Source organism: Lemur catta, chromosome 12, assembly GCF_020740605.2.
Source record: "Lemur catta isolate mLemCat1 chromosome 12, mLemCat1.pri, whole genome shotgun sequence".
Classification (NCBI taxonomy): Eukaryota; Metazoa; Chordata; class Mammalia; order Primates; family Lemuridae; genus Lemur; species Lemur catta.
This window is the reverse complement of record NC_059139.1, coordinates 85876610-85933852: the sequence shown is the minus strand read 5'-3', so window position 1 is coordinate 85933852 and position 57243 is coordinate 85876610. Positions and strand designations below refer to the sequence as shown.

The following is a 57243-nucleotide window of genomic DNA, read 5'->3' as shown; positions in this document are numbered from 1 at the left end:
GGCAAGATGCTACTGTGGCTTGGGCCCTGGAGAGCGGGGAACAGTGCAGCAATGACCCCGCACCCCAAAGAGGCAGGGTGCAGCTGGGACTGTGGGGAGCTAGTTCGGTTCCAGGTAGGCTGGGCGCTGTGGCTATTAGGTAGGCCTGGGGGCCTAACACAGTACAGCTCAGCCAGGGCTCTGCTTCACTGGGACACAAGGCGTCACGTCTGCTTAGCCCCGGAAAGCATGGCCACACACAGTGGAGCCTCCAGATTTCGGGGGGTAGGTGCAATGTCAGCGGTGGTGCTGGAAGGTGCGACCGCTCTGGTATGCCAGAGACCCGGAACCCCAGGGGATGGGTGCTGCCTCCCTGTGACATGGCAGGGCCTCCAGCGCTGGTGTGCTGGTGGCCTGAGGTCGCTGGGGACCAGGGTGCTGCTATAGCCGTAGTGCCTGGGACCTGACTGCTTCAATACTTCGAGGATCCAGGCCCCCAGGGGCAGGGCACCACTTTGTCTCAGCCCTAAGGGGAGGGTGTGCCAGCGACTGGCACGGCGGAATAGGGTGGCTGTGCAGTCACTTGGCCCTTGGGAGTCGGGCACAGCAGCAGCTCATAGCAGCAGCTTGGCTCAGAGATGGCACCCGCTGGGTGGGCATGTGCAGTGTGGCCAATCCTCAGGGATGGGAGGATGCGGGGGCTACTTGCCCCCAGAGCAGCACACATGCTCGCAGTGGCTCTGGTTCCAAGATGGTGCAGACAAGCAGGGGCACGGCCACAGGCGCAGGTGGGCTCTGTCCTGGGGCAGCTCGGCAGTGCGCTCTGGGGAGCTCCCTAGCTGGGCCCGCGCCCGGAGGCCGCAGGAGGCCACGGCGGGGCGGCGGATGCTGGGGCTCTCGCTTGCCTTTTCCCTGCAGGGAGAAGTCCCTCTGGGTTCTGAACCGATCCGACTTGGGGAGCTTGGGGGATGAAGGCAAAGTGTTCCCTTCCCTTATCTGTGTGGCCACCCTGGGTTTCTGTGCTCTGTGGGATTTTGGCTTCCTTTTTGCTGTTCTCTGGTGCTCTCCTTTAGTATTTTGGTTGAAATGTAATTGTGTACTTGCTATTTTGGTGGTTTTGTGGGGAGGAAAAGCACCAGGAGCTTCTAGTCAACCATCTTGCTGACATCTGACGTCTCTTATGGTTATTTTGTTTTGTTTTGTTTTGTTTTTGTTTGTTTGTTTTTTTGAGACAGAGTCTCTCTCTGTCACCTGGGCTGGGCTAGAGTGCAGTGCTGTGATCATAGCTCACTGTAACTTCAGATTCCCTGGCTCAAGAAACCTCCTGCCTCAGCCTCTTGAGCAGCTGGGACTACAGGCCTGTGCCACCACGCCTGGCTAGTTTTTCTATTTTTTTTTTTTTTTTTTAATAGAGACGGGGTCTCATTCAGGCTGGTCTCCAACTCCTGGCCTCAACCAGTCTTCCTTGCCTCTGCCTCCCAAGGATTATAGGCATGAGACACTGTGCCCAGTCTCCTGTGGTTCTTAATATATTGATTTTTCAGTCAAGGTATAGCTATTTCTCCTCATTTTGAGAAACTAGGAAATAATGTTAATTTTGGTAATCATAATTTTAGTTTCTAAGTGCTTACTCTCATCTCCCTTGTTTAAAACCTAAAAAGACTGAGGCACAGACTGTTTTGTTATTTTGTGATATGATTGTACCCCTAAGTTGGTGATCTAAGGAAATATCTATCGTACTGCTAAAAATACAATCAAGGAACTAGTGGCCCACAATGATTGGTGTAGGACACAAAATTTAAAACTTAAGTCTCTAGTAGACTGCTTTATCTCCTTACCTTGAGTGACAACAGAGAGAGTGTTTCAAAGCTGAAAATTGTTAAAATGAAAGATCCACTTTTGAAATCCATCTCACCTTCAGTGACCTCAACTATTGTGTTTTAGTTTTCAATCCCCCTTCTCATTAAAATGCAAAACAGGCAATAACTGTAGTCAGTCTAAGTCCTGCAGGAACAACAGGAAACACACCCACTGGAGGACGTGGCTCCACTCTGCTTTGGCAGTGGAAACCTGTCTTATATTGATTAGGAAATTATATAGCCTAATTTTTTTCTTATTTTTGAATTATGGTATCTCTCATGGCATAATATTAAAAATTAGCCCATGGCAAGGGAATAAGGGAGGAGAATAGAAATGAAGTATATTTTCCCACTCACAGGAACTGCGGCCAACTGGCAGAAAATAGCAAACATGTCAGCATATCACCCTGCTCTCGCTCAGAAGGGAAGTAATAGCCTCCTTTCCTATCTAGTCCCCACGCACCAGAATGAATTCTGAGAATCACACCATTTTCTCCGCAGGTTTGCTTTTCTGGTTGTGTATGTGTGTGTGTGTGTGTGTGTGTGTGTGTGTATGTAACTCTCATGCACAGTCTCCAGCAGGCACGGAGGCTGCTGGACATGGGTTGTTTCAATCCCTCCTCTAACATGGGATCAACAATCCCACTGTTTTCTTACAACGAATTTTGCAAAGTGAGCCTTTGCAGTGCCCTGCACGTGCTTTAATTAGCCAAAGACCGAGGATCAGGAGACGCTAACTCTTCCCAGGGCTTTCTCAGGGTGGTGTGGCAATGAGGGTAGCTTGGCAACAGCATGGTTTAGGAACTCTGCACTGGTTTTTCTCTCTGCTTTGGAAACTTAAAGTGTTGTTTTCCTTTATTTTTTTTTTCTGTTACTGTTACATTTTTTTATTAATAATGTATAAAGTATTAGAAATCTTTTGGATCTGATTATGATTTTGGTCCAGAAAATGTGTAATCCCCAATGAAGAATATATTGAAAAAAAGCCAACTCCTTTCCAAAACTGTATGAATCAGATGTTAGTATATGAATAGCTTATGGCTTGGCGAAGAAACTTGTCCTGTCACCCAGCATTTTTTTACTTAAACCATACACTTTGAGAGGAATTGGTTTCCTTTATCATGTCAGTCAGTCAGGGTCCTTGCAAGAAACAACTGGCACACTCAAATTAGCTAATTTGAAGATTGTATTTAAAAAGAGACCAGTTACAAAGGTGTGGGCAAAACCACAAGGGATTAGTTGCAGTCCTTGGGGTAAATAATAGCAGAGAACCACTTCCACTCTAGGCCCGAGGGGATGAGGGGAGGAAATTGCTACTGGAACAGGGAGAAAGAGAAAACTGGGTGAAGGGGCCCCTCATGAGAACTGGAATCCTCATTTAAAGTACACGGCCAGCCCCCAGCAACCAGCAAAGAGGAAATGAGGGAAACAAACGTCCGGACCCCACGTTTCTCCTTCCCTGGGTCTCCTACTGGTGCTCCCATTGGTCAACTCTACCGAGTCTCACAGGCAAGGGGCCCAATGATGCTGCGCTTAAGTTGGCCTCCGGATGTGCAGAGCATGGTGGGAAGAACAAATGGAGCAACTGAAAGAGATCTAGCATGTTTCTACTACAATCAACTAATATTTCTTCAACAACGACATTTAAGGGATTTCTCATCTCCAAAATTTCATCATATACATGGATTGAAATCCAAGAGTCTCTAGGTTGTAAGGGACTGCTATGATGAAGTGTAAATACCTTGAAATTCGCTGCCATGAGATGTGTATTCCAATACTGGCTTCATCATGTATGTGTTGTATAGCTTTGAATGAGTCATCCTTGGTACTGAGAGGTATCTAACAGAATGGTGATGATAGTCACGTCTTTTTTACTTTTGTCACAGAATTGTCATTAATATAAAACTATCTAGAGTATGTGAAAATACTCTGTTAACTATAAGAAACTTTAATTTTAATTTGCTTTGGAAAAATTTCTTTCAATCTGTGACATTTTCAACTTCTTTACATGTCAAACTTTCTTCCTTGAAAAGGAAATACCATTGTCAAAGTTGTTCAGTCGTTTAAGAGTTTACAAATCTGTATTTTATGGAAGTAAATGAGTGCTCAGAGTGTATACAAGGACTTTCCCCAGGGAATTTCCAATTTCCTTCATCATATCAAGTATATCTTACAAACAATGTCTCTTAGAGAGAGACTGCTTTGTTCACCAATTACATGCAGTTACCTTCAGAGAGAGCATCTGACTTGCCAAGTGTACTGCTGATCTGGCTTTAGCTAGGGAAGCAAAGAGATGACGCAACAGGCATTGCATTGAGGACCTTTGGGTATTGTCTTCCTAGCTCTCTCACTCTGGAACTCTGAGCTGGTTCCAGAGGTTATGAAAAGCCATGGAGAGTGCAATGCATAGGTACTTTGGGATGCATATTCTGGGGCTATTCCAGCAATAGGAAAGGATTCTAATTTGGGAGACTTTAGCAAATCTCTCTCAGAAATACAAGTAGAAAAAAAGTATGATCATATAGGGGATTTGGAAAAAAATAATATGTTTAAACAGATATGCATTTATAAAAAGAACATTTTCTCAGGCACATAAGGTTCATTCACAATAAGAGATCACATATTCAGCTAAAAATAAAATATCAATAAACTCAAAATAACAGAAACTATAATGTCACATCTTTAAACCAAAATGCAGCAAAATCAAATTTTAAAAACTCCTAAAGGGTAGGTAAAAAGAGAGAAACCAAGACAGGAAACTCAATTCATTTGAAAATTTGAAAACATACAAAATGATAATAGTAAACAAAAACTGGATTAAAACTGTTTAATAAAATAAAAATTAAATTTAAATGAATAAATAATATAAGCTAGACAAAGAGTAAAAACACACACCTAATAAATGTAGATGATTCAAAGGATGATTCAAAGAATTTCCAAAACAATAAAAGAACATTTCATACAAAGTAATTTTAAAAATCGAAATGATTGACTTTCCTAGAAAAGTATAAATTAATGGGATTGTATCAAGAAATTAAAAACAGAATAGACCAGCACCACAGATAAAATGTAAAATACAGTGGAAGGCCAGGCCCAGGGTATTTTATGAGTGAATTCTACAAAATCAAACCAGGATATTAAAAGAAGAGAACACAATAGACCTCTTCTAAAACTAGATGCAAAAACCTAAATAAAGTATTAGCACTTTTAATGAAGAACTTCACAAAAAGAATAATATAGATCATAATCAAAAAGAATTTAACATGATACTGTTAAATATTGGAAAAGTAATAAGCAAATAGGTCAATGGAACAGTATAGACCATGCAGAAATGTGTGTGTATAAACAGATATGGTTTATATTAAAATAAGTCATTTCAAATCAGTGAGAAATTGACGGATTATGCAAAAAGTGGTAGCAGAACAATTGACTAATTATTTTAAGAAAGTTAGATTCCTACATCATACAATATTTTTTAAAAATTTATTTTATATTGATAAGACCAGTTAACATGAGATATACCTTCTTAAATTTTTAAGAGTACAATATGGTATTGTTGGCTATAGATACAATGTTATATAGCAGATCTCTAGAACTTATTCATCTTGCTTAACTGAAACTTTATGCCCATTGCTCTCCACCCCCCATTCCCTGGCAACCACTATTCCATTCTCTGGTTCTGTGAATTTGACTATTTTAAATACCTCACATAAGTGGAATTATGCAGCGCAGCAGGTCCTCAAGTAATGTTATTTCATCCAATGTGGTTTCCTTATAATGTTGATAAGAAAACAATTCATCCCCAGTCGGGGCCACTGTCTGTATGGAATTTGCATATTCTCCCCATGTCTGCCTGTGTTTTCTCTGGGTACTCTGCTTTCCTCCCACATTTCAAAGATGTGCACTAATCAACAGGTCTAAATTGTCCTAGGAGTGGCCGTGGGGTGTGTGTGAGTTCGCCTTGCGGTGGAATGGCATCTAGTCCACACTTGGTTCCTGCCTTGCACTACCAGCTGCCAGGGTAGGCTCTGGCCACTCTCAACTCTGAACAGGAATCAACAGGTTGGAAAAGGAATAAATGAATGAATACAAACTATTATAAGTTAAAAATTCATAAAGTCCACAATAATTATACAAAGGCACCACAATAAATACTGCAGTACAAAAGCCCACCATATTTGTTATTGTTTTTGAACTGCAGGATGGGATGAGCTGCTCCCTACAATTTTTGCTTTGCAAACATTTATTTCTTGATTTAACCCACCATCACAGCAACTGCCATTACTCCCTGATTTACCAAAAATTGGGTAAATAATTATCTTACATGTTTTTATTAAGCACTCTTACATGTATGTATAGCTCATATTTATTTCAATGTTTAATATTGGAAGTGTTTTGGAACTTTATTTAGAAGTTTATTGATGTTTTTGGGACCAGAAATATGCCGTAGGAACTTAACTTGTTTATATCCATTGGCCTATGGTAAAATTGGTTTTCTTATACATTGTTTTGCTTAAAATTGAAGTTTCCAAGAATCTGTAGATGGTATTAAGTGAGGACTTACTGTATTTGCCTTTCTGTGACTGACTTATTTCAATTGACATAATCCCCTCAAGATTCATTCATATTATTGCATATTCCACAATTTCTTTCTTTTCAAAGGCTGAATAATATTCTATTTCATGTATCTGCCATGTTTTTTTCAATCCATTCATCAGTTCAAGGACATTTAGGTTATTTCCATATTTTTGCTATTGGCAGTAATGTTATAATTAACATGAGAGTGCCAATATTTCTTTGAGATTCTGATTTCAATCTTTTAGGTAAATGCCCAGAAGTGGGATTCCTAGATCATATAACAGTTTTATTTTTACTTTTTTGAGAAGCTTCCATATTTTCCCCCTAGCAGCTGCATCATTTGTAGTTCCCATCAATTGTATGCAAGGATTCCAGTTTCTCTTCATCCTCGCCGACACTTGTTGTCTTTGGTTTCTTGATAGTAGTTATTCTGACAGGTATGAGGTGATATCTAATTGTGGTTTTAATTTACATTTCTCTGATGATTAGTGATGCTGAGATTTTTCATATATTTCATTTATATCTCCATCTCCACTTATTTCCTAAGTGATTTTATCTATCTCTTGGCTCTCTAATTTATAACTTTAACCCAGACTCTCCTCTGTATTCCAAATTCATATACCCAAACTTAGATGTAGTATAATAGGCATCTTATATTTAATTTGTTCAAAAACTAACTTTTGATCTTCCCCCAGCTCTTCTCCAAGTTCTCAACTCAAAATGGGCTTTTATTCACCCAGTTGCTCAGGCCAATATCCTGAGAGGTTTTTTATTTTTATTTTTTGAGCCTTCTCTTCTCTCAGAACTCACATCCAAATCCAACCCATTGGTAAGTCTAGCCGGCTCTTTCTACCTTACATAAAAAAAAAATTCTTTCCACTTTCACTACCATCAACTTGGTCCAAGCCACCAACATTTCTCCCTTTAACTACCTGCCATGGTCTCCTGGCTGGTCACCCTCTTCCACTCTTGTTTCTTTATAGTCTATATTCAAACAGGAGATGGAAAGATTCCTTTAAAGTAAAAATATGATCATATTTCTCCCTTGTTCAAAATCCACCAATTGTTTCTCATCTCATTGCAAGAAAAGTCAAAGCCTTTACCATGGTCTTCAGGGTCCTGCCTAATCAGGTTCCCGGTTACCTCTTCTACCGTATTTCTTTTTTCCATAGGCTTCCCCCTTTCCAGACACCCTGGCCTTGTAGTTCCACAGTCAGGCCGCACTAATTCCTGCGCTAGGACCTTTGCAATCGCTGCTCTCTGTGTCTCGAAGTCTTCTTCCCCAAGTCTTGAATGGCCTCCATTCTCTTTTTTAAATTCTATGCTCAAATATCTCTTTTCAAGACATTTCTCTGACTACCCGATCTAAATTGAATGCTCAACATTCCCATCACTCATTCCCTTATCCCATTTTGTTTTTCTTCACAGAAAAATATTTACTTTTATTTCCCCCTCCATCCCCTCAATGAAAGCCCCAAGAATTAGGGAATTTTGCATTTTTCATTTACTGCTGTATTCCCTCCCAGTGTCTAGACAGTGTCTGGAACATGGTAGGTCTCAATAAATACTTGTTTTCTGTTGGTTTAACACCAGCACTATTTATTTTCTAAAGAGAATTATGTAGTGCACTCTCAAATACGTGATATCCGTCCTGTGGGAGGATTATAGATGCTGCCCATGGAATTCAGGCACAGCTGTGGCACCCTGTCTAGGAAGAAGCTTTAGGAGCCTGGGCGTGGTTCACCACATCTTTGCCCCTCTGCCACCATAACCAGCAACGTTCCAGACAGAGGCTGTTCTGTCAGCCTGAGCCCCAGAGAAAATGTTCTGGAGCAAAGCCACGGTGCATCACAGCATATGTAATAAATACGCTTTGCTGTATTAAGCCACTGAGGTTTGGGGACTGTTTGTTTTCACAGTATAACCTAATTTATCCTGACTGGTACAAACACCTAGGCAACCACGGACAAAGGGAGGGCCCAAGAGTACCTAAGACATATTTGACATATTACATAAGTTTGACCGAACTGGCTCTTCCTTAACAATCTAGTGCTCTGTCACCACATTTTCTTTGAAAAATAAAAAAATTTTAAAAAGCACTAGGATATTTATTTTGGCATGATCACATTTTTTCATAAAAAAGCAATGTAGGAAAAAGTAACTAAAGTATCTTATGGATTTAAAAACTGTTTACCAAACATGGCATATCTTAAAATCAAATGAAAGACATACAAACAACACTGATTCCAAAGATGTGTGTCAGACTGACTGAACTTGAATCTCTGGGGCCAATGTCTTCAAATCTGTATTACCTGTAAAGTTCCCTACTGACTCTGATGCAGTTGGTCCAAAAATCAGTAGTCAAGGTAAATATTTCTCTATTTAAGACCCTGGGAGACACAGTGATATACAGACCAGCAAGAGCCCCTTATCTATTCCACTTAAAAACTCATCCAAGTAAATAACCTCTGTAATCCTCACTGAAACAGAACACTTCAAATTGTCAATGGAAACTTTTGCACATGTAGGATGACTTTCTATAGAAGAAAAATTTGCTTTAGTTTTAGCTGCCACTAAATGGAAATAACTTACTCTACACAAAATTCTTAAGGTAGTATCACTTAGATGCCCCCTTGTAGAAACAGAATCAAGAATGCCATCACAGTGCAATCCGACTGTTCTCTTTTAAGGCAATGTGAGACTGACTGGGACCCAGCAGGGGAATTTCCTTCATTAATACAATATGAGGCAATTGCTTACATTGTTTTACAAGAGGTAATTCAGATAAAGTAGTAGCAGTCACCAAGAATCCTACAGGAAACACCAGGATTTTATTGTTAGGTGCCAGAAATAGCCTGTGTTGGATGTAAAAAAAGAAACGGAACACTATGTGGATAAATGCAGACAATATAAATAAAAACCTGCTTCTCACACGAAAAGGCCTTTTAGCCCCATTCATACCTTGTCCAGGATTCCCTCCCTCACAGGGATGAAGATGTACATGAAAAGAGTTCCAGCCTTTTGGACCTTTTATTTGATCTGGATGGCAGGGGGGAAGGTGCCATAAAGTTAAAATGTCGAAGGAGAGAGAAGTTCAAGAGTTAGAGAAAACACAATCATCTAACAATGTTCTGAAAAGAACGCAGAAGTTTTACACCAATTTGTAATGCATTTGCTTTTAGGAGCAAGAGGTGGTCATATTGAACAATCCTTGTCCAAAATGAGATGTGTAGTGAGGGTCACCAAGCCAGAAGCAATAGCTGGGAGCAGTGTGGTTTGCTGGGTAGCAAGGATCGGTTCTGTGTGCCTTGGCAGGAAGCCTGGACCTCATGCAGATGTACACGTAGCATTTGGGGGAAACAGATAAACATCTACCATTGCCAACAGATGAAGAGAACCGTTCTACCACATCTTGGCTTCTTTGTCTTCATTTTTAGTCATGCAAACACAAATGAGATTTTTCTTTCCTATGAAGTAACTAATTACTAGGTAAGTTATTTCAAATCCTAGCATTACTACAAAGAAAAATAAATTCCTTCCTGGCACCATCTTAAAAGAAGAATTTCAATTGGATTAAGTCCCTTTAATCTAGATGAACATAATAATACCTTGTTTTTTTCAGCCATCCCTCAGTCAAATCCTCCCTGTTCCATCCTTCCTTCATTCTCACTTGAAAATAACCTTTACTACTTGAATTGTATGACTATATCTTGCCAAAAATAGGCATAAGCATAGATTTTAGTGAATTATCTGCATAATTTGAAAGAATTCAAACATGAATGTCTGTTTGACAGGTGGCAGAGCAGCGGAGCTCTGAAGCCAGGGCCCTAACAGGCCATGGACCAGTACCAGTCTGCAGCCTGGGCTTGGGGACCACAGCTCTAGAATGCCAGTTGAACCTGTCTGTCTTGTACAATATTTTTTTTCTGCTCAAATCAACCCTGTGAGTTCAATGAAGTGAGAGTTGTCTAGAAAATGTAAGTTTCTGTTTTTCTGAAATTTTTATTTAAAATGTTTATAACTAATTATTGCTTTATAGGTACTTTTCCCTTCTCATAATTTCAACTGGCTTATTTTAAATTTAATGCTGAATAGATGAAGTGCTTATCATTGCAGGCTGGAGTCACCTAAGTGTAGCCTAAAGCGGTGTTGGGAAAAAAGAGAAAATTCTTTCACGTCTTAAATCTACCTTACTGTTTTAAGAAGTGAAGTATGCCTCTTATTTTTCTCAGATTTCCCCCAGCTTCTACTTTCTACATGACAGCTGACAAACTTCAACTTCCCCTCAAAGACTGTCAGCGGAGCAATGTTTTCTTTCTCCATAGAGATCTTCATGAAATTGTCCAAAAATCCACTTCACCCAGGGGAAATGTTACTTTATTTTGGTAAAATTGTGAAGAATACATATTTTAGTTCTTAATTCTTGTTTACCTGCTAGATACAAGATCATATAAGAAAGAAAAGTAAAAAGAAGGAAAAGAGATCTTGATTTCTCAATTGTTCAAAAAGTTTCATAGTGCAGTTCTTTGTTAACCTTTGCTATTTTTGATATTTTAGAATTTTAAAAATCCCCCATTATATCTTTTTATAGCATGCTTCACAGTATTTCATGGTATTTATTTTCTTCATAGTATTTATGACTTATTAAGTAATTTTTACATAATTATTTTTAATATTTTCTTTCCCATTAGTTTACAATTTCCATAAAGGCAGGTACTGTGCCTTTCTTATTCACCTCTGTGAAAAATATTTTTAAAGTCAATGCATAAATTAATTGGAATAAATGAATGGATCAGAATGACAGGGCCAATCTATACAGTGGGAGCAGAAACAACTTTTATGTTCTTGCTAAACACAAATTGTCTTAGCCTTTTACGGAGGCTTAATTCTTATTCACTGGATTAAACATCTGATAACATTTAGAAAGTGATCCTAGGGTTGAATGCTTTTTTGTCAACTTTTAAGAAGTTTCCAGAAGGAAGGATTCAAGCAGAAAGCTGATTGAGTGCAGCTGTTGTTACACACCTGACAGGATGAGTTTCTGAGACCTAGAGAAAGCGGTGGGACATCGTGATCAGTTTGCTGTGACATCACGGTGGTCAACACATCAGGAATGCTTGTCAGGGGTTTTGTACGTTAGCAAGTCTCTTGGGATCATTTCAAATTTGGAACTATGTTTCAAGAACTGGGAAAGGTCTAAACTTTTAACTTACTTACAAACAAGTTAGATGGCCACAGTTTCATGGCTGCTGGCAAAAGACACAGGACTCCTGACCAGAGATGAAGAATGGTTCCTTACACACAGAAGTAGCAGGAACAACACTTCTATGCTGGTCCCACAGCTCCAGTTCCTCCAGGTCAATGTGAGGAGAGCCACGGTACACCTCCTCTCACAGTGGGTTACGTTACAGGGCAGGAATCCCGAGCTCAGGGAACCTGAAGCTTTGCTAAAGGCAGACAGCATGCCTGCCCTTTGCTCTAGAGAGACACGCTATCTTCCATTACATAAACTTCCTTTAAACTATGACCCAGAAAAAAGGACAATCAGTACATCTTTTGCAAGAAACATGAGATATTATACATGGAGAATTGTCCGCCAGAGTCATATCTCTGGAAAGTGTTTTTCAAGGGCTTTTATTAAGTTAATTGACACACAAAGATGTGCACCAAGATATCCTCCAGCACTCTACATGGCTCCCATAGGTGCCGATGACAGGTGGGTGAAATAAGCTGAGAGGAGGGCTAGCAAGCCGGTGTCCAGCTAAGAAACAGATGACAGGTGGTCAACACCCCGTCTATCAACCAGCTCTGTTGCATCTGATGGGAGTTAAAGATTGATGCAGCAATCAGGGATAAGAAAGATCCCCAAAATGCCATTTCTCTCTCCTGGCAGAATATATTGTCATTTGGGGCAAACTAAATCATTTCTCTGTACTTTCATTTCTTCTTATCTAGAGCTTATGAAAGCCAAAATAATCCTTTCAAAGGCTACTTAATCTCTGCTTAAACGGAGCGCCTTTGTTATCCTCAAAGGCCAGAGAAAACGCCAGAGCAAGAGTTCAGATATGTCAGGGGTTGCAGGGGTGAAGGAAAAAGAAGAAAAGCCATTTGTCACCTGTCATGCAAGGACCCAGCAGTACTGACATGGAAGTCTTGTGAATCTGGCTTACTCCTGTTTTTGCTAATGCATTTATGCTAAAAGTGAACAGCAGTTTCAAGGTATAGAATAGAAGAGAGCCTTTGTTGTTCAGGACAATTATGCTTTTTTTTTTTTTTTTTTTAAATAAAAACATTTCTCGCCTTTGTTCTTTAGAGTGAGTATCCTTCCCGTACAACAGGCCCTCAGGGCACACAGACAGTAAGTGTGAAGGTTCTTTCAAGGAATGATAAAAAGATCTTGAGGATTTATAAACTGTTTCATCTGTCAGAAACTACTTATGAAGATTTGGCACTTAGAATGAATTATTCTATTTAAGCAAAAATTGAGAAAATTACTTAAGTCTCACCTGAAGGTACCTGCAGTCAATCAGATACTAAGACATTCCGTAAGCTATAAACTTAAGAGAAAAGAAATTGCATGTCAGCGTAGATGTCTGTAGTGAGACGAATGACTCCAAAGAGAATATATCCCAGTTTTGTTCCCCAGGCTGCTTGTATTGGGTGATTTTTCCATTCTAAGCCTCTAAGGAACTTAGGGAGGACTTTTGCAAGGACTACATCACAAGAATAGGTACTCCTTTCATTCCTCCAGTGAGATCTCTCCCTGCACTATTTCTGCCATCATCTGGCGAGGCAGTCCCCAACCCCTGGGTATTGGTGGCCTGTTACCAATCAGGCCCAGGCTGCAGAGTTCCACTTCCCCATTCCCCAACTTAGGAACTGGCCGCACAGCAGGAGGTGAGCAGCTGGCAGGAAGTGAAGCTTCATCTGTATTTACAGCCGCTCTCCATGGCTGGCATCACCACCTAAGCTCTGTCTCCCCCCACCCCACCCTGCACATTGTCAGTGGAAAAATTATCTTCCATGAAACTGGTCCCTGGTGCCAAAAAGTTTGGGGATCACTGAATTCTAGCACATGCAAATACACTTAAGAACTGTTTTTAGAGTGTCAGGCATTACGCAGAGCACTCTACCTGAATGATTTTTATTAATTTCTAGCAACGATCCCATGAGATACTGTATTAACCTCATTGTACAGATGAAACTGAGGGGCGGAGAGATTAAGGAAGCTAGCCCAAGTTCCATAGCTGTAGTGATTGGTAATGGGATGGAAACTCTGGCAGCCTGACTCTAAAACAGATTCTTCTAAACGCTCCAAAATGCTACATTGTACCTCTGCCCTCAGAAGTCATGGGGTCACTGATTTAGTTGGAGTTACAAGGGAATTTTGCCAAGCAGCCTTTTCTCATCGTGGCCACTCAGCACAGACTCAGTTCTCCTAATTTGCCCACTTACAAATTTTAGTTTTTTTTTTTCCTTTGTCTCTTCTACTTTCCCCTCATCTTTCTGAATTCAGAAAGCCTTACCAGTTCTAATTCTTCATACATTTGCCAAATGCAGCCCCTTGCAGTGCTTGGGGCACATGGTAGAGGCTTAAGAAATGTTTGTTGACTGAGCTTAGAAGGCAGCTAATTCCCACCCTACTGGACTCTTTAGTGTTGAAACCATTCACTGCACACACCCTGCCTTAGGGTGTTGCACCTTTGTTCTTTCCTTTGAATAAATAAATTCCCACATTTCTGCCTTAAGCATTTGCTCCATAGATCTGGGATCACCAATACAACATGCCAAGCTCACTTGAACCAAGGGCCCTGTTACGAAAACATTTTGGAAGACTCACCTTTTTCCCAACGTTTTTATTTAATTGTTCAATCAACACTTCCAGAACTGCTCCAACTAAAATAATCATTTCCTGAGACTCCATTGACAACCTTTATTAGATTTGCATGTAGTTTTTGTCAGCTGAGCATTATAATAGTGATTGGCACGTAAGACATGACGTCCTGGTACTCCCAGGGTCATTAGAACCATCTTTAAGACAATAGGTAAGAAATCAAAATAAGGTTGGGAAGAAGGAAAATGTCTTCTCTTTAGTCTAGAGAAAAGGTCTTACAGATTATATAGGTTGTGTCTGGAAAAGTCACCATGTCAAACAATCAATAATGTTCATTGATCAATATTTTTCATGGCTGCTCATGTCTACTTAGCTCCTCTTGGCTGTCTGCCCTGGCTTCTGTTTCTCGCTCTCTCCTGACAGAACACTCCCGTCAGCTGGTTTTTAATTCTGTGGCCAATGCTACCCCCGAATGCTAAGTCCTGCCTGGCAAGAACGAGGCTGCTGTGTTGAGCTCTCCGTGTGAGGATGAGGTCTTCTTTCCATCGCTCACTCCTGCACAATCCCAATTCTGTGTCGTGAAAGGTCGCAAAATGTTAGGATTTTCTTCAAGAAACCGAGATTTTACTCTTAACCCTGGCTCCTCCTCCAAACTCATCTCTAGTCAAATGATCTTACTTGAAGTAGAGCCAAAAAAGGAATTTCACTCCCTTTTGTTCATTAGCCTCGTAGCTCCCAGTCAGTGCTAAGTGGACTTGGAACTAGTAGACACATTCCAGGCAAACACTCTGGGGTCTAGACAGTGGGACTGTGCTCAAGTGCCCCGTAGACTGTCCAGCAGAATTCTTGAAAGCAATTTCTGCCTTCCCCAGTGCAGGATCTTTGCCTCTAATCCTCCACGCCATTCCCAAGCCTAATCCCCCCTGCACTGTCATTCCCCTCTTCAGAAGTCATTAGTAATCCTCTCTCTCTTTTTTTTCTTCCTGCCCCAACAAGCCTAAGCTTTTCCTGGCTTTTGTGACTCTCCATAAATTTGTCTCATCCTTACTGTCTGTTGCAGAGATTTTGAGGAAGGGATTTGCATGCAGGAAGTACTGAGCCCACTCTGGGAATTCATAGCTCTGGGGAAACGACAGAAGCAGGATTGGGCAGAGAGGTTTCAGGCTGTGATACAGTCACAACAGAGTCCTTTGATGATCCTGTGGGGAGCCCTGGGGCTGGGATGGTCCTGCAGAACTGTCCTTCCATTAAGGCAAGAGGGTGCAGCCTTCATACTGTAGCATCAGTCGGTCATTGGATATGACTGCCAGGTGGCTCTCTTCAGCTCAGGACAATTTCTGGAGTGGTCACAGCTGAGAGACTTCAGCAGCCAACAGTCCCAGCTGCTGGGGGAATGAGGATTTTTTGTCCTGAAGGTGGAAACTGTGAAGGCAAAACACCACCATGGTATCCATCATCTAATTATTTTTCTTTTCCTTCTCCTATACATGTTTTTCTTCCAATCTGGCCCTATTTCATTAACATTTTAGTCTCATGTCTAGAATGCTGAGTCTTCACTTTCGCTGTTTCACTACTAACCTGGGTCTCTGTCTTTCACTAACCTATTGAGATATTATCCCTTCTTTATGTCCCAGTTGTTTGCAGCCCTCTACACACTCTGTCATCTGCATACCTTCAGTCTGTGGCAAAAGTTAGCATTTAAATATAGTGTCTCTTAGTTGAAGCAGCAATGTCACTGGTTTGTGTACCTGAAGATAGGAGTGGGCAAGAGAAGAGATGGGTGTGTTTGTCTCTTCATTTTGGATTATATTTTTCTTGAGGGCAAAGACCATGGTTTTAACTTCTTATGTTCTCTACTATTTATGCACAGTGCCGTGCGTATTAAAAATGTGCAGCACCTTTACAAAAATATACATTTAGGCACTTATTTTGTGCCAAGCACTATTTTAGATAATGGGATTTTAATAGTAAATAAGATAGATAAAGGCTCTGCTCTTAAGGGAGGTTACATTTTGATTATTAAGAACTAGAAGTCAGTCTGCTACTTATTTTATCCTGACATTTTGTTAGTCATTATCTAGAAATAACAATATTGTACATATAAAGAAACTGTCAAATCTTATATCTTCCTTACATAGTGAAGCTAAAGTTATGGTAACAAATTAGCTCTGAAATCTCAAATCTCAGTAACTTTACATAACAAAAGTTTATTTCATACCTGATGTGGATTGGGTGGCTCTCCTCCATCTTAGAGCTACATCATTTGCAACATGTGGCCTCTGAATCCTCCTCATTAGGGAAAGAGAGAGCTCAAAGGCACTCTGGCTTTTCTGTTGTTTTTGTTGTTGTTTTTGAGACAAGGTCTTGCTCCCTTACTCATGCTGGAGTGCAATAGCAACACAATTGTAGCTCACTGTGGCCTCAAACTCCTGGGCTCAAGTGATCTTCCTCCCTCAGCCTCCTGAGTAGCTCGGACTATAGGCAAGTGCCACCACGCCTGATTAATAGTTTTATTTTTATTTTTATTTTTTTGTAGACAGGAGGGTCTTGCTATGTTGCCCAGGATGGTCTCAAACTCCTGGCCTCAAGTGATCCTCCCACCTTGTCCTCCCAAAGGGCTGGGAATATAGATGTGGGCCACTGTGCCCGGCCACCACTCTGGCTCCTAACTGCTTCAGTCCTTCTGCTCCCGTTCATTGGCTATAAATAGGACATGGCCTTAAACTAACTGCAAGGGAGGCTGAGAAATGTAAAAGAACAAATTAATAAGCAGTGAGCACTAATCTTCTCTGTCAGTAGCCAGTATCTATTTAATACTTATATGTGACAATACTGTTCTAAGTGCTTTACATCTATGATTCTCAACCCTATGAGGTTAACACTAATATTGATCCCGTTTTACAGATAAAATCCTGAGGTACAAAAAGGATGAGTCATTTACTCCAGATCTCATAGGTAGTAGTTGGTGAAGGTGGACCTGTTAACTCAAGCTCTAAGCTCCGAAGTCTGTTCTGCTTCCACCAGTAATAGTTTAAAAATAAAATAAAATAAAACCACTAATAGAAATGCCTGTCTTCTTTCTGGACAGATCTTTGAGAAACATCCTATAGAATCATCTCTTGTTTTATTTTGGTGTGAATTAGAGTACTAAATCAACCTATCATAGAAGTTTCTCTCTTCCAAATTTTCCTTTTGAGTATCACCTCAGTTCTCTCTCTGCTCTGCATGGAAACACTTGAGATTTGTAAATTTTTCACTCTTTTAATAGCCATGAATAGCTCAAGGATTTCAGTGAGCTCCCTTTGAACTATAAACCATACCAGTCTTCTAAGAGCCTACGATTAAATGGGAAGCTATTGATGATTAAAATTGTATTTCCCCTCCCCAACTAAAAAAAAAAAAAAAATCCTTATAATGGTTAACCTGGACAGAGGCTACTGAAACACACACGTTCTTTATGAATAGGCATTTACAGTGACTGGGGAAAGCAAAGCCCTTCTTAAGGGCTTAGATTTTATGTACAAGCTTTCATTCCTCCTACTCCATCCTGATTCCTCCTACCCTTATTTCCCTGAGAACAAGGGGACCATAGATAATTGAAATTATGTTTGCCTTAATGATGGGTTAAGAAACATGATAACTTAAAATGCCTCGACAAGGAGGGAAGAGAAGGGCTTCTATTGCCACCTGCTGGGCTCCATGTTTTCATCAGACTCTCTAGTTCATCATTTCTGATTCTGAATCTCTGGCATCTAGCTTCTTTTGCAGGCTAACTAACCTCTGACATTTGTCAATCTTTCAATTTCAGTTTGAGTAAGAAAATGCTGATGAAAAAGAATAAAAATTTTAGCTTTCACCATCAGCTACTCTATAAACTCATGCTAATTCATAAACAAGGATAATAACTAACCACTTCGCCATAGCACTCAGTTACGTACAAGTGTTCTTCATTCAACCTTCATAAAACACTCCCAGGATGAAATTTTAAAGGACTATTATTAATCATATGCTTTGATTAGTCTTAGATAGTACAGTAAGCGAACAGGCGGAATAAAAATTATTTTCTTCTTTCTGAATATTCTTATTTTACAAGGTGGGTATTACTGAAGGTTTTGGTTTCCTTAAAAAAAAGTGAGCTATGTGGAGTGATTTTCCAATTAGATATTGATTTGCAATGATGCTTGACATTTAATTTTATATGGCTTTTTATTTTAATGATCTGATTATAGAGGAAATACTGATATGGACATCTTCAGGGTCTAAGGCAAAACTTTTCAAATCTTTTCTAGAGCACTTAAGAGAATTAACAATTCAACAACATAGATTTAGGAAATGAACAGAAGCTCCTAGCAGTGAGAAAATTTTTGAATATAAAGTTTTTACTGGCTTCAAACTCTCTATTCCCCGTGAATTTAGTGCCCCTCAGAGTTATCTGAGAAATACATATGGCTGTAAAAAGGGAGATGCCAAGTGTCTCTCAAAAAGTAGAAAGTGTGAAAAAAGGTTGAATTATTGGTAAAACAAACAAATTAGCATGGGTGGGTGAACAGAATTAGGATCGGAGATTTATGATTTAAAATATAAATTGCATACTGTGTTCCTGAATGGAAAGAGTCTATATTGTAAAAATGCTGATTCTTCTTAACAGAATTTATCAACTTGATTCAATACAAATCAATATCCTCGCATAATTATTTATGTCATTTGAGAAGCTTGATTCTAAAATTCGTCTAGAAGAAGAAATGAATAAGAAGAGCCAAGAAAATTTTTGGAAAAGAAGTTAGCCTTTGCCATATAATATCAAAATATATTCTAGATATATGATCATGTAAGCAGTGTGAAAATGTTGCAGACATAGGAAAATAGATCAATAGAACAGAATGAAACATCCCAAAATAGACCGATTTAAATATAGAATAAACTGATTAATAAATGATACTGGAAAACTTCATTAGATCCCCACTGTGCAATATATAATAATAAAATTTCAGGTGAATTAAGAGCTAAATATAAAAACTAAAAATTATTAGAAAAAATTTAAGAGATTGTATTGTTTTGGGAGAGGGGTTGAACGAATGGCTCTTTAAGCTAGACATCATACTCAGAAAGCAGAAAGCAAAAGTCTAACATATTTCACTACAGTGAGGTGTACAGGGGCTATAGGATTTCTGATAAGATGACTTCTCTTCCAGACACAGCGTTTCCTACAGTGGGATTTAAGGGAGGCCCACAAAGCTCCCTTTAATCCAGCACCACACTGTACAGCGCATCTAGAAAGGAAATGACTGAGCCCCGAACCTGAGTGATGCCCCATGTGCTGCAGCGTGAGCCTCCCATTCTCGACCCACAGAGGAAGCGATCCCGGGACGCTGCCTCTCCCCAGGCATCCCTCCTCCCAGCCCCCCCACCTTACGCTAGAAGGAAGCTTTAATTGGAACTGATGAACCATCATTCCCTACAGAATTTGCTGGGCTTAGAGCAAAATGAAAATGCAGGGCCCCTTGCCCGAAAATTGTTAAGAATTTCATGACTGTATCAGCAAAACATTAAAACAAACACTGGTCCTTCCAAGCGTGGAGGTCTGTGTGACTACACAGGTTATGCACCCATGAAGCAGCCATGCTGCCTGCCCGCACCCTGTCTTCATTGCCTCGTGGGCTGTTACCAGCAAAAGCCCCTGTATCCTCAACTTTTCTAAATGTTCAAAGGAATTCTGCTTAATCTCATTAAAACTTAGCTGTCCCCTGAGGGTGCTGTCAGATTCTCATGTTCCATGTACCACAGCGCCTGGCGATGGAGTGGGTACCCTCTTTATTCCTCACTGCTTTCCTTTTTCTGAACTTTTTCTTTCTTCTCCGACAATCCAGTTTCTTTCAAGGCCATGCCACCGTCCATATCACCTGGTCATCTACGTGTCTCCCCATTGTCCGGCCAGCGCATGACACCTCATAGGTGTTCATTAAATATGTGTTCAGAAAGTTAATGAATGACTTGTACAATTATTTTTTTAAAACTGGGTCAAATACTAGTTCTACTTGACGAACTGCCTAATAAGATCAGGCATACTTTAAGCAAAATGCCTGTTTTGCCTGAAACAGTATATATTTTCTGCTCGCAGTATCTAGACATATGTATTCTATATTCTGTGTAAGTTTTGCAGAAAACTAGGCAACATGTGGCCTGTTATTAAGCCAAGTTGATATCTGTATCTTAATATTTATGATTATTCTTTTAAAAAGTTGGGAGGGGGAAGGTGAAGGAGTCACTTGATATGTTTTCAGAGGTAAATACATGTACCTTCTATATTTGATAGTACAATTGGGGGGCGGGAAGGATAGCAAAAAAAGAAAGAAAAAGAAAAAAGAGCACCCCGTCCGCCTGATACTGCTGCGCCTGCGCCGGGAGGATGTCTAGGCTCATTGCTTCCGAACACCGCCCTCTGCTGGCTGGAGCGTGCCGACCCGCAGAGCCGTCCCAAATGCTCCCGCTTATGAACAGAGAAATGGAATAAATGGAGATAGAGACGATACTGTGAGAGAATGAAAAACAGGGAAAAAAATATGGAATCAAAAATGGGAAAGGCGGATTTATAACCTCCCTAACCTTGATGCCCACTCATCCGCGTCTTCCCTGTCGAGGCCACCCTGTCCGGCGCCGTCCGGAACAAACACGGGAAGGGGTACAACTTGCCTGACTCGCTTCAGGGCCCACGGGAGGCTGGGGGCGGGGAGGACATGAAGCCTTGACTGCCCTGACGTCCTCGCCGCCCACAGCCGTCTCCTTCCCCGCACACGAATCCCGCTCCCGCGCTTTGCCCTGGCTCCAGCCGGGGCTCTGACGCGCCGGCCATCGCGGTCCTGCGCGCGGCCTCCCGCACACCACGGCCGCTCCCCCGTGCTCGGGAGCCTCCTCCTCCGACCCCAGCTGTACGTGGGGGTTCTTTCCACCCCTCCTTGCTAAAAGGGGTATGGAATTGCTTTATCACCTTCTAGACCTGAGTTCTTCAACTCTCTGGAATATACCACATTGGTGACAGAAGTTGAACAGATGTGTGTAAAAGAGAGAGGAAGAGAAACAGTAACTTTAGCAGAGCAAGCAACTAAAACGTTAAGTTTGTAACTTCTTTTAAGTAATCCACGTGCAGTTGGGATCCCACTTCTAATACAGTCTCCTCCAAGGCAACTGTATCTTGTCCTCCCCGTGATCAATATCACCTACCAGCCTACAGGCTATAGAGCTTCCCACTGTGGTTCTCTTCCAAGCACATCTAGAAAGTGCTAATATTACACACTGGTGTTAACTGAGGAGGCTGCTTATAGCCAGAGGTGACCACCACAGGCCCTGGAAGACGGCTGGAGAGCCCAAGGCATTAATGTGCTAGCATATCAATGGGCACATTGATTAGGAAACTGTGGTCTAGAAAACACAACAGACTGAGGCAAAGTAACATGTCTTATCAAATTATTAGGAAATCCTGTGGACAAACCCCAGGGAGTAACAAAGAAAAACAGGTCAATTAGAGTGGAAAGAAAACACATCTGACTCTGCAGTTCTTGGAGTAGCCCACAGTTTCTGTGGGTTTCTTCCCTGAGGTGTCGTCAAGTGCCCCTGCTCCTCTGCCTTTTCATCCTTTCAGGGTCAGCTTCAACTTCCCTCTGCCATGAGGTTCTCCCAGTGACTTCAGTCCTCCCCTCGGCTTTGGCTGTAGGAGTTCTAGCTTATACAACGCCATCTGGCGTAATTTACACTCAGTCTTGTGCTGTTTGCTGATGTTTTATTTGAGTATGTTTAACCATATATCCATATTCTTTGGTATGTCCAGGGTTAGATACCCCTTTGTTGGCCAAAACTCAAGATCCAAACCCCTATTGGATGACGTCAGGAATCCCAGTGCTCTCCTCAGATGGTTCTGAGGATTACCGCAGAGCAGCAGTCCCCAGCCTTTTTGGCACCGAGGACTGGTTTCATGGAGGACAATTCTTCCACGGCTGAGGGGTGGGGCGGGGCAGTGAGGCAGAGCTGAGGCAGTGATGTGAGCAACGGGAGCTGCTGTAATACAGAGGAAGCTTCGCTCACTTGCCCACCGCCACTTACCTCCTGCTGTGCGGCCTGGTTCCTAACAGGCCATGGACGGGTACCAGGGCTTGGGGACCGCAGTTGTAGAGTACGCACCTGCTTTGGCTGTTGCTTGCCATCTCTGGCTTCTGCTATTTTGCATATTCTGTGAAATTTCAATGGTTTCTTGGTCTATTTGTCCACGTGTAGACATTAGCTCCCCTCTTAGTTCACAACTCACTCCATACCCCAGCACAGCTAGTAATAGGCCAGAGTGAATAATACAACTTTACTCAGAGATGGAAGATTACATACAAAATCAGAATTAGAATGTGGGAAAGGAATGTTTAAACTTGGTAACAATGACCACTGCTCTTAAGTCTACTTATCCCTACCTGCAGTCTTTCACCTCAGTCTGTCTTGCTGACATGTTGCTATGGTTTTAGTCCCTTCTCACATAGGTGGGAGTGTCCTTTGTCATATAGGGAGAATTCCCCTTGACCTAGTACTTAGTCCAAAGCCCCAGTTGCTTTTTTGGAAAAAACAGTTTATTAATACTCCATAATAAGTACCCAGATTTGGAGCTCTGCCCACTATAAAGGTGACCATTCTTTTGCAAAATGGTCTTTCAACTCTTTACCCCAATGACCCTTATGAGACTAAACTCAAGACCAAACTTTGCACATGAAAAACACCCCTAAAATGTTTCCTCAAACAAATAAAAAGATTACTTCCTCAAAAAAAAATCAATGATGCTGGTATTCCTAATATGTGAAAATGGCTGCAATTTTTAAAAGTTTCACCTTTTTTTGTCCTAATTTCCCAAACTTGTCTTCTTTGATGGCAAGAACAATGTCTTGTCCTCCTGGATCTGTGCCCACATATTATTGCTTTCCCACAAGAAAGAAAGTGGTCCCCTAACAAGAAGCCAGGAATAGATTTATGTTTGAGCTTCATGGCAGAGACTATCAATTGTTCCACCAAATCCCTGTTCATCAATTCTTTTTGCTGCTGCAATAAGAACACAATTCCCAGCCTTCCTTGCACTTAGGCACAGCCCAGTGGCTGAGATTTAGCCAACAAGCAGTGGAATGACGAGCACTTCTTCCAGGTCTGGCCTGTGCAAACCTGACAAATGGATAACTTCTTGCTCTTTCTCCTTCATGTTGGGCTGAAAGGAGAGGACCCTCACCCCCACCCTGAGGGCAATTTTTGAGTGCCACATGTTGAATGTTGAACATGGCACAGGCTTAGTGTTCCTAGGGCCCTGAATGATTCAGTGAAAAAGGGATACCTCACTAAACTAATCACTTGCTCAGTGCTCTTTTTAGAGCAAGAAATAATCCCCTATCTTATTTAAGTCATTGTACTGTTGGGGTCTGTTTGTTACAGCAACTAGCTTACCTCCATACAAGCTGGAAATGGATACCTCATCAGTCTGAGATGCCCCTACTCAGACGTGGTGTTAGCAGAGTTCCGTGTGATGGGATGTGGGACACTAATGGTTAAGGAGAGACTCACTTCCCACGCCCTCTTGACCTCCATTGCAACAGTCATCTAAAATTCTACCACATGGATTTCATTATTTTGGTTGAAGGCATAATACTTCTAGGAATCCTCTTTTAAAATAATTATGGCACCTGAAAGAGCACATCCAATCAAGATCCTCCATGAACCCCTGAGCACAGATGAGTTTCTCAGATTTCTTTCCAATGATATACCTGGTGGAAAGTTGAGAAAAAGACACAGGTAGTGAAATGCTGTGGGGCAGACTGGGGGAAATGGAGGGACATGTGGGTTATAGAGCACTTGAGGTTCTGCTCCAAGAGAAGCGGAACTCCGGGCAGTGGTGGGTGGAAGGTGGGAGTTGGGTGGAGATCGTAGGAGAAAGCTTGATGGGGGGCAGAGGGCAGGAGGTTCAAAGAGAGGATATTGAAGGCAACTTTCTTGCTTGGTAAATTAGCTGAATTTTGGTCCTCAAATCAGGTGCTTTTTGTCTGCCTTTTTTCTACCCTTTAAGCAAGTTATTTTGATGGTCTAGCCTACTCTTTAGGACACATGGGTCCTCAGGAAAGCACTGGTGAAAATCGTAAGAGAATTTTGGAATTTGTTCAAAACATGTCTGCACTTTCAGAGTTTGGATGTTTTGGTTATTTTTCAGTCAGTGCCTTATTTAGAGGTTCCTATAACAATAACTACCTACCCTTTCAGGTTATGCAGTTATTTCCTTTCTGCAGCTCGTGGAAAGAAATATAACTTCCAGTACAGACAGACAGGTGGGCAGGGCAAGGCCATGGGGCTACTGGTGCCAAAAGTCAATCACCAAATAACTCAACTGCATTTGTCCATTTGTTATTATTTTTAAAACAAGTATGTACATATGACAGAGTCAGTTTTATGGTTAAGAATGTCAAAGACAGTATTTTCCTTAGCAGAACATCAGAAATATGCACCCAGAATTTATATATATTCTGGGTATATATAAAATAGTTGTGTACACAAGGGTGGCAAGTCTTGGAGCCAGTTTTTTGTACGATCTCTTCCCCTACTGAATATTGTCTGCTTGCTCTCTTGAGAGCTATACCTCTTGGATCAATAAATTTTATTGATCCTACCTTATGCCACATAGATGCATCTTGTATTAGCTGTCTGTTGTGGCCATAACAAATTACTACAAGCTTAGTGGCTTAAACAACATAGATTTTCATATAGTTCTGTGGGGTTAGAAGTTCAGCCCTGGACTCACCTGATAAACAGTGTTGGCAGGGCTGCTTTCCCATTCTGGAGGCTCTTGGGGGCAACCTGTTTCCTTGCTCATTGATGTTGTTGGGGGAATGTAGTCACTTCCGTGCGGTGTGGGAATGAAGCCCCAGTTTCCTTGCTCTCAGCTGAGGCTACCTTCTGCTCCTAGGGCCCCTCTCGCTCCTTGCACAGAGCTTCCTGTATCTCAGCAACAGCAACAAAGTGCTAAATCCTTCTTATGCTGCCATCTCTCCCACCCACCTTTCTGCCTTCTTCTACTTTTAAGAACTCTTGTGATTAGATTGGGCCCACCTGGACAATCTGGGATTACCTCCATCTTAAAGTCTACAACCTTAATCACATCTTCAAATTCTCTTTTGCTGTGTATGGTAACATTATTTTTTCTAATACATTCTCAACTAAAAATATCCAAAAAACCTTGGCTTTTAGGTTGTTCAGTGTGCATCAGTGATAGGGCCTAGAGCCATGATCCCGAGGCCAGCTTTCACTTTTTTTTTTTTTTTGAAAGGGAGACATAACTTTATTAGAAAAATAAAAAACTAAGGCAATAGCTTTGTCCTCCACGGATGTCTTGGTGGATGAGACTGCTTTTGGCCGCACTAGCCTTCTCCTGCTCCCGCCGGCGTGCAGGGTCCAACTCAAATCAGCGCCATAGCTTCAGGGTCTCATCCGCTGCTGCTGATGCCACAGTGGCCCCATCTGGGCTCAGGGTCAGACTCAAGATATGGGACGTGTGACCTTTGAGCTCAGCCACCTTGGCCATGGTTGGGTACTTCCCAATAACCAGCTGATTCTGGGCAAAGCCGTGGCCTGAGATGAGCTCCTTGTAGTGGGGAGACCAGAGGATGGAGCACACCTGGGAATGGGCATCCACGGCACTCAGACAGGCCCCAGGACAGACGTTCCAGATGTGAATGTGTCGATCACTGGTGTCCCCTCCTGTTGCTAGGACACTGGATTGCCAGGGACACCACGCTACAGCCTTCACAGCCCCTTGACGCTGGGTGAGTGTTTGCAGGGGAACCCAGCCACCCTCTCCAGGAGCACTAGGCCACACATTGACCAAGTTATCATTGCCACCACTGGCCCAATGTCGTCCATCTGGACCCCAGCGCAGCCCACATACTTCCTGGCTATGGCCACTCAGTGTGGCCACATGATGTTCTGCTACCCGAACATCATGGTGGTGGATGTGGCCGGAGCGTGAGCCACTGGACAGGATGTAGCTGTTCCAACTTAGGGAGCCCACTTGGGCAGAGTGACTGGTCATATTTCGAAGCCGTTTCTGCTGTTGCACATCCATAGCTGCACCTCCCCACTGCTGGTGCCCACAGCCAAGTAGTTGCCCTCTTTGATCCAGGCCACAGAGGAAACATATTCCCCAGGCTGTTCCATTTGCAATAACTGCAGGATGTCACCAGAACTTGCACTCCACAAGTACACACTGTTATCCAGCGCCACAGCCAGTACATCCCCAGAGCTCCAATCCATAAGGTTCAGGCAGTAGTGGTTTCGGATTTCAGGGGCATCCAGGATACGGTCTGGCAAGGAAGGAATGTGACGGCAGGTCTTCCGGCTGGAGCCAGGTGTGGCCTTCTGGCTATAGAGCACTTTCAGTCTGTTCTGGTAACCTTCTGGGGCATTTTGTGGTTTTCCACAGAGCAGAAGGATCTTGGCTTCCTCCACATCAAAACCGTTCAGGTTCAAAGGCCAGGCTTTCCGATGTTCCCCCTTGGTGGGCGTCTGGTTGTCTTCAGGCTGGTGCTCCTTGCTCGGGAGGAAGCTGGCCACCTCCATCCGGGAAGCACTGCGATGGGGCATGTAGCGGTCACCGCCGGGTTTGCTAGGAGTGGTCTGAACCTTAGAACTGGATTTGCCAGGAGTTCGGCCCGGAGTCCTGCCGGCGCTGTGGGATCTGTTGGCGGCCCGCATGGGTGAGGGGGCCCGGCCCTGGGGCTTCCTTGGCTTTGCGCTGCCACCGCGCGGGAGGTGCATTGGGGACGGGCGCGTCCGGCTGCAGCAGCGGGTGCAGGTCAGTCTCGTGGGAGCGCCTGTGGGGGACGGGTCCTTCCAGTTGGTGCCCGCGGAGCCCGAAAGTTCCCGAGCAGGTTCCAATCCTAGACCGAGCTTTCCCTTTTCTATCACACTTGCAGTTAAGTTTATATCCTCGCTGGCTTCGTTTCCTGTTTCCATAAATAGGACTGAAAGGTGTTGTCAGAGACACCCTGGAATCCTGGGATCTCAGCACCTCCCCCTGCCACCTCCATCATCCTTTTGACTCAAAAAAGTAGTAGCTGAAATTTAAACCATTCAAATTCAACCTCAATGGGATGCCAAAAACTAAGTTTACCTGGGTGTAGAGAACGTGAAACTTCATCATACTTTTCTCTATGTCTATTTTATAACAAAATCGAAAAAGAACTAAGAATCAAGGTGTACCATCCTATGGTAACTTAGCAGTGTTTTTCCTGGTATACATTCTGTCTACGCCACCCAGTTTCGCCTCTATTGGACACTTGACTTCTCATTGGTGCTGTTTCTTCCAAGTGCAGGAAAACCTTGTTTTTCATCTCTCGCCGCAGCGCTCACAGACAGGGCCAGCAGAAACAGGCGCTGGTTTGCGTGGGCCAGACAGTGAGTCAGGATGAAAGTCCCACATGATAAGGGAAGGTGGATCGTTGCCAGAGAGGGGAAAGGACCCATCAGGAGAGGGGAAGGAAAGGGCTGAACTTCCTGCCCTGACCTGATATGGGATTCAGGCCGTACGAGTTGGTCTCAGACATGGAGTGTAAAGAAGAAATGCTGCTCGTGTCAGAAGCAGACAAGCACCCAGACAGACTATGCTGTTTTCAGGTTTTCAGGGGCAAGAGGACTTTGGATATCTGCCCTCTGTCTTTTCCTCGCTCACAAATGGCCCCAATTATCCATAGCAGCTTCTTTTTTGTAAAGAGGCTCAGACCAGTGTTCCCTAAATAAAGCAGTGCATCAGGGAGCCATCCTTGAGACCCCACCTAGAAATACCTGTTGGAAAATACTGTGATGAAGCTGCCCGAAGAGCCGGCATAACGGATTGAGAGATTCGCATGCTCACTGACTGTAGGAGCTTCCTCCTCTCCACGCCTCTGACTGGGATGTGCTTATTCAGTCCTCTTCTGCTTGGACAAACCCTGAAACTTTCATGTGAATTCAGTGTGCAAATGACCATCAAGGACTCCTGGAATTCTTCCCATACCCTTAGAGGGGAATTCAATTAAAGTTTGTATAGCACCAGGTCACAGAGCAGTGAGGGAACTGCATTGTTATTGATGCCTGTGACAACGTTACATCCCATGCCAATAACTGCTTGGGTCAGTGTAGACTTCCAAGTGCCTTCATCTAGGATCTGCTCTTCATCATCTATGGGAACCATTTTAAGGTTTGAATCCATAGCTCATGGAAGTGCCACGTATTGTTAAAGACATTGTTTCCTTTTGCGAGTTACAAAGATCTGCATAGATGGGAACTCATTGCGGGGAGGGCAGTTGGCAGAGGGCACTTGAGCTCTTTCTTATGAATGGTGAGACTTTGATAACTTGCCTCGATAATGGACCAGAACTCTTGAATTGATGTCTTTACAGCTGAGCTTGCTCCGGATTTAATTCCATGGCACATCTGCAGGCTAGGTGGAGCCATAAGTGGAATCCTCCTAGTCAGCACATGACACACCTCAGGCTGCCTCGCAGTTCTCCATGGATGTGATGATCTCTACGAGAGCTCTTCCTTTGCAACCGCTTCAGGAACTCACAGACTTAATGATTCATACACATAAAGATGTTGAATTCTTTGGGATATTTTTTTCATGCCCAAGGATCCCTTTTTATGACCTGAGTGGCAACTTATTTCGTAGGTGAGGCCAAAACTTTTGCTTTATTTACCCTGCTATTTGATTTCTGAACATCATCAAAATGCAGAAGTGTCTTTTGAAACTCCTAAGATAATGCAGCTCAAACTTGTTTTCACCTCAGTATAAGATAAACTCAAACCAGCAGCAGAACTGCAAGCATGCTAAGATTCCCATTTGCCTTACTTACCAAACAGTGTATGAAAATTGTCATTTGCCAGATCATTTGTATTAGGATAGCTAAACTTATTTATTTATTTAGGAGACAGGGTCTTGCTTTGTTGCCTGAGTATGAGGGTAGTGATATAATCATAGCTCACTGCAACCTCACCTCCTGGGCTCAAGTGATCCTCCTGCCTCAGCCTCCTGAGTAGCTGGATTACAAGCACACACCACCACTCCCTGCTAATTTTTCTATTTTTAGTAGAGATGGGGTCTTGCTCTTGCTCAGGCTAGTCTCAAACTCGAGCTCAAGCAATCCTCATGCCTTGGTGTCCCGAAGTGCTGGGATTACAGGCCTGGACCACCATGCCTGGCCAGCTCATCTTATTAATGGTGATATCTGGCCTACAAATAGCAATGGATCACGTTGTGGATTTGGAAGTCCAACAGTCCTGAGTTTGCTTCATTCCTCCATCCCTTAAGTCAAGTTCCTCCATCCCTTAACTGAATACCTAGCTATTTAGTCTAAGTATCAGTTCCTGATCTGTAAAGGGAGGATAATGATACCTATTTGCAGGATTGATGTGAGATGTGTACAAACTGATGTATGTGAAATGTTTAGTACCCCCAGCATATATTAGTTGTTTTTGTTGTGTTTTTGTTAACAAGATAAAAGAACTGAACCATCAACAGAGAGGCATCAAATGCCATGTCTTTTGCAAGATTTTTATTTGAGGATACCTAAAAACTTTTTTAAAAGTTCATTTCTTCCTTCCTTTGGAGCAGGCTGGAAAAACAGAATGATTAGCACAAGTATCCTAACCTAACCCTGTATAATAAACAGATGTAGGACCAAAATATTAGGTTGAATAAATTTGCCCATATAATTTGGAGCTGACTGTGCCGTGTAAGGTCACGAATGTGAGGCTTGCAGGAAGCTAGTGGACCCGAAGTGGCCCTGGAATTCAGCCATAACGTGAACAAAGATCTCAAGCAAAACCACTGGGAGTCCAGGCAAAGCAGTGCGGCCTGGGGCAGCAGAATTTCCTGGGCAGAGCCCCCCCTGGCCCTGACTTCCTCCCAGGACAGCCCCACCCTGATGAACACATATTCAAGGACTCCAAACTACAGCGCAGTTTCACAGCCCACTTACTGTGCTTGGACCTTGGATGGGGAGGCACAGAACTTCCTGGCAGCAACAATAAAACACCTATAACCCCCTATGAGGGCACCAGGAATTCATGCTGGACTCTCCTAAGAAGGAAGGAGCTGGCCTCCGCCCATTTTGATGAATTATATTGCCGCAGTCTCCTGACACATGAGGCTGGCACTGGCTCGGAAATATCTCTGTAGCATTTCTTACCATTAGAAAGGGAGTATGAGTTAGATATGGTTCCAGCACTTTAAGTCCTCAGAGCGTTTCTGAATGACTCTCCTGTTGAATGATTTCATTTGACAGAAGGAAAGAACCATCCCCTCCCATCAATAACTCAATTAAAAAATGTCCCCGGTTCAGAGGAAATGGAGTGGCATAGTATTTCAGAAAGCACAGGGATAGGAAGGAATCCAGTTCTTCCTGGGACTAAAGAGTTTCCTGAAGTTGCCTCCAAAGTGCCTGTAGGCTGAATAATTATCCTAATTGTGAGGTGCAAAATCTTGTTCAGGAAAGTAAAATGGAAGAAAAGTAGCAACAATTGGCTCCGTAATCTCTTTTAGGCAAAAATGCCAGCTCTGATGAGAAGCAGCCTGCTTGCAATGCTGCCTGACCAAAGTGTGAAACGGTCCCCAGCGTGACTGCGCACATGCAGCTGCGTGTGAGAACCAGAGCGTGAGCCCCACTGCACAGTGTGGGCCACAGCACCGCTGCCTGGGCCCGGCGTCCCCGCTAGGCCAGCCCTTGGCCAGGGCCAGCTGTCCTTGTTTCCTCTTCTCTACCCTTTTTTCTCCTGCCCACTCTAGCCCAGTCTCTTTCAAAGGGATTAATTCCTATAACACTTCAGTAGAGAGAAAAGGGCTTTACTTGGCAGCTTTGGGTTTACAAGACCGTTGATGAACAATCAGTCTGTCTGGCAGGAAGGTACGCCCACAAATATTACAGGGAACCAACTGGCTCTGGGCACTTGTCCAAGCAGCTTCGTTTAAGGCATCGAGATCATAGAAACCTTTGGCTAGAAAGTTAAAGAGAACAAGGAAAGGGCGGTGGGGGAAGAAAAATAAACAAAAAAGAAAGAAAAGGGAAAGAAAAAGGTAAAATAGATCAGTTTTTTATTCTGGAGAACCATATTCTACTTCTTATGGAAAATATTTTTAGGAAATACCTGTTGACTGAGGCTTTTAAACAAATCATATTACTTTTGCCAAAAAAAAAGGAGGGGGGGCTGCCTATTTTTTCAAGGGTTGAATAAAGTTAGCTATGAACCGGATACTTTTCACTCTGAATTTTAAAAAGGAGAGGACATTGTTTTATGTGTCGTGATATGCATTCTTCACTAATTATTAACATCTTTGCTTACACATTATTAGCTCACAAATACAACTTCTGGCCTTGTTTCAGTTGACTCTAAATATAAGGTTACAAAGGGAAAAGAACATGTATCTGTGTTTTTCTCTTCTGTAATCCTTCAGTGGGCATTTTTAGAGGCCCAAATTGACAGTTGAGAGTGAATTTAAGATGAATTATATCCTAAAAGTTTATCATCGTTTCATGGTCATAAAATTGGAGATTCTTTAAGTAATTAAAATGAAGAATGCAAAAAGAATAATCTGACAGAAAGAAATGTCTTTAAGAAAACAACAAAGACAGCTGAGAAATGTATAATCTTCATTGGCGGAGCATAGGGAAAAACGGCATATGGCTTTATTTTAGAGAAACAATGTGGGATTTAGCTTTAATAAACCTTATTTAAATAGAATGAATTTAGTACATTAAATTGACTATGTCTTGGAATCACTCAAAATAGGCCCCCAAAATGTAGCCAGGCACTCAAAAATATATTACTTAGTTTTTCTATCTAATAGTTCATGTGACTATAGTGAACCTTAGATTCCTTAACATGCCTGCTTCTAATAACCTTCTTTTTTTTTTTTGCTCCACAGGAATGTAAACCCCAGCAAAAATCTGGGGTTTTGAACAGAGCAAGTGTCACTTTCTCTGTAGAATATGAATGTGTATTTCAAGTGCTTCGAAAACTCTGTTGAGGAAAGAATGACACTGACTTTTTGTTACTCATACGAGTTTTACTACAAACTCAAATATTCCAGAGTAGTCACTGACTCTCACTTAAAGGTGATTCATCACATTTCCAAATGTTTTTGCATACGCATTTGACTTTGGATTGGGAGGAAGGGTTATTTGAACGCTATGAGTGAGTTATGACCACAGTGAGTCCATGGGATAGAAGTTGTAATGTGAATTTTCTTTACCCAGTGAGGAAGGGCAACTTCAGAGATAAGAATAGCAGGGACCAAGTAGAAAATTGCAGGACAGTGCAGTTATAGGGCCTACATTTTCCATACATAAGCAATAATAGAATAGTGAATCCACCAAAACTTTCAAACCAATCGTGGCTCTCATTTTTTCTAGCCTTGTGATAATTATGCTCAAGCAGAGAAAGTGATAAAAATCAAAGGAAAAAGAAATAAATTTTGGCACCAAATGAGAATTGCTTGGAAAAGAGTTTCAGTGAGGTAAACAGTCACTTAGTTGGCAAATGCTCTAATTTCGACTAATGGATGTTTTCATCTTGAGTTCCTTGCCCACCTATATGCAAAGTTCTCCTCTGAGCAAGGACTGTGAATAGCTGGGATCTAGCAGCTTCTAGAATTTTATCATACAATCTAGATTCCACTCTGTGGGTTGTTATAATACTCTCTTTGGGTCACATCTCTGACGAGAGTGCTTTGGACAATTGACACTAAATGACCTCCAAGGTACCTTCCAGTGCTGCAAATATAAGGAGAATGAGTGAATTGAAAGATATTCCTCTTAAGGCCAAAATTTTCCTTTGAGGGGATTTAGGGGATCAACTGAGAAAATGACAATGGTAGAAATATGATAAGCAAGTCTGAGCTTGCACGGCAAAAATATTCTCTTAACTATTTTCACAGCCTAAGGGACTAAGGTCTATGACAAAGCCACACATGGCAGTGTAGTTCTGGTTTCATTTGATCTGCACAGTGCTTTACAAACTATGAACTGCAAAAATTTAAAAAATATGAACATTTCATATAGATGTCTAGATTTCCAGTTTAGTTTCTATTATTGAAAGATATGACCACCTTGGACTAAATTTCTTAATGATAACACCAGCTGGAGCTGGGCAGCTGCTGTCTCCTGTGGAAAGAGCCGGTGCTCTCCAGCTCATTATATTCCCCCACTTCCCTTTTTTTCATGCATGGATCAGTTTATCCAGTTTTGTAACCTGCCTAGTGGTCTTTGTAAACATTTGAGTTTGTGTCTCTCCTCTATAAACACCAAGACACATTCATACTTGGAAATATGACCCTGCATGTCTCCAAAGGTTTTATTTTTTAAGCTTCATGTTTTTAAAATACTGTGTTTGATAATATATGAAAGTAACCTGTGGGAAATTCAGTAAATTTCAGGGAGTTCCTCTCATCTCTCATGCACGGTGTTGCCAGGACATAGTGTCTTTATGTCTCAGCAGCTGAAGACAACACTTGGGACAGGCATTCCAGAACTATTTTTCTTATTTGGCTATAGCCAGTGCAGCGAGTATTGCCGATTTCCATTTTTTGAACAAGTAAGAAAAGAACATCTCTACTCTTACAAGTTTAGAGAGAAAAGTTTCCCCTTACGCATGTAAATCTTTTTTCTAGGAACTTACCAGTTATGGTCCTGACTTCTGGTTTCTTAGGTTCTGGTCTCCTTAACTCGTTAGGCAACAAGTTGTTTTCATTATGCCATTTTTTCAGGCATTGTGGCTCATGGATCCTGATAGATTTTGTTCCATATTCACGACCACAAATGTAGCAAACAATTGTTGGTGGATGCCTTATCATTGTTGGCTGCTAGTAATATAAAATATCTGTTAGATAAAGTTTAGATTTGGAAGTTATATTTTAAAATTATAGTCCATTCAAATTAGCTGTAAAATTAATATGATTTTTTTAAAAAAATTCCAACCAGTCTGGTGAATTTAACCTTTTTAGCAATTAAGAGACCAAACTAGGTTATCTGAGTGATTGGGGTAGGGGTGCAGATGTGGGTTTGGGAGGAAACAAAGAAGAGCTAACCAGAATTCTCCATGTTGGTACTGTATAAAATGTATTTTTCATTTAATAAATGTTGATTGCCTTCTGACTACTATATCCAAGTTACTATGCTGAGAGACTACAAAGATAAATCTGGCAGGAATCTTCCTCTCAGTAGCAGTAGGCTTTAGTACACCAATATATCTGAGAAACAAAGTAATAAATGTCACTGGAAAGTTTATAACAGACACTATTATGCCTGCCCACATTCCCTCTTGTCAACAGTTTTCTACTGCAAGCACCTGTAATCCTCTGCCTTTTTTTTTTTTTTTTTTTTTTTGATCTGGAGTAGGCTCTACCCACAGGCAGGGCAGATAATCAATTACAGATGAGAAGTGCTACATAAATACCACACTTCATCCCCAAGGTTGAGTCCATACAGTCTTCTCCACAAATCCTCAGTGGGATTGTACCACAGCTGCTCATTAACACACTATCTAGGCTTTCTTCCCGTCCCTGTGTCTCTTCCCATTCATATACTGGGGTATCCTGGGATCATGTCCCAAATAAACCTTTTCTTAGTGTTCTTCATTTCTGGGGGAGCAAAATCTAAGGGAGAGTAAAGTATAAAATGAAATAAAGATTTTCTCTTTCTGTCTAGGATATAGAAAGGCACAAGAGACATTACTCCCACCCAAACAAAGAACAAATTGGATACCCTACAGAATCATAATTTTTCAGTTCATTGAAGACTTAAAGTTGCAAGGTAAATTAGTGAACTAAAAGGCCTGTGCTGTATGCATGTTTGGCCCCTGTAAATCTCACGTTGAAATTTGATCCCCAGTATCAAATGTGGGGCCTGGTGGGAGATGTTTGGGTCATGTGGGCAGATCTCTCATGAATGGCTTGGTTCCCTGCCTGCAGTAGAGTTCTTACTTTATTAGTTCATGCGAAAGCTGGTTGTTTAAAAAAGTCTGGCACCTCCTCCTCTCCCTTGTTCCTCTCTTTCCATGTGACACACCTACTCCACCTTTACCTTCCACCCTGATTGGAAGTGCCCTGAAACCCTCACCAGAAGCACATGATGGTGCTACGCTTCTTGTACAGTCTGTAGAACTGTAAGCCAAATAAACTTTTCTTTATAAATTATACAGCGTCTGGTATTTTCTTTATAACAACACAAATGGACTAATATAACCTGCTTAAGTTTGAGGATGGATAAGCAGAAACAAGAAAAAAATCCTCCCACACTCCACAATCAAAACCACAATGAGATATCACTTAACACCAGTGAGAATGGCTTTTATCAAAAAGTCCCAAAACAATAAATGTTGGCGTGGATGTGGAGAAATAGAAACACTCATACACTGCTGATGGGACTCCAAACTAGTACAACTTCTGTGGAAAGCAATATGGAGACACCTCAAAGAGCTACAAGTAGAACTACCATTTGATCCAGCAATCACATTAATGGGCATCTACCCAAAAGAACAAAAGACATTCTATAAAAAAGACATCTGTGCTAGAATGTTTATAGCAGCACAATTCACAACTGCAAAGATGTGGGAACAACCCAAGTGCCCATCAATACACGAGTGGATTAATAAAATGTGGTAAATGTTTACCACGGGGTACTACTCAGCCAGAAAAAACAATGGTGGTATAGCACCTCTTGTATTATCCTGGATAGAGCTGGAGCCCATTCTACTAAGTGAAGTATCCCAAGAATGGAAAAACAAACACCACATGTACTCACCATCAAATTGGTATTAATTAATCAACACTTGTGTGCGCATATAGTAGTAACATTCATCAGGTGTCGGCAGATGGGAGGGAGTAGGAGGGGATGGGTATATTCACACTTAATGGGTGCGGTGCACACCATCTAGGGGCTGGACATGGTTGAAGCTCTGAGTCAGGTGGGGCAAAGGCAATATGTATAAGCTAAACATTTGTACCCCCATAATATGCTGAAATAAAAAAAAAAGAAGAAATAGGAATACCATAAAATACAAAAAGCTGAATAAGTTAAAATAATCTTTTAAAAGATATTCCCAATTTTTACATATATATGAGTCTAAATCTTTTAGATTGTTGTTTTTATGAAGAAAAATAATCACAATATAGAATTTATAATTTACAGTATATATTTGTAAAACAAGTTATGGTCAATAAGAGCACAAAGGATGGAAAGTAAAACCTGGAAACAGATTGTCAAAGAATTCTTACAGTTTTTCAAGGACAGTTTTTTAGAGATAGAATGTGATGAGTTAAAGATGCATATTTTAATCTACCCAGTAATTACTAATGAACAAAGATATGCAGAGGCATAACTAAAAAATCAATAGGGGTGATAGAATACTAAAACAAAATTTGATGATTTAACCACCCTGAAAAGAAAGGTAGGAAAGGGGAAAGGAGGAGGAAAAAAAGGCAGGGAGGGAGCAAATAGAATTAAATACTCAAGATGATAGACTTAAATACAAACATATGAATAATTACAGTAAATATAAACAAACTAAAGAATACCATTAAAAAGCACAGATTGCCAGACTAATTGAATCACTGTTTAAAAAGTTAGATAAAAAGGCAAGACCTAACTATATGCTATTTACAAGAAACATGCTTTATGAACATTCAGACACAAACAGGTTAATAACAAAAGATGGAAAAAAATATTCCATGATGTAAACACTAAGCAAAAGACACTAGCCATAGTTGGGATGGCCATGTCAGTAAAATGTAACTGAAAATTCAGAGTTTAGAAAGATTTTTTTCCAGTTGTGGAGATCAGGGAAAGCTTTAAGGATGTATCATTTGAAGAATGGGTAGAATTTAAACCACAAGGATATTAGAGACTGAGGAAACATCATGAGCAAAACCTCTGGTCAGGGATCATAAGGTGAGTGTAGAGAATAGCAAATAATGCAGTTTGCCTGCTGTTCAGCCTAGCATCAAGAACAAGAACTAGACAGGTAGGGGCAGCCATGCCGTGAACAAGCATGAATGCCACACTATGATCTGGATTTCATTTTGGAAATAATAGAAAGCTATTAATCAGGAGAATAACCTGTAATTATGCTTTGAGAAAGTTAATCTGGCAGTATGGGGCTAGCAGGGAAGTATATTTATGAGCTTGAGCATTCATGGCTCTGAGGGTAGGAAAATCATGGGTCTAAGGAAACCTCAATGTTTTATTCTGGGTGACAGGGAAGATGGTGATGTCATTACAGAAAGGAGGAAATCATGCCAGGCAAATTAGGGAAGGAGAAAAACAGTGATTCTGTTCTGTACCTATTGAATTTGACATCATAGTAGAATTTAAATGTGATTAGGTCCAGCCAAAACAGAAAATATAGTCCTGCAATTCAGGATTAATGGATTTCAGAGCTAGTTACACAGAAAAAGATGTTTAAAACCATGAAAATTCTATAAAAAGGGAGTATATAGACAGTGTGTGCAGAAAAATTCCTGGGAGACTGATCATCACCTAAGTGCACATTTGGGAATAACACCAATTGGGTGTCGGGTAGATGTGGCAGGGGGAGGGGATGGGTGTATACCTACATAATGAGTGCGATGCACACTGTCTGGGGAATGGACACGCTTGAAGTTCTGACTCGAGGGGTTGGGGGGGCATGGGCAATATACATAACCTAAACTTCTGTACCTCCATAATATGCCAAAATAAAAAAAACTTAAAAAAAATAAATATTATTTTAATAATATAAAAAAACAGAAAAATTCCTGGAAGAATATCTATAATGATATTGGACAATTGCAGCCAGAAAACACAGAGAAAGGTTCAAATTTGTAGTTAAAGAAACGGCATGGAGGAAAAAAAAGTCCATTCAGAATTCTGGAAATATTTCTGGTTTCCAGAAAGATGACGTTATCAAATTTGTCAATAGAACAGAGAGTAGCAAGTGGTTGAGAAAAGGCTATCAATTGAGTTATCAGTAGGTTACATATGAGTGACTTTTGATAGTTTGGTTCCAATGGAGGGGTAGGGGTAAAGACTAAGTTGTTAGAAGTTAAAAATTAGATCAAGGAAAAGAGGAGTACACTTTCAAAAAGCTGGCAGAAAAGAAACTTGAGACATAAGAAAAGTGGAATAAAGATTTGTTTTGTTGCCATTTATAGAATACCAGTGTCTTAGGCAGAGGATGAGAGATTATAGGTCCAAGATAAAATGGGATGATCAATAGGAATAGGTCTCAGAGGAGGCAGGAGAAGATGAGATCGAGAGCCGAATTGGAGGTGTTAGCCTCTGCGGAAAGGGAAGGAAGAGGAAATAGATGAAGTTAAAGAAAGATGTTTGTAGAGAAGAAGTGAGGAGTTGATGGAGTTCACATGGATGAACTTAGAGTTCCAAGTAAGAGGCAAAGTGATCTTCAGAGAGTGAAGAGATGTGGATTCTGGGAAGCAGAAGAGTGAAAGATTCTGGGATGAGGCACTGTGGGCAACGTAACAGTGATGCAATCAGGGAAGAATACTCACTGACTAATGGAAAAGACCCACTTCAGTGAAGCTGCAAAAAATGTTGACGGAATTAAATAATCTTTTTTCAGTCTGTTTTTTAGTAGCACCAGGTGGCATGAAAACAGAAGCAATTTAAGCCAATGCCATGGTCTTCTTTGGGGAAATAAAACTTGGTAAATGTGTATGTTTTAGAATCAACCCACTTTAAATTATGACTAATTGGGGGTTACACCTTGCACAGAACAAGATGAAAATCAGAAGGAAGCACATTTATGATTTCTGCCTACCAGAAATAAAAACAGATTCTAGATGAATAAATCTGCAGTTAGTATAGACCAAGCAAAATGGAAAAAGGAGTCACGCCCCTGGATGATTGAAGTTTTTATTGAAGGGTATTAGTTGAGGTAAAATATTTTTACTCTATTATTCTATACTAACTTATGCCAGTAGCCTAACTACGTTCATCAAAATAACCAAATAGTTGTTTATCTTTCTTTTTTTTTATTAGCCATGTAGCAAGTTCTAACAACTGAAAAGTGACTTTAAAGGTATTTAGGAAATTCAAGACCTAAGAGAAAGTATAAGGCATAAGCAATAATTTTCAAGACATCCAAAAGTTCCTTACTATTTTTTACATGTTTATTTACTTGAAAGGTTAATTAAATGCAGGTTTTTAGTTAAAAAATGAGAAGTTATTCTTTTTACTTTGAAAATAGGGAATTAAGATTCCACATGAAATGTATGAGCCAAATCTAGTATTTAACCAAGCATATAAGCAAAATAAATAGCCTGGGTCATAAATGAGGACATTCATGTCACATTGTCAGAAGGTTTCCTTTGGAAGGAAAAGTTAGAAGAAAACAAGCAGACACAGAGGCCATAAGACACACGAACAACTGAAAGGGATGTGGGAGAAGATTAATACCAGAAAAAGGCTAAGATGTTCTATATTACATTTTCCAAAGCTTCCCCCATGCTCTAAATTTGTGGCTGAACTTCAGTTGAACCTGCAACACACTCCATATCCTTAGGTTTTGAACATCTTACTTCTAAGCCACGCTCTAGGGAAGTGCCCCCAACCCAGACACGGCTGAAGAGAAAAACACACCTCCATCGGTGTGAATGGAGATAAGCGAACTTATTCTATTATTCGTTAATTTTATTTATACAATTGTCAGTCTGAAACTTCCAGGGAAAGCTGAGCAATCTCCAACTTGTGGTTATTGCCACTGTGCCAACTGCCAAGGTTTCCTGTTTGGCCTATTTCTCAGTGTTTTCAGATAGACATGGATATGGGGGTGGGAGGGGATGGAGAGGAAGACGAGGTAGGGCTTTGGCAGAACCAGCAGGAGGCCCTTCATAGCAGGTGTGGCCCGCAGCTTTCAGAGACCTGGCGTAACAGAGCAAGGCAGGGGCAGTGGAAGGGTGGCCTCGGGGCTTATGCGAGGGCGAAGAGTCTTGTCTATGCGGGGCCTTGCCAGGTGAGCCAGCTCCTGACAAGTGTCATCGAAGGAAGGTAAAAGAGGAAGTCGGGAAGTCTGAAGTTTCTGCAGGATTAGGTTGTTTTCCTGTAACAGTTCAGATAATATTTTGGTGATGTGGCATTACTTTTCTAACATCAGGGTAAAAGCCTTTTTATTTTTTTAAAGTTAAGCACTAAATCTGTATGAGTGTTACTGTAGTGTGAACAGTGTTAGGGGGCCAATGGAATGACCTTACACACACAAGTCTGTTAGGGCTCATCACGATTTTGCTTTTGTCCTTTTGGTTTCCCGGGAAAGTTGATTTAGGCTGGATGTAGACAGAGGCACTTGAACACTTTAGGGGAAGCTTTCGTATGTGTGTATTTCTTTTAACTTGAATCCACTAACTTTTCACATGTTTTCAATCATTTCGCTGGCCACTATGAGAATTGTCATATTATTTTCCACACAGCTTCTTTTTCTTTTTGTTAATGTCTTTCTCTGTCAGGAGCACCTCATGTTCAGTGTTCTAGGCCAGGTCTGGGTAACACAAAGAAGAAAAGTGGATATTTAACAACTTTTCTCCTCGTCAGTGTGTATAACCTATTACCCATTTATTTGTTGTTACAGTGTAAAATAAATACTCATAACATCACCACTAAAGCAAGGCAGAAAGAAAGAATAAGGACCAAGAGTAGAGGTTGGTTTGGTGGAGAATCTTAAGAGAGGTATTGATAAAAGAGAAATGGACATAATTGTTTCAGATAACCTAGACGAAGAAACTTATCTCAAATAGCTTCAAATATTTCTTGATGACCTTCCCAATAGCTCAGGCTTAAAAGAAACCACAATGAAATATGCAACTAATAGAGTTTATAGAAGGAAGCATGAAAATTGGTCAGAAGGGAAAAAGTATTCCTAGTGCTAATGTTGTTGCATGAATATTAATGAAAAAGATATTGAAAACTAAAATGGAAGTCATGAGTAGCAGTTTTATAAAAGATCAGAAACACTCCACATTTGTTCCTTTTTTTTATTCATCCTGCAATAAATACTAAGTGACAATTTACAGTGTGAAAGCATAGTTATATAATGCTATTTACAGGGGAGTTAATGGAACATGATCCAAGCATGCAGCGTTTTAGAGACTTGCTAAGAAATAGAAATTAGTAAGAAATGTTTCAAAGGGGCCATAGGTCCCTTGGAAAATCTGATAATGTTGTGGTTATCCCCTCAGAAAAACACGTACATGTATACAGAATTGTGGATATGATTTTGATTGATTGGTGGACTCCCTAACACCCACCCCTTAGCCCCAGGAAGTGAGCTAGCTACAGGACCTTTATCCAGAGCCATTTTTTTTCTTCAAATTGATAATTCTTTGCTTTTGCTTAAGAAGCCATTTGGCACCTAAATGCCCCCAAAAGTACTGAGTTGAAGCATGCAGGAACTCATAAAATACACTACCTCTGGCTTCACAGTGATCTTAAAGTATTGCATTGCCTAGGGTACCACTATTATACCTACTGTCTTGGCTAAGCATTAATAGCTTCCTTTTACTCTCTAAAGCAGCAGTCCCCAACATTTTTGGCACCTGTTACTGGTTTCATGGAAGACAATTTTTCCACGGAGCAGGGGTTGGTTGGGGTGTGGTTTCAGGATGATTTAAGCACATTACATTTATTGTGTAGTCAAACCTCTCTGTTAACGATGATGTGTATTTGCAGCCACTCCCCAATGCTAGCATCACCACCTCAGCTCCACCTCAGATCATCAGGCATTAGCTCTTCATAAGGAGTGCACAACCTAGATCCCTCATGTGTGCAGTTTACAGCAGGGCTCTCACTCCTGTGGGAATCTAATGTCCCTGCTGATCTGACAGGAGACGGAGCTTATGTGGTGATGCGAGTGATGGGGAGCAGCTGTAAATACAGATGAAGCTTCCCTTGTTCACCTGCTGCTCACCTCCTGTTGTGCTTTCCTAACAGGCCACAGACTGGTACAGGCCTGGGGGTTGGGGACCGCAGCTCTGAAGTGTTCCTGCTTAGTTCAGTCAGTTCATTATATAGCCACCCTGTCTCTGATCCCCTTTGAAAATCACCAATTAATAAAATACAAGCAATCAAAAGATGAAACACCAACAACAAAAAACCTCAAAAATATAGAGGCTGTGACTAAGAGAGTGGCAATCAGTCCATTTAAACGTAGAAGGCAAAATAACTACAGAAATTGTAGAGAATGGAATACAAAAGGAATGCACCTTGACAAATAAAAATACTTTAATATCAAAATTGGCAGGGGAAAGAGAAGTAAAAAGAAGTTTACAATACTAAATTTCTCACCTTTCATGTCAGTCAATTAAGGCAGTGTAAAATTAAAATATGGAGTTTTTCCCCAAATCCTTTAATAATTTATCTTTATTTTTTGACTTTAGTGGATCCTTTAAAATTTAATTTTTTAGTGAAGATATATTTTTCTAAAGTTCAGCAAAATCACTATTTTCACTTTGGTTTATTTTTGTCAAATTCAAGTAAAATTAAATGTAATATTTTTATTAAAATAACTTGTATGCAATGATCTCACTTCTATGAAAAAATATGCATGTCTATTTATATACGTCCATGTACATAAAGAGATGATGTCTGGAATGATATTCATTAACATCAAATTAAGGGGAATCTGGGGTAAGTTTTATGTTAATTTTATACTTTCCTAATGGCTTGAATTTTTATAATGAACTTATATCATTTTTATAAGAATAAGTAGTAATAAAGTAATAAAAAAGAATATCAGCTCTAGAGTCACAACTTAAGCTGGATCAGGTAATAAAATCAGTCCTAAAGGTAAAATCAAGTGTAGCTAAATTACCTTATGAAAATTCCTTAAATAACTCATAAAAGATATTCAAAGATTATGTGTATAATAAAGTTTAGTATTATAATGAATTAATAGTTGGAATCAGAATTAATATTAGGAATGAATACAGCTTTGTATAGCATAAAAGCACAATATTGTAGCATAATAAGAAATGCACATTTGTTCTCTGCCCCTGGTTCCTGACACAGAGCTCCCAAAACCCTTGTAAATTCCTGAATGATAGGAGCTTTCTTTGGTTATGTTTGGTCTTAGTCTCTGCTTCCTGAAGCAGGAGCCCCTAAGACCCTTGGCATCTCTGGGAGTGTATGCTGCTGAATGACTGGTGGCTGGGGTTCCTGGACAGCCTCAGGGTGGGGGCTGGTTGCCATAAAGGCCAAGGCCTCATCAGAGCGTTGGAAGTTTCAGCCCCGCCCTCTGACCTCTGAGGAAGGGAGAGGGACTGGGGTTTGAGTTAATCACCATGGCCAGTGATTTAATCAATCATCCCTATGTAATGGGGCCTCCATAAAGACTCTAAATGAAGGGGTTTTAAGGAGTTTCTAGGTTGGTAAACACATCAATGTGCTGGGGGGAGGGTATTTCACCCACAGATGGCATGGAAGCTCCATGCCACCCTCCACCCGCATACCTTGCCCTATATACCTCTTCATCTGGCTGTTCATCTGTATCCTTCATAATAAACCAGTAACATAAATAATATAGTAAATTGTTTCCCTGTGTTTTGTGAGCCCTTATAGCAAATTATCAAACATGAATAGGGGGTCATGGGAAACCCCAATTTTTAGCCAAGTTGCACAGAAGTATGAGCAGCCTGAGGACCCACTAGCTGTGACTGGCTTCTGCAGTAGGGGGCTTTCTTATGGGACTGAGCTCTCAACCTGTGGGGTCTGCACTAACTCCAGGTAATTTGTATCACGGTTGAATTATAGGACACCCAGTTGTCTGGAGAGTTAGAGAATTGGTTGTTAGTGTGTGAAAAAAGCCCACACATTTGGAGTCAGAAGTGTTGTGAATAGAAAAAGTTTTTCTTTAAAATGCAAAGTGAAAATATGTACAGTATTTTAAATTACATTTTTATAGCAATACTATTTTATTTTCCTCTTTATAGTTGAATACACGTTGGTTAAATGCTTATATGATGCAACTTAATTGAAGTCCTAGATTCTACTTCATTGCTTTAAAAAGCAGTAACAGTGGCCTACAAAAATAACCCAAAGACAGGATTTAGCATGAGACCATTTCCAACATAAGATAATAATCGTAAATACAGTTCTACATATTTTAATTTTGTTTAGGCTGTTTCCCTGGCCTGGTCTCATTAGTCAAGAAATCAACTCACAAACAACTAAATGGGGCTGCATGGTATTAGCCTACTTAGATGGCAGCCAAAAGGATAATATAGTAGATGGATGGACCAAAACCATCCCTTGGGTCCTGTATTGTTCATTCTAGCTGGACAGACAAATCACTATATAATTGTCAGCTCCTCAACTATCTCCCTTCCCTCTGCACTTGACTCTGTTTTGTGCACACTTGGCCTGTCGACATGATTTCAGTAATTTTTGTGGTTCTCCATGGTTACATAATAAAGTACAAACACTTCATGCTGACTTCAGTCATGACCAACCGTAGCCCCAAGAAACATATCTTCCAGCCACATCAAACTCAACCCCATCCCCCAAGCTGGAGGCCAAAGCCCCCAACTTTGCTGCCCCCGTGCCTTCATTCATCTGCTCCCTTCGGCACTAGGCATTTAACTGCACACAGCACCTTCCCTGCACCTGATCCCTGGCTCTCCTTAGTTATAGAGATAAACATATAAGTTAATTCATAAGGCAAAATGTGTAACTGCTATGACATGGGGATATAGTAGTGCCATAGGAGCCTGAACTATGAAGAAAAGGAAGAGTTTTGACCAGAAGCCAACAAAGTGGATGACATTTGATGCAGGTTTGTTGAATGGGTAGAACTCCCTCAAGCAAACTGCTGAACAACCTTTTCAACAACTGTTTACTAGCATGTTAACATGAAAGCTCTAAAGTCCATAATGAAAAGACTGGTGAGAGGAAGTGTACAAGTGACGATCTGTCTGCTCAATAAAAGGCTGAATCATGGGTAGTCAGACCTGAAGAACACAGTCAAAGGTTGGCAACTTTTCCAAGTGTCACTCCCACCACATGTCGGTCCTGATCCCAGACTCAATCCTCCTGTGAGGATCTGATAATACGAGAATGTTAAGAGAGCTGCATCAGCCAAGTTAGGGTGCTGTGTTGTTGTGGAAGGCAGAGACAAAACAACAAAAGACCATGATGAAAAGTGTTTTGAGACTGTGTTGAGCCCTGAATGCAAGAATAAGGACTTCATACCTTCGGGACAGAATCAGATTAAGAAATGGGCCAGATGGGACAATTTATAATTTATAATTTTTATATGCTAAAACATCTTCATTATCCTATATTGGAGAAATGCGTACTGGTTCTGCCTGCACTAAAGTAGACAACATTCTGAAATCATAATAAAAACACAAATGCAACTGGAAACATCCATGAATAGATCGACAAAGTATAATATAGCCATTCAATTGACTATTACTCAGCAGCAACAACAACAACAAAAGAACTACTGCTACTTGATGAAACTAAGAATCATGCTGAAAGAAGCCAGACACAGAAGAGTACACACTGCATGATTCCATTTATACACAATCCAAACTAATGTATAGTGGTCAAAAATAAAATAAGTGTATGGAGGTGGAAGGCAGGATAAAGGAATGTGAGGAATTTGGGGTGTGGTGAAAATGTTCTGTATCTTGGCTATGGTGGTGATATCACAGGTATATAAAGCCATCAAAACTCACTGGATTGCACATGTTTAATTTTAATACAGTTTATTGTTTGTAAATTATTTCTCAATACATCAGATTGGAAAACACTCATGCAGACATAGTTTAGTGGAGTATTTTTACATTGTCCTGCTCATGCAATATAGTTAGTTCAAAGTACACATTGTCCAAAAAAAATCCAAAGTCAAGTAATGTATTTTAGAGTAACTTTTTTGCCAGGAACTGAAATATTTTTTAATAATCTAGATTCTAAACCCTTTGATTTGTCTCCCAAGAAGTTCTCCAGTCCAAAATCACAAAATACATAATCATGAAAGAAAACAAAAAAGAAAAAGACCTAAGGAATATCAGAAAATATTTTATTAGGTCTTTTCTTTCTCAGGACATTAAATTTTTCTGCCAGAGAAAGTACACTAGGAAGCAACTCCATTCACATAAAATTTCATCAAGAAAGGTCTAATTCTAGAGTGTCAGGACCTGAGCCCTGCAGCCAGGAGGAACAACATAAAAGCAGGACTCTTCTGTGCCCATATGCAGGGCATAACTGACCAGTTTCTCATCTTCCCGTATGAGGAGCTTCAAGGTCCATCAGTGTGTAAGCGTGTGCATGTGCACATGTGTGCACAAAAAGTATGTAAGTTCAGTTAGTAACCATCTCCAGGTGATTTTAGGGATCCTGAAAGGTTCCCGTGGCCTCAAACTAGTTTTCTTGCCCTTGCCGTGGTCTACCCTCCAGCCTACGATTATCTTCTTTAGGGTGATTCAGCTCAGGAAGGGAGGGCCAAGAACTTTGGCTCTAGAAGGTCACAAGAACAATTTCCCATCTGCTACAGGGAATGGAGGAAGCCGCCTGCATTCGTGCATCGGAAAGCTGGAGTTTGCTAGATTTATTTGTTGTTGTTGAAGCAGTTGACCTGTTCTTTTGATGAGGCCATTTTAGTGAGGCTTTGCCAAGGCAACCACATAAAAATGTAAAAAATGTCTTTTTTTATTACTAAATATGTATGTAAATGAAATACCTAGGTCCTTCCCTTGAGTAACATGCTTCATACATTACTTGGAAATATTTTTTTAATGCAGAAAGTTTAATGATTTTTTTTTTGATGATGGGGTCTTGCTGTATAACCCAGGTTGGTCTTGAACTCCTGGGCTCAAGCGATCCTCCCACCTCTGGCTCCTGGAGTAGATGGGACTACAGACACACTCCACTGTGCCCGGCTTGCAGTCTTTTATCTTTTTTTTTTTTTTTTCATAACACCGTTGCATCAAAACAGCCTTATCAGTCATATTCCCTGTGTTCATTTGCGGTCATTCATTAACCTAAGTGTCAAAGAGAACTCGGGGAACCCAGGGATGAGAGAACATGCTGAAAGGGAAAGAGCCCCTGTTAGGCTGAACCATGATTTTGGACAAATTAGAAAAAGGCACTCCTTTTTCAGATACTTTCTAATCATATGGTTGTAAGCATTAATCTGTAGGGATACAAGTCACAACGTGTAAAATAAAAAAAAAAGGTGACCATGGAAGAGACAGACACGCCAATCCTTACCCTGCCTCCCGACCCGGCCGAGAGCCGGCCCTGTGCGTTGATGTGCACATTATCTCTCAGAGGCAGCGTGACTGGTAACCGCACAGTACAGCTAGTCTTTAAATAGCTGGGTTGAATGAGGTATTTTTCAATTTCACAAAAGCCAGTAAAGCAATGGGATTCTAAATACTGGTACTGCATTTGCTCTGTGAGACATCTGCAAAACAGCTGGGGCCGATGCAGGTGGGAACCGCACTAGAGGGAAGCCACTGGAGGACAGGGCCATCTGTCACTGGGGGATTCGACCGCAGCCTGGTGCTGCTGCTCAGAAGGATTTTCGGATTCCAGGCGATGTGCAGGCACTGCGCTCAGCACAGAACCAGGAACTGGCCCTTGGAAGGACCATACGCCACTCACTACCTTTATTTGCAAAATATTTTTTTACTTTTTCCTGAGCTCTATCTCTGGGGCAGTGTCAGGTTGCCAGATCCCTGTTTGGCATGTGCAGAGCACATTCCACCTGCAAGTAGTTGAGAAACGGGGTAGGATGAGAAGGGGACATGCTGGGTGGGGAAGGCTCTTCTTGGCTTCTCTGCCCACTAGCATGTTTGAATGCGGACAGATTAGTTTTGAAAACTACTTTCCAGACGTGGAATCCCTCTACGATTCTGGAATTTTTGTGGCCCTTTGAAATTCTCAGGTTTGTCTCCTTAGGTGTGGGGTTCAGAAAAATGGCCTCACTGTTCTGGAGACTCCAAAGGGTGGCTGGTAGCTGAGGTGAGTTAGGCATGAAGTGTGCCTGCCCCTGGTCCCTGCATACAGTGTCACAGGGCTCTGGGGATGCCTCCAGCGTTCACAGCTGTCTTCTCATAATCCAGGCTGTCGTTTTCCCAGGGTCCCACCCCGGCTACCCCACGGTACTACCTCCCCTTGGCTTCGCACTCTGGATCTCAGATTGTAAACTGATGGGCCAGCAGCCATTTCAGCCAACAGGCATGTTTTATTTGGCCAGCACAAAAGTTCTTAAAAGTTTTCAATGTGAATGTCTTTAGCTGAGACTTGCTCTCCAGGATACCACAGGCTCCACCCCTCCCTATTGTTCTCTGTGCTCTGCCCCTGGAAGCACTTGAGCTTGTGACTCTGAGCTGTCTATTTTCCCAACTCCTCTCCTCACTCATCTCCCCAGTAAAACGCATTGCCTTATGGCCCTTATTTCTAGGAAATGGGCTAACTTCATAGCTAATTTGCATTAACGCACCGATGGCTAAAAAGAGTTAGTTACTTATCTAGGGAATCTTTGCCTTATGGCTAGGGTAGCCTATAAAGGCAGTGCTTTAATTCAAAGGACTGAATCTCTGACTGTAAAATTAAAAAAAAAAACAACTTGCCAGGTAGTAGGGGAGGTATTTTACAGCCAAGAAACAGCAGTGACGCGTTCAAGATTATCAAACCGAAGATTCCCAGCTTGCTTTGAATGTAAGCAAGATGGCAATGACAACAGAACCTGACGGGAAGCCTGAAGCCCAAACTTACGCAAAACAGCTCTTACATTAAAGCGTGAGACTGATTTCCAAGACCACATGCACACAGTAACCAGGGTAATCTTCCAGTCCTTCACTCTCTGGAAGATTTTCACATTCCCCACTAGCAGCTGGCCCCCAGGCTGTCAAAAATAGGGCACATCTTGCTAGGGCCTGAAGGAATTATGTGATTGTGTAGCTGTTTGAATGGGTGTCATTCCATCAACGAGTGCTTCTCTTTTTGCCTGATAAAATGAAACCAAGAAATTGGGCCTTAGCTTCTGTTTTAGATTTTCCGCACTCCTGATCCTTTCCACTAGGCTACAGAATTGAGATGTGTATGGTAAGTGCACAGGGCATATCACGGAATGCAGTTTGGATGGGGAAATAAGAGGGAAAGTTTCCCCACCCCCCATACTGAGGAAAAAGAGTAAAACGTCTTTTATAAATCCTTGTGTATATTGCACTATTAAAAATGTTTGATCAAGTAGCACAGCAGCCATTAACGATTACCCTGCATTCACTAAATAACAGGCTCTTTGCTAGGCACTTCACGTGCTTTATCTCATTTATCTTTATAACAATCCTCCAGGCAAGACTCGCTGCCCTCATTTTACAAACCAGGAAACCGAGGCGCACAGCGATTCCTAAGTGGAAAAGCTGTCTGTCACTCCAGAAGAGGGGTCTTCTGAGCCAGCCTTTCACCACCCGGCCGCTGGGAGGAGCACAGGGAGGAGCTGACAAACGAGGGTCTGTCCGGCTCCATCCCAGGCCCTTTGCAGGGGTCCTCTCACTTCAGCTTCTCACGGTGGGAAACTGAGGCTTGGGGAGGTGAAGTAACTTGCTCAAAGATGTGATTTCATTATGCATCTGTGATGGGAACCCAGGTCTGTCTGATTCCAGCAGCTTCCAGAAACATGGGGGGGTGGGGGTCTCAGTGGCCAATGGGTGTCGTGCTCTGCCTGCCACGTCCACAGAGCAGTCGTCGGATGGGATGTGGGACAAACCAGCAAAACTCCTGCTTTTGGCCTCCCAACTGCCTCCAAAGTCCATTCCGTTGAGTGGAACATTGCCTTCTCCCCAGATCCTCTCTCAGAATGCAAATACGAGAGACATTTTTCTAGGAAGGAATGTATCAGATTCTCTGCCTCCGACACTATCACGGGGTGGGGGGGCTGGGTGAGCAAGGAGATCAGAACATGAGGCCGCACCACCAAAGACTCCTTTCCCAAAATCAGAATTTTGCTTTCAGCCATTTAAAACACAATTTCAACTAAATTAACTGAGTCTAAATGTATACAGTGAAGTTCCTGCTCCCTCAGGCATGTCCTACACATGCAGACAGAGTATAAATAGTATTTTAATATATAGGAATAACTGCATAGTTCAGTCTCAAACCTCAACAATTGCAAAGTTTGATTGCCCAGAAACCACTGGTATTTCACATTTACTTCTGGTGTTTCCAAACAATTCTACCCAAATGTCACATCTGGAAGGATCATTGTTTGAAATTAAATTGTTTTTGGAAATCACTGGATGCCACGTAAAGGAACTTTCCAATCCTGCCTGTCTATTGGCCGACTATAAGAGTGTCTGTTACTTGTGATTTGGAGTTTTGTTTTGCTCCTTTTAACAATAAGAAAGACTTGCCATGCATTTGGAAGTGCTGTTAATATTAAATATCTTAATGTACTTGATTTTTTAAAAAGAACTATTGACATTTTAAATATACACTTGACATTTTAGTCACTTAATTGTTCCTCCCAAGGTACAAGCCTGAAAAATATAAGGCAAATAAATAATTCCAAATTAGAGTCCATGTTTCTGAAAGGAATATAGTTTCCTATTTGAAGTTCTTTTTTTCTTTTTTCTTTTCACATTTGAGATAAAATTGTTTTTGTTTTTTGTTGTGTTTTTTTTTTTCCCGATACCTTAGAAGAACACTGGTTGGAAGGTGAAGTATTTGGGGTATTGATGAAACCTCTTACCAAATTCTTGCCAGAAATAACTTTCCTTGAAGAAAATGGAGGGAGCGTGTTCCTGGTGTTTGGTGTCTGTGCTCCCTTTTGGCAAGAGGCCTGACCCTCGTGGTCAGGTGGCTTCTAGGTCTCAGGATTAAATGAAGCAACAAGAGAGTGGTGGGGGAAAGACAGAAAAAGCCCATAGGCTGAGCAGACATTCACTTTGTCCAGCGTCTATGGCCGTAACAGGAAAGCACAGACACTCTGTGACCTGAACTTGGAAGTTGAGTTGTTCACAGCTGGGATGCTATAGACACCCAACCAGGGGAACGGCCAAGGAGAGGAGTTTTCCAATAAAAATCACCTTGGATAGGCTGTAAAGAATGCTAACTTTGAAACTTTTTTTTTCATTTCCTATCAGAGTTGTTGACCCTAATCCCTCCCTGTCCTTGCTCTCTACCTTCTGCCTCCAATTTCCTGAAGCTTTAAACTGGGCCCTGTTTATGATGCTTTAAGTTTTCACCGTTTCTGCTTGCAAGTAGCCTGGGATGTGAGAGCGGCTTGGGGGAACTTTAAAGATGGGGTCAGAGCAGGTGCTTGGAATGAGAATGGTGGAAATGTATTGAGTTCCTGGATTTTCTAGGCCCTTCTTCAAGTCATAGGTCATTTCTTTCTACATAAGACAACTTCATAGAGGTCAATGTTAGAAAGAGACAAGAGACCTAAGGAAGAGGAACATTACATAACATAAGAAGGAGAAAGAGATGGAGTCCTAAGTAAAATTCTCTCAATTCTTCACCTATTTATAAAGATGAACTTGTGTCTCACACATTAAGCAGTGAGATTCTGTTCACGAGACAATCACTTCCATTTCAATGAGGACTCCTTCCAGGATGCGCCCTTGCGCTACCTTTGGTGGAGTTCTAAGAACTTTGGGAGATATTTTAGTTGTTGGCCTTGGAATTTGGATTTTTAAGAGCCATGTATGTGCATTCAGTCCTTACGTGAAGATTTACTCGCACCGATCAGTAGGAAATGGGGATGTCTGTGCGTTTAAGCTGGAAGCAAGAAGACGAGGGTGACGGGGAGAGGCAAACTTAAGATACAGGAAATCAGTTAGGCTAGACTAACTTTTTGAGAGTATGACCATGTTATAGTTTTTGCTCATTTTAGGCCTATATAATTTTTGAATTTATAACATGTGACCTCTCCTCTCACAGGAGTTACAATCGATGCTCTTCTTTCCAGAGATGCAGAGAGTCACACGTTGGGGCCCCGTGCAAAGAGCACCTATTTTTGCTTCAGGCTTTGGGCTCTGGGACAGGTAGCTGACTCTATCACGGTCTCTCTACCCACTAGTATGTGATACATAAGTCGAGGCTTATTTCTATTAAAAATCATGTTAGAATGTAATTTATACAGGTGAGTATTATCCTTTAAATTGTTATGTTAGAAAGTTATACATCAATTTCACTGATGATACTATTTCTCTAAAATTTATAACCTCCCCAACCCTCAACACCCACATAGTCCATACATGCAGTATATATGCACAGATTCCTTTGGATTGGCTTCTAGAACCAACAGTGTAGAAGAGATCCAGTCCTTTTACCTTAAGGTTGAGCTTTGTAGAGCTGTGAGCCATGAGATCATAGAATGCTGCCTTGATATGCGGGCATGGTTGGCACCAAGGAAAGTGAAGAAATGGCACAAAAATCTGGACATTTGTAGTCCAGCTGTCAGCATCATCAAGGGGCAGTTTGTGAGGTCAAAGCTGGTTTTCATGACATCAGCAGAGCTGAGGAGGTGAACTAGGGCCACCAGAGATGATTAAAAGGGTAAGAACCTCAAGTAGGATCTCACTGAATGTTTTATTTACCATCTCCAAAGAATTTCAAGTCATTTTCATGTTTGGGGATCATAGAGGCAAATGGTTCTAGGAGCCTTATTCTTGATTTCAGGAACTCAGTTTAACAGATGGCCCAAAGAGACAAAGGATTAAGAAGGCTCCTAAAATTAACTTCTTTTCTCTCTCTTTATACCTCACTCTTTCTCATCTGGTAGGATCGATAAGCTTGCCTGATATTTCATGGAGGAAATATAAGATACAAACTAACAGATTGCAGCTCCGTCACCACCCCACTACCAACGTGTAAGCTTGCTACGTCTGCATTCAGAGTCCTCCTGCAACACGGCAGGGCCCCTCCTATCAGAGGCCTCCCCCAACACACTGGTGATCCCCTGCCCTGGCGTCTGTTTCTCCTCCCAGTTTTCCACCGTCACTGATCACCTTTCTTACCTCTTCAACCTCCTCCTCTCCACAGAATCATTACCCTCAGCATTCAAACATAGTTTAAAAGCTCCCATCTTTTAAAGAGCCTCTCTTAACCCGAGATCTCTATTGCTATTTCTCTTCTAGTTTTCAAAGTCATACTTCTCAAAACACATCCTGTCTTTATCACTTGTACGCTCTGCAGCCACCACCACGGCACTGACTGTGTTCTTCCCCAGGTCAGCAACGGCACCCACATTGCCGGATTAAGGGGATGTTTTTAGTCCCCATTCTACTCAGCCTCTCAGCATTGCACTGTTTTCCATACTCTTCTTTCTGACATTTTCTCTGATCTCAGATTTTATGGCATCGTACTGTGTAGGTGCTTCCCCCACATCCCAGGCACTCATTCTCCAGCTTCTTCTCCTCTAGTCCCTAGATATTATAATGTCTCAAGGCTCAGCCCTGGGACTGTTATTCCAGCCCAGTATTCATTCTGATTACATTAAATATATGTTAATAATGCACAAAAGTATATCCCAGCTCAGTCCTCTTTTCTAAGTTCCAGACTGATATATCCAGCCTAACTTACTCACTTGAACATCTCAAAAGTTTTAAATTTGGTATGTCCAAAATGAAACTATAGCTCTTAATCCCCAAAAGCCTACGCTTCCTCAAGTCTTTCTCATCTTAGAAAATGGCACAACTAGTGTACTTGCTCAAGCTAGAAATCTGAAAGTCATCTTTGATCATCTTCCTCACCCCCCCCACCTCTCAGTTATTACCGTTGTACCTTTCCTCCGTCTCCACCACCAACACCACAGGCCGAGCCATAATCAGCTCTCACCTGGGTTCCTGCAATAGCCAAACTGATGTCCCTGTGTCCTCAGAGCAGCTGCACGGAGCTATGCTACCTCTTCAGCCTCATCTTCACCCTCCCTAATGAGGCTCTGACTACATGTGGACTCTTTAGCTCCATTATCAGATCTTTCTTACCTCAGGGCCTTCGCACATGCTGCCGTTGACCAGAATGTCTCCTCCTCCAGTCATTCCCTTCCCACATCTGTACTCTTGGGTAATGTGTCCACACCTTTCATGTCTTAGTTGAACTGTCTTCCTCCAAGAAGTTTTCTCTAACCAAGATCCTTAATGTCTATCTTCCAACATTGCACACTGTCACACCATAATTTAAAATTGTACATGTATTTTTAAATTTCATATAATTTCCTCAACAGGACTAAAATGTCCAAGAAATCAAGAACTGTGTCTATATTTTTTATGACTGTATATGTAGGACTTAGTCCAATGCCTAACAATAAATATTGGTGAATGAACAAACTTCTTTTTTTTTTTTGTCTTGTCTAACACTCACAGCTTGGCAGGGTGCTATACCCCTTTGACCACCACCCCTATGCCTCTCTCATGGTGACGTGAAAGGTATGAGTCTCTGGAATTAGACAGAGCTGGCTCTGACATCCACTTGTGAACCAACTATGTGACTTTGGGCAAGTTGCTTAACTCAGTCTCCCAAGCTGGAAAGTGGGAAAATAGTATCTATCATATGGTAATATTATGAAGTTTAAAATAGGATCATGTATGTAGGGTTCTGATCATAAACTGCTATGGATTGAACGATGGTGTCCCCTCCAAAATTCACGGGCTGTGGCTTTTGGGAAGTAATTACGTTACGAGAGCTCCACTCTCATGAGTGGAATGAACACCCTTTATAAACAGGCTTGAGGCTACAAAAGGGAGGACCTTCTTATCCTTCCATTTTTCTCTGCCATGTGAAGATATAACATTTCTTCCTTCTGGAGGATGCAGCAAAAGAGTGCCATCTCGGAAGCAGGCGCTAGCCCTCACCAGACACTAATCCTGCTGATGTCTCGATCTTGGACTTCACAGCCTCCAGAACTGTGGGAAATAAATTTCTGTTCTTTATAAATTACCCAGTCTCAGGTATTTTGTTATAGCAGCACAAACAGACTAAGACATAAAGGTACTCAATAAAAGTTAGTTCCCTTTCTTTTGTAACTGCCTCGAAACTCCAAAATAGTCTCACCCAACAGAAGCACATGCACATACAGACTCTGAAACTGTGGGAATGTCCACCCTGCCCTTCTGCATCTTTCTGATTGGGACCTTCCCACTGCCTTTGAGATACTTAGCTAGGGAGCAGCATTTATAACTTTACATCAGATACATAACTGTAATGCTAAGGAACTGGAGTTGGTATTATAAGGGCACCTTTTCAAATATATTTGAAGATAACACAAAGAGGAGAAAGGCAACACTGTATTTGACAGTGTAGAAGGCATTACTTTAAAAGAAAACACCAGATGGCAGCACCAGATGCTGGAGATGTGTCTGACGGGGCTTTAGCTCAAACCCGATCATTGAAGATGCCAAAAGTTGCTTAAAACTACATTCAGAGAGAGACAATCATTTATAGAAAAGATCATTTCCCTTAAGAAAAATAACACCTATTTTGTAATATAGGAGTGTTTCACATGATACAAGCAAAATCCTATGAAAATAACCTCAAGCATTACCTAACTGATAAAAGGTTATTAGACAAAAGCTTCATCTTGGTTTGCAGTTGTATTTAATTAACTCTGTCAACCTGTGTTCCCATGAGCCTGAAAGAGCCTGAAGCTAAAGAATGAATTACTATCAGCTTTTAGAAAAGGGCAATATTTTTATCAAATATTAAATGCAAATGTTAAAAGTTATGCATTCATATTAAAATAAGGAGCAATGATGACCTCTATTATTACATTCCTCAGCATAATTTAGGAAGTCACTTGCTAAAGTAGATACCAAAGAATCTCATTAAATAGAGGCAATATTAAAATTTAAAACAACAATCTGTGGTTTCCCCTATTGTACATCAAAATTTCATCAGAAATTAACACCACTTTTAAAATCTTGCTAAATTGGATGTTCCTCATCCAGGCTGTTCTTCTTTTAGAGGAAAGACAGAGCGTGATGCTGCTTCTTACGGCAGGTAACGGGAGAGCGGCAGTCCCGGACAGTCCCGCCTTTTAAATAAAAATTCACATTCAGGATTTCATTCATTTCTCTTAAATCCTGCTTAGTGTCCTTCACAGCTTCCTGTGAGATTAGGAAGAGTGAATTTGGCCTGATATTTCGAATGAGAAACAATGGGACAATTCAAGCCAGTGGGTGGTTAGAGGGCAACGCAAAATGCCCACTGCGATTGTGGAGCAGGACTTGTCTAACTGGCTTCTGTGCTCAGGTGTGGATGACGGACAACAGGAGCACCTGTGTCACAAGGGAACGGAGCCAGTCTGCGTTGCAGGCACGTTCCGAGGGAAGGTGATTCACTCCGCCGGTGAAACAGCTCCTGTCGCCCAACTGCAGTGAATTGTTCTAGTATTACGGTCATGATTCCGAACACATTTCCCTCGCCTGAATTCACTACAAGTTTGACTCCCTTGAGAACATCAGGCAATATAGCTGGCTCTAATCTGAAGTCAGATCAAGGATTCCAGAGGGAAATCATCTGAATTGTAAAAACGAATATATGCATGTCACAGGCTGCAAAAAGTCAGCTGTCACCGACAGATGAAATTCTGAAGTCTAATAATGTAGAGGGTAGTGTTCTTTATGGAAAATGAGAGATTCAGTGCACTATCTAAAATTTAAATGATACAAAGAAAGAAAACCATTGACAGAATCAAATAGTAACTAAAAAAGAAAACCACACTAGGAAGGAAAGGCTTTCTGCTGACAGCACTGTGGAAGGGCCACTGTCTTCCCAGGGAAGGGATAAAGGCCATTGCTTTGAGAGATCTTAAGCCTCTCTGAAGCCTAGGAGTTTTCTCCATTTTTATTAACCCAAACATGTTCTAAGTCTGGCAGCTAAAGGGACCCTATCTTGGATGACCTTTCTATGCCCTCCACCGAAGCCTGTGTGGTCCCCAAACAGGCCAGCACGCATCCGACAGTGG

General features: G+C 41.4%; 2 protein-coding genes across 2 annotated transcripts; both read right to left on the bottom strand.

The window, feature by feature from the left end:
* Positions 1-203: 203 nt before the first annotated feature.
* On the bottom strand, positions 204-28132 carry LOC123648188 (cell division cycle protein 20 homolog). Its single transcript, XM_045565892.1, is given in 7 exon segments — positions 204-505; positions 705-939; positions 20941-21206; positions 25633-26367; positions 26370-27012; positions 27014-27251; positions 28104-28132. Coding segments are annotated over 7 exon segments (2448 nt in total).
* A 2978-nt stretch (positions 28133-31110) lies between these two features.
* Positions 31111-54241, bottom strand: LOC123648380 (zinc finger protein 474). Its single transcript, XM_045566124.1, has 3 exons — positions 52610-54241; positions 33958-34138; positions 31111-31278 (listed from the first exon to the last, which is right to left on the bottom strand). The coding sequence occupies exons 1-3, from the start codon at positions 52640-52642 to the stop codon at positions 31127-31129; spliced, it is 366 nt and encodes a 121-aa protein (XP_045422080.1). The 5' UTR covers positions 52643-54241; the 3' UTR covers positions 31111-31126.
* Positions 54242-57243: the final 3002 nt, after the last annotated feature.

Coding starts and splice junctions, on each gene's coding strand:
- LOC123648380 (XM_045566124.1), bottom strand. CDS start 52,642: ATGGCTCACAGCTCTACAAAGCTCAACCTTAAG. Junction 34,139..52,609: donor CTACAAAGCTCAACCTTAAG/GTAAAAGGACTG, acceptor TATTACTAGCAG/CCAACAATGATAAGGCATCC. Junction 31,279..33,957: donor AGAAGTCAGGACCATAACTG/GTAAGTTCCTAG, acceptor TTAACTTTCTAG/CCAAAGGTTTCTATGATCTC.